At 40.8% G+C, this 72,089-nt stretch overlaps 1 protein-coding gene across 3 annotated transcripts; it reads right to left on the bottom strand.

The window, feature by feature from the left end:
- Window positions 1-39,479: 39,479 nt before the first annotated feature.
- Arhgap36 (Rho GTPase activating protein 36) lies at window positions 39,480-68,479 on the bottom strand. Of its 3 annotated transcripts, none has more exons than XM_229133.11 (13): window positions 68,244-68,479; window positions 46,125-46,286; window positions 44,873-44,938; window positions 44,090-44,325; window positions 43,684-43,876; window positions 43,406-43,461; window positions 43,000-43,150; window positions 42,337-42,485; window positions 42,017-42,193; window positions 41,725-41,822; window positions 41,493-41,599; window positions 40,931-41,095; window positions 39,480-40,736 (listed from the first exon to the last, which is right to left on the bottom strand). In XM_229133.11, the coding sequence occupies exons 1-13, from the start codon at window positions 68,473-68,475 to the stop codon at window positions 40,588-40,590; spliced, it is 1,941 nt and encodes a 646-aa protein (XP_229133.8). In that variant the 5' UTR covers window positions 68,476-68,479; the 3' UTR covers window positions 39,480-40,587. The 3 variants fall into 3 exon arrangements, with proteins under 3 accessions (XP_229133.8, XP_063136603.1, XP_063136602.1); XM_063280533.1 differs by having other exon boundaries at window positions 41,475-41,599; window positions 68,244-68,469; XM_063280532.1 differs by lacking the exon at window positions 68,244-68,479 and having other exon boundaries at window positions 41,475-41,599; window positions 46,125-48,911.
- Between the last annotated feature and the right edge of the window lie 3,610 nt (window positions 68,480-72,089).

The following is a 72,089-nucleotide window of genomic DNA, read 5'->3' as shown; positions in this document are numbered from 1 at the left end:
CCATCCTCTGCTACATATTCAGCTGGAGTCATGAGTCCCTCCATGTGTACTCTTTGGTTGGTGGTTTAGTCACTGGGAGCTCTGGGTGGTCTGGTTGGTTGATGTTCTTTGTTCTTATGGGTTGCAAACACCTTCAGCATTTTCAATTCTTTCTCTCCTACACTGGGTACTCTGTTCTCAGTTCACTAGTTAGCTGCAAGCATCTGCCTCTGTATTTGTCAGGCTCTGGTAGAGTCTCTCAGGAGACAGCTATATGCAGTTCCTGTCAGCATGAACTTTGTGATATCTACAATATTGTATGGGTTTGGTGTTTGCATATGGGATGGATCCCCAGATGAGGGAGTCTCTGGATGGCCTGTCCTTCAGTCTCTGCTCCACACGTTGTCTCCTTATTTCCTCCCTTCAGTGTTTTGTTCCTCTTCTTTTTTTTACTTTCTTTTATATTGGATATTTTATGTATTTACATTTAAAACATTATCCTTATTCTTCCCTCTCCCATCCCACTTTCCCCTGCTTCTATGAAGATGTTCCCACCCACACACATGCACTCCCACCTCAACTCCCCGGCTTTGTTCTCCTTTCTAAGAAGGACTGAAGCATCCACACTTTAGTCTTACATCTTCTTGGGCTTCAAGTGGTATGTGAATTGTACCTTAGATATTTCAAACTTTTGGGCTTATATCCACTTATCACTGAGTGCATACAATGTGGGTATTTTTATAACTGGGTTACCACATTCAGGATGATATTTTCTGGGGTTTTTATTGGATTTTTATTTACATTTCAAATATTATCCCCTTTCCCTACCCCAAAACCCACCCCTTCCTGCCTCCCTGCCCTGATATTCCCCTACACTAGGGGTTCCAGCCTTGGCAGGACCAAGGGCTTCTCCTCCCTTTGGTGCCCAAAAGGCCATCCTCTGCTACATATGCAGCAGGAGCCATAGGTCTGTCCATGTGTACTCTTTGAATGGTGGTTTAGTCCCTTGGAGCTCTGGTTGGTTAGTATTGTTGTTCTTGTGGGGTTGCAAGCCCCTTCAGCTCCTTTAATACTTTCTCTAATTCCTCCAATGGGTACCCTGTTCTCAATTCAACGATTTGCTGCCAGCATTCCCCTCTGTATTTATCATGTTCTGGCAGAGCCTCTCAAGAGACAGCTATATCAGGCTCCTGTCAGCATGCATTTCTTGGCATCAGCAACATTGTCTGGGTTTGGTGGCTGGATATATATTGGCTGGATCCCCAGGTGGGGCAGGCTCTGAATGGCCATTCTTTCAGTCTCTGCTCCAAACTCTGCCTCCATATTCTCTCCTATGAATATTTTTGCTCACCCTTTTTTTTTTTTGGTTCTTTTTTTTTGGAGCTGGGGACCGAACCCAGGGCCTTGCGCTTCCTAGGCAAGCGCTCTACCACTGAGCTAAATCCCCAACCCCTTGCTCACCCTTTTAAGAAGGACTAAAGCATCCGCACTTTGGTCATCCTTCTTCTTGAGCTTCGTGTGGTCTGAGGATTGCATCTTGGGTAATTCGAGCTATTGGTCTAATATCCACTTATCAGTGAGTGCATACCATGTGTGTTTTTCTGTGATTGGGTTACCTCACTCAGGATGATATTTTCTAGTTCATTCCATTTGCTTATGAATTTCATGAAGTCATTGTTTTTGATAGCTAAGTAGTATTCCATTGTGCAGATGTACCACATTTTCTGTATCCATTCCTCTGTTGAAGGGCATCTGGGTTCTTTCCAGATTCTGGCTATTATAAATAAGGCTGCTATGAACATAGTGAAGCATGTATCTTTGTTATGTGTTGGGGCATCTTTTGGGTATATGCCCAAGAGAGGTATAGCTGGGTCCTCAGGTAGTACAATGTCCAGTTTTCTGAACCTCCAGATTGATTTACAGAATGATTGTACCAGTTTGCAATCCCACCAACAATGGAGGAGTGTTCCTCTTTCTCCACATCCTTGCCAGCATCTGCTGTCATATGAGTTTTTTATTTTAGCCATTCTGATTGGTGTGAGGTGGAATCTCGGGGTTGTTTTAAATTGCATTTCCATGATGACTAAGGGTCTTGAACATTTCTTTAGATGCTTCGAGTCTCTTCCCCACTTTCTCTTCTATTCCTTTCAGTGTGTTTGGTGTATGTGGTGGTCTTGATGCACTTGAACTTTGTACAAGGAGGTAAGAATGGGTCAATTTGCATTCTTCTACCTGCTGACTGACAGCTGAACCAGCCCCATTCATTGAAAATGCTTTCGACAGGTCTGCCTGGTTGCTGCCGCTGCAGAGAGCCCGTGGGCAGCACCCCACGAGCGAACCTGAGCCTCGGGACCACAGGTAAGACCAAATTTTCTGCTGCAAGAAATCTGCCTGGTGAGCTTGGGATACAAGGAAGCAGAATTCCTCTAGGACCGGGCACGTTCTGTGTTTACCAGAAGTCCCACACCCGAGGATCCCGGCCCGCAGCAGCTCTCTGCTCCCAGACCCCATGAGAGAGAGAGACCCAACAGCCTGGTCAGGTGGGCACTCCTGAGGCTGCAGAGCAGAAGAGACCACCAACACTGCTCACCCCTGCCCACATCCCTGGCCCAAGAGGAAACTGTATAAGGCCTCTGGGCTCCCGTGGGGGAGGGCCCAGGAGCGGCAGGACCCCTGCCTGAGACACCACTGGAACCTGAAGGAAACAGACCGGATAAACAGTTCTCTGCACCCAAATCCCGTGGGAGGGAGAGCTAAACCTTCAGAGAGGCAGACAAGCCTGGGAAACCAGAAGAGACTGCTCTCTGCACACACATCTCAGACGCCAGAGGAAAAAGCCAAAGACCATCTGGAACCCTGGTGCACTGAAGCTCCCGGAAAGGGCGGCACAGGTCTTCCTGGTTGCTGCCGCTGCAGAGAGCCCGTGGGCAGCAGGAACTTGAGCCTCGGGACCACAGGTAAGACCAACTTTTCTGCTGCAAGAAAGCTGCCTGGTGAACTCAAGACACAGGCCCACAGGGACAGCTGAAGACCTGTAGAGAGGAAAAACTACACGCCCGAAAGCAGAACACTCTGTCCGCATAACTGACTGAAAGAGAGGAAAACAGGTCTACAGCACTCCTGACACACAGGCTTATAGGACAGTCTACCACTGTCAGAAATAGCAGAACAAAGTAACACTAGAGATAATCTGATGGCGAGAGGCAAGCGCAGGAAGCCAAGCAACAGAAACCAAGACTACATGGCACCATCGGAGCCCAATTCCCCCATCAAAACAAACATGGAATATCCAAACACACCAGAAAAGCAAGATCTAGTTTCAAAATCATTTTTGATCATGATGCTGGAGGACTTCAAGAAAGACGTGAAGAACTCCCTTAGAGAACAAGTAGAAGCCTACAGAGAGGAATCGCAAAAATGCCTGAAAGAATCGCAAAAATCCCTGAAAGAATTCCAGGAAAACATAAATAAACAAGTAGAAGCCCATAGAGAGGAGACACAAAAATCCCTGGAAGAATTCCAGGAAAACACAATCAAACAGTTGAAGGAATTAAAAATGGAAATAGAAGCAATCAAGAAAGAACACATGGAAACAACCCTGGATATAGAAAACCAAAAGAAGAGACAAGGAGCTGTAGATACAAGCTTCACCAACAGAATACAAGAGATGGAAGAGAGAATCTCAGGAGCAGAAGATTCCATAGAAATCATTGACTCAACTGTCAAAGATAATGTAAAGTGGAAAAAGCTACTGGTCCAAAACATACAGGAAATCCAGGACTCAATGAGAAGATCAAACCTAAGGATAATAGGTATAGAAGAGAGTGAAGACTCCCAGCTCAAAGGACCAGTAAATATCTTCAACAAAATCATAGAAGAAAACTTCCCTAACCTAAAAAAAGAGATACCCATAGACATACAAGAAGCCTACAGAACTCCAAATAGATTGGACCAGAAAAGAAACACCTCCCGTCACATAATTGTCAAAACACCAAACACACAAAATAAAGAGAGAATATTAAAAGCAGTAAGGGAAAAAGGTCAAGTAACATGTAAGGGGAGACCTATCAGAATCACACCAGACTTCTCACCAGAAACTATGAAGGCCAGAAGATCCTGGACTGATGTCATACAGACCCTAAGAGAACACAAATGCCAGCCCAGGTTACTGTATCCAGCAAAACTCTCAATTAACATTGATGGAGAAACCAAGATATTCCATGAAAAAACCAAATTTACACAATATCTTTCTACAAATCCAGCACTACAAAGGATAATAAATGGTAAAGCCCAACATAAGGAGGCAAGCTATACCCTAGAAGAAGCAAGAAACTAATCGTCTTGGCAACAAAACAAAGAGAATGAAAGCACACAAACATAACCTCACATCCAAATATGAATATAACAGGAAGCAATAATCACTATTCCTTAATATCTCTCAATATCAATGGCCTCAACTCCCCAATAAAAAGACATAGATTAACAAACTGGATACGCAACGAGGACCCTGCATTCTGCTGCCTACAGGAAACACACCTGAGAGACAAAGACAGACACTACCTCAGAGTGAAAGGCTGGAAAACAACTTTCCAAGCAAATGGTCAGAAGAAGCAAGCTGGAGTAGCCATTCTAATATCAAATAAAATCAATTTCCAACTAAAAGTCATCAAAAAAGATAAGGAAGGACACTTCATATTCATCAAAGGAAAAATCCACCAAGATGAACTCTCAATCCTAAATATCTATGCCCCAAATACAAGGGCACCTACATACGTAAAAGAAACCTTACTAAAGCTCAAAACACACATTGCACCTCACACAATAATAGTAGGAGATTTCAACACACCACTCTCATCAATGGACAGATCATGGAAACAGAAATTAAACAGTGATGTCGACAGACTAAGAGAAGTCATGAGCCAAATGGACTTAACGGATATTTATAGAACATTCTATCCTAAAGCAAAAGGATATACCTTCTTCCCAGCTCCTCACGGTACTTTCTCCAAAATTGACCATATAATTGGTCAAAAAACGGGCCTCAACAGGTACAGAAAGATAGAAATAATCCCATGCGTGCTATCGGACGACCACGGCCTAAAACTGGTCTTCAATAACAATAAGGGAAGAATGCCCACATATACGTGGAAATTGAACAATGCTCTACTCAATGATAACCTGGTCAAGGAAGAAATAAAGAAAGAAATTAAAAACTTTTTAGAATTTAATGAAAATGAAGATACAACATACCCAAACTTATGGGACACAATGAAAGCTGTGCTAAGAGGAAAACTCATAGCGCTGAGTGCCTGCAGAAAGAAACAGGAAAGAGCATATGTCAGCAGCTTGACAGCACACCTAAAAGCTCTAGAACAAAAAGAAGCAAATACACCCAGGAGGAGTAGAAGGCAGGAAATAATCAAACTCAGAGCTGAAATCAACCAAGTAGAAACAAAAAGGACCATAGAAAGAATCAACAGAACCAAAAGTTGGTTCTTTGAGAAAATCAACAAGATAGATAAACCCTTAGACAGACTAACGAGAGGACACAGAGAGTGCGTCCAAATTAACAAAATCAGAAATGAAAAGGGAGACATAACTACAGATTGAGAGGAAATTCAAAAAATCATCAGATCTTACTATAAAAACCTATATTCAACAAAATTTGAAAATCTTCAGGAAATGGACAATTTCCTAGACAGATACCAGGTATCGAAGTTAAATCAGGAACAGATAAACCAGTTAAACAACCCCATAACTCCTAAGGAAATAGAAGCAGTCATTAAAGATCTCCCAACCAAAAAGAGCCCAAGTCCAGACGGGTTTAGTGCAGAATTCTATCAAACCTTCATAGAAGACCTCATACCAATATTATCCAAACTATTCCACAAAATTGAAACAGATGGAGCCCTACTGAATTCCTTCTACGAAGCCACAATTACTCTTATACATAAACCACACAAAGACACAACAAAGAAAGAGAACTTCAGACCAATTTCCCTTATGAATATCGACGCAAAAATACTCAATAAAATTCTGGCAAACCGAATTCAAGAGCACATCAAAACAATCATCCACCATGATCAAGTAGGCTTCATCCCAGGCATGCGGGGATGGTTTAATATACGGAAAACCATCAATGTGATCTATTATATAAACAAACTGAAAGAACAAAACCACATGATCATTTCATTAGATGCTGAGAAAGCATTTGACAAAATTCAACACCCCTTCATGATAAAAGTCCTGGAAAGGATAGGAATTCAAGGCCCATACCTAAACATAGTAAAAGCCATATACAGCAAACCAGTTGCTAACATTAAACTAAATGGAGAGAAACTTGAAGCAATCCCACTAAAATCAGGGACTAGACAAGGCTGCCCACTCTCTCCCTACTTATTCAATATAGTTCTTGAAGTTCTAGCCAGAGCAATCAGACAACAAAAGGAGATCAAGGGGATACAGATCGGAAAAGAAGAGGTCAAAATATCACTATTTGCAGATGACATGATAGTATATTTAAGTGATCCCAAAAGTTCCACCAGAGAACTACTAAAGCTGATAAACAACTTCAGCAAAGTGGCTGGGTATAAAATTAACTCAAATAAATCAGTTGCCTTCCTCTATACAAAAGAGAAACAAGCCGAGAAAGAAATTAGGGAAACGACACCCTTCATAATAGACCCAAATAATATAAAGTACCTCGGTGTGACTTTAACCAAGCAAGTAAAAGATCTGTACAATAAGAACTTCAAGACACTGAGGAAAGAAATTGAAGAAGACCTCAGAAGATGGAAAGATCTCCCATGCTCATGGATTGGCAGGATTCATATAGTAAAAATGGCCATTTTACCAAAAGCGATCTACAGATTCAATGCAATCCCCATCAAAATACCAATCCAATTCTTCAAAGAGTTAGACAGAACAATTTGCAAATTCATCTGGAATAACAAAAAACCCAGGATAGCTAAAGCTATCCTCAACAATAAAAGGACTTCAGGGGGAATCACTATCCCTGAACTCAAGCAGTATTACAGAGCAATAGTGATAAAAACTGCATGGTATTGGTACAGAGACAGACAGATAGACCAATGGAATAGAATTGAAGACCCAGAAATGAACCCACACACCTATGGTCACTTGATTTTTGACAAAGGAGCCAAAACCATCCAATGGAAAAAAGATAGCATTTTCAGCAAATGGTGCTGGTTCAACTGGAGGGCAACATGTAGAAGAATGCAGATCGATCCATGCTTATCACCCTGTACAAAGCTTAAGTCCAAGTGGATCAAGGACCTCCACATCAAACCAGACACACTCAAACTAATAGAAGAAAAACTAGGGAAGCATCTGGAACACATAGGCACTGGAAAAAATTTCCTGAACAAAACACCAATGGCTTATGCTCTAAGATCAAGAATCGACAAATGGGATCTCATAGAACTGCAAAGCTTCTGTAAGGCAAAGGACACTGTGGTTAGGACAAAACGGCAACCAACAGATTGGGAAAAGATCTTTACCAATCCTACAACAGATAGAGGCCTTATATCCAAAATATACAAAGAACTCAAGAAGTTAGACCGCAGGGAAACAAATAACCCTATTAAAAAATGGGGTTCAGAGCTAAACAAAGAATTCACAGCTGAGGAATGCCGAATGGCTGAGAAACACCTAAGGAAATGTTCAACATCTTTAGTCATAAGGGAAATGCAAATGAAAACAACCCTGAGATTTCACCTCACACCAGTGAGAATGGCTAAGATCAAAAACTCAGGTGACAGCAGATGCTGGCGAGGATGTGGAGAAAGAGGAACACTCCTCCATTGTTGGTGGGATTGCAGACTGGTAAAACCATTCTGGAAATCAGTCTGGAGGTTCCTCAGAAAATTGGACATTGAACTGCCTGAGGATCCAGCTATACCTCTCTTGGGCATATACCCAAAAGATGCCTCAACATATAAAAGAGACACGTGCTCCACTATGTTCATCGCAGCCTTATTTATAATAGCCAGAAGCTGGAAAGAACCCAGATGCCCTTCAACAGAGGAATGGATACAGAAAATGTGGTACATCTACACAATGGAATATTACTCAGCTATCAAAAACAACGAGTTTATGAAATTCACAGGCAAATGGTTGGAACTGGAAAATATCATCCTGAGTGAGCTAACCCAATCACAGAAAGACATACATGGTATGCACTCATTGATAAGTGGCTATTAGCCCAAATGCTTGAATTACCCTAGATCCCTAGAACAAACGAAACTCAAGACGCATGATCAAAATGTGAATGCTTCACTCCTTCTTTAAATGAGGAAAAAGAATACCCTTGGCAGGGAAGGGAGAGGCAAAGATTAAAACAGAGACTGAAGGAACACCCATTCAGAGCCTGCCCCACATGTGGCCCATACATATACAGCCACCCAATTAGACAAGATGGATGAAGCAAAGAAGTGCAGACCGACAGGAGCCGGATGTAGATCGCTCCTGAGAGACACAGCCAGAATACAGCAAATACAGAGGCGAATGCCAGCAGCAAACCACTGAACTGAGAATAGGTCCCCTGTTGAAGGAATCAGAGAAAGAACTGGAAGAGCTTGAAGGGGCTCGAGACCCCAAAAGTACAACAATGCCAAGCAACCAGAGCTTCCAGGGACTAAGCCACTACCTAAAGACTATACACGGACTGACCCTGGACTCTGACCCCATAGGTAGCAATGAATATCCTAGTAAGAGCCCCAGTGGAAGGGGAAGCCCTGGGTCCTGCTAAGACTGAACCCCCAGTGAACTAGTCTATGGGGGGAGGGCGGCAATGGGGGGAGGGTTGGGAGGGGAACACCCATAAGGAAGGGGAGGGGGGAGGGGGATGTTTGCCCGGAAACCGGGAAAGGGAATAACACTCGAAATGTATATAAGAAATACTCAAGTTAATAAAAAAAAAAAAAAGAAAAAAAGAAAATGCTTTCATTTTTTCCCACTGGGTGGTTTTAGCACCTTTGTCAATGGTTAAGTGACCATATGTGTGTGAGTTCATTAAGATTAAATTTATTTAATATATGAAAAATACTAAAAACATCTAGTATTACTGAATGAAATTAATAAAAATTGAATTTTTTGAAGATATATTTTAGTCCACATGAAATATTCAATTAAGATATCAATTTATATTGTTTTTGAAACCAGTACACTTCAAAAAACACTAATGTAAATAATTACATATCTTCTAAAGAATGTAATGTTTATTCTCAAAGCTAATCACAAAGGATATGTTATAGACAAAACAATCATTTTTTTTAAAAAAAATGAACAATGTTAAATATATACAACACAATTTCAAGGCAACAGTTAGCAAGATTTTATAATACTGGTTTCATCTTAGCTATATTAGTGAATAGGAGCAAATAAAGAGAAAGATTTACCCATATATGTTCAATTAGGTATCTACTTTTTAACAACATTGCCAAAGACGTATGATGAAGAAAAGCTCATTTTAAATCATATGGTGCTAGAAATAACAGATGTCCATAGGAAATCGATAGTTTCGTGCTACTTACCATACGTGTGAGCCAGAATCTTTTTACCATGAATACCCTAATTAAATGAAAGTGAGCGACCACATAGAAATATATCTACATGAGTATGTATGAGTTCACCTTATAATAAACTCAGACTAAAACAACTCAGAAATCAATCAACTAATTATTACACAAATTATAGAGTATATATAATATGTACAATTATAAATAATTCTATGAAATGCAACAACATTTGGCAAATAAGAAGTACCAAACACTGAATGATGAAATCAAAACTATACTGACACAAAACAAACATGTACTGTTCAATCCAACTGAACAGAATTACACAACAAGAGAAAGTGTTCTATAATTATAGGAAGCATATATTAGATATACAAAAATACTGAATCTACAGGGACATGAAGAAAATCAGGGAGTAAGGAAAATTCTCTCTATCATAGTAGTTAAGTCAGTTAATTAATTATTGACATCAGACTTCGCACATAGAATGGTCTTGTTTTACTGTGTATAGCTTATAATTCAGTAAGGAGGATTTTAAAGAACGTATCTATTTAAATGATATGAAAAATTAGGAATAGCATACAGTGTTTGTAGGGATATAAGATAATTCCATTCTTAAGGAGTATTGTGTAATTTCTCAAGTTAAAAAACAACCATTCAATATAGAGTTACTGTGTACTGTAACTCCCTCAGTCCTGAATGACAGCCTCTGCAGTAGTGAGTTCATAGTAGCCGTATTTAAAAATAGAAGAAAAAGAGTCTCTCAATTACTAATTAGAAATACACAGATAGAAAACACTCTAAAACACAGAGAAAATAGGACCAAGGATGGAGTGATGCAAACATTATAGTGTAAAAATTTAAGGATTCCATCAATCTCTGAAACAAACAATGCAAAGTTAGTTCCTACTTTAATTCTGGGTTCCACATCCTCTTCCTCCTCATTCAGTTGGCAACCCTGAATTATATGTATTACGATCCTGAATTGAGCAGATTTCTTAGCAATGATACCAAAATACAGACTCACAGAATTCTTAAATGATGTACTAGATTTTACTAAATAAATAAATAAATAAATAAATAAATAAATTCCACTCCTCAAAAGACATAAGAGAATGAAAGTTGAGTCACAAACTAGAAATAATTATTCAGATGATTTAAAAACAATCAATACTCTATTTTAAATGCCAGTTAAAATAATGGGCAAAAGATTTAGACACATTACCAAAGAATGGAGGAAAATATGAAAAATCCAGAGCATCGTTGTTTTCCAGTTAAATGGAAATTAACCATGGAATCGCCACAAAATGAAATATTAGTCAGCATTGAAAATGAATGAAGTTCTGATTCAACATAGAGGAATTTAGAAAATAATGCTAAATGAAATAAAATCACTCACAAAAAATCAACTAGTACATAATTTTACTATAAAAATATGCTTAATAGACACTAGCAGGAACAGAACATTTGGTAGTTACATAAACTTGGGATTTGGGGAGAATGTGAAATAACAGTTAATAAATCCATGGTCTCTTTTGGTGATGATGACAGTATTATTTTAAATTATTAACTGAAGATTTTCTAGAACTTGAATTATACATTCTAAATGCCGAATTGCATATTATAGAGATTATCTAATATTTTTAAATATCCCTGAGAAAAATGATAAGGACCTTTTCTTACAAGTTCCTCTATACTAAGTACTATTATCATCACAGCAAATAAAAAATTCTAAAAGAACTCTGAAAGATGGCAAAGGTTGTACCAGCTTTGGACCCTCCCCACACAACTAGAAAAATAACACAGAAACAAAACATCTATGGGCTCCTACACAACAAAGATCTGTAATCCATGCTTTCCATTTCTTAACTAGCATTTTTTCCCCACAAATTAAAGACATTTTATTTTCAGTCACCTTAAAGATAGCCAAAGCATTAGATTATGACATGTCATTTTTAGTGAATAATTTCTTGTTTTTTTGCATCATAATTATATTGGTAAATTAATGATAAAGTTCGGAGAGATTTTAACCTGGAAGAATATCAAAGATTTAACTAGCATTTAGCAATAGACTATTCTTACAATAACCTTATTACTCCTCTAGAGCAAAGGTGTGCCACACAGAGTAGATGAGACAGACAGTACTACAAATCAATCACAGCAAGATCAAAGAAAGATCTAGAAACTCCTGCAAACGTAAGTAAGCATCTAAACAAGCTAAATGTCTCAGAGGTAATGAAAAGGTATAAATAGAATAAAAATGAAAGAAGAGCAAATCAAAATGCATGTTGCACTACACAAGCAAATCTAAGGTGAAAATGTGTACCACTAAATGATTACATAAGAAAAGAACAAATATTCTATCTAAAACTAGAAAACAAACAGGAAACTGGATCTAAATAGAGAGAAGGAATAATAAAGTTATAGAAATAAATAGAATAAATGCAGAAAGACAGCAGAGAACAAAGCAAAGCAAAAAAGTCCTGTATTTTAAAGAATGATAACTGTGAAAATTATCTAGCAAGATTGACAACTGGAAAAAGAGAAAAGCAGCCTATTGTCGATGTTATTAATAAAAGAGACTGTATCGCAAAAAACCCTCTGGGCACTTTATAGGCTAATAAGATGATACTAAAAACATATATCTGCAGACCGGATAAACAGTTCTCTGCACCCAAATCCCGTGGGAGGGAGAGCTAAACCTTCAGAGAGGCAGACACGCCAGGAAAACCAGAAGAGACTGCACTCTGCACACATTACTGATTCCAGAGGAATACACCAAACGCCATCTGGAACCCTGGTGAACTCAAGCTCCCGGAAACAGCGGCGTAGATCTTCCTGGTTGCTGCCGCCCCAGAGAGCTCGTGGGCAGCACCCCGAGAGCAAACTTGAGCCTTGGAACCACAAGTAAGACCAACTTTTCTGCTGCCAGTGACCTGCCTGGTGAACTCAAGACACAGGCCCACAGGAACAGCTGAAGACCTGTAGAGAGGAAAAACTACACGCCCAAAAGCAGAACACTCTGTCCCATAACAGACTGAAAGAAAACAGGAAAACAGGTCTACAGCACTCCTGACACACAGGCTTAAAGGAGAGTCTAGCCACTGTCAGAAATAGCAGAACAAAGTAACTGGAGATAATCTGATGGCGAGAGGCAAGCACAAGAACCCAAGCAACAGAAACCAAGACTACATGGCAACATCGGAGCCCAATTCTCCCATCAAAACAAACATGGAATATCCAAACACACCAGAAAAGCAAGATCTAGTTTCAAAACCATATTTGATCATGATGCTGGAGGACTTCAAGAAAGACGTGAAGAACTCCCTTAGAGAACAAGTAGAAGCCTACAGAGAGGAATCGCAAAAATGCCTGAAAGAATTCCAGGAAAACACAATCAAACAGTTGAAGGAATTAAAAATGGAAATAGAAGCAATCAAGAAAGAACACATGGAAACAACCCTGGATATAGAAAACCAAAAGAAGAGACAAGGATCTGTAGATACGAGCTTCACCAACAGAATACAAGAGATGGAAGAGAGAATCTCAGGAGCAGAAGATTCCATAGAAATCATTGACTCAACTGTCAAAGATAATGTAAAGTGGAAAAAGCTACTGGTCCAAAACATACAGGAAATCCAGGACTCAATGAGAAGATCAAACCTCAGGATAATAGGTATAGAAGAGAGTGAAGACTCCCAGCTCAAAGGACCAGTAAATATCTTCAACAAAATCATAGAAGAAAACTTCCCTAACCTAAAAAAAGAGATACCCATAGGCATACAAGAAGCCTACAGAACTCCAAATGGATTGGACCAGAAAAGAAACACCTCCCGTCACATAATAGTCAAAACACCAAACACACAAAATAAAGAAAGAATATTAAAAGCAGTAAGGGAAAAAGGTCAAGTAACATATAAAGGCAGACCTATCAGAATCACACCAGACTTTTCGCCAGAAACTATGAAGGCCAGAAGATCCTGGACTGATGACATACAGACGCTAAGAGAACACAAATGCCAGCCCAGGTTATTGTATCCTGCAAAACTCTCAATTAACATTGATGGAGAAACCAAGATATTCCATCACAAAACCAAATTTACACAATATCTTTCTACAAATCCAGCACTACAAAGGATAATAAGTGGTAAAGCCCAACATAAGGAGGCAAGCTATACCCTAGAAGAAGCAAGAAACTAATCGTCTTGGCAACAAAACAAAGAGAAGAAAAGCACACGAACATAACCTCACATCCAAATATGAATATAACAGGAAGCAATAATCACTATTCCTTAATATCTCTCAACATCAATGGCCTCAACTCCCCAATAAAAAGACATAGATTAACAAACTGGATACGAAACAAGGACCCTGCATTCTGCTGCCTACAGGAAACACACCTCAGAGACAAAGACAGACACTACCTCAGAGTGAAAGGCTGGAAAACAAATTTCCAAGCAAATGGTCAGAAGAAGCAAGCTGGAGTAGCCATTCTAATATCAAATAAAATCAATATTTAACTAAAAGTCATCAAAAAAGATAAGGAAGGACACTTCATATTCATCAAAGGAAAAATCCACCAAGATGAACTCTCAATCCTAAATATCTATGCCCCAAATACAAGGGCACCTACATACGTAAAAGAAACCTTACTAAAGCTCAAAACACACATTGCACCTCACACAATAATAGTAGGAGATTTCAACACCACACTCTCATCAATGGACAGATCATGGAAACAGAAATTAAACAGAGACGTAGACAGACTAAGAGAAGTCATGAGCCAAATGGACTTAACAGATATTTATAGAACATTCTATCCTAAAGCAAAAGGATATACCTTCTTCTCAGCTCCTCATGGTACTTTCTCCAAAACTTACCAAATAATTGGTCAAAAAACCGGCCTCAACAGGTACAGAAAGATAGAAATAATCCCATGCGTGCTATCGGACCACCACGGCCTAAAACTGGTCTTCAATAACAATAAGGGAAGAATGCCCACATATACGTGGAAATTGAACAATGCTCTACTCAATGATAACCTGGTCAAGGAAGAAATAAAGAAAGAAATTAAAAACTTTTTAGAATTTAATGAAAATGAAGATACAACATACCCAAACTTATGGGACACAATGAAAGCTGTGCTAAGAGGAAAACTCATAGCGCTGAGTGCCTGCAGAAAGAAACAGGAAAGAGCATATGTCAGCAGCTTGACAGCACACCTAAAAGCTCTAGAACAAAAAGAAGCAAATACACCCAGGAGGAGTAGAAGGCAGGAAATAATCAAACTCAGAGCTGAAATCAACCAAGTAGAAACAAAAAGGACCATAGAAAGAATCAACAGAACCAAAAGTTGGTTCTTTGAGAAAATCAACAAGATAAACCCTTAGCCAGACTAACGAGAGGACACAGAGAGTGTGTCCAAATTAACAAATCGGAAATGAAAAGGGAGACATAACTACAGATTCAGAGGAAATTCAAAAAATCATCAGATCTTACTATAAAAGCCTATATTCAACAAAACTTGAAAATCTGCAGGAAATGGACAATTTCCGAGACAGATACCAGGTACCTAAGTTAAATCAGGAACAGATAAACCAGTTAAACAACCCCATAACTCCTAAGGAAATAGAAGCAGTCATTAAAGGTCTCCCAACCAAAAAGAGCCCAGGTCCAGATGGGTTTAGTGCAGAATTCTATCAAACCTTCATAGAAGACCTCATACCAATATTATCCAAACTATTCCACAAAATTGAAACAGATGGAGCCCTACCGAATTCCTTCTACGAAGCCACAATTACTCTTATACCTAAACCACACAAAGACCCAACAAAGAAAGAGAACTTCAGACCAATTTCCCTTATGAATATAGACGCAAAAATACTCAATAAAATTCTGGCAAACCGAATCGAAGAGCACATCAAAACAATCACCCACCATGATCAAGTAGGCTTCATCCCAGGCATGCAGGGGTGGTTTAATATACAGAAAACCATCAACGTGATCCATTATATAAACAAACTGAAAGAGGAAAACCACATGATCATTTCATTAGATGCTGAGAAAGGATTTGACAAAATTCAAAACCCCTTCATCATAAAAGTCCTGGAAAGAATAGGAATTCAAGGCCCATACCTAAACATAGTAAAAGCCATATACAGCAAACCAGTTGCTAACATTAAACTAAATGGAGAGAAACTTGAAGCAATCCCACTAAAATCAGGGACTAGACAAGGCTGCCCACTCTCTCCCTACTTATTCAATATAGTTCTTGAAGTTCTAGCCAGAGCAATCAGACAACAAAAGGAGGTCAAGGGGATACAGATCGGAAAAGAAGAAGTCAAAATATCACTATTTGCAGATGATATGATAGTATATTTAAGTGATCCCAAAAGTTCCACCAGAGAACTACTAAAGCTGATAAACAACTTCAGCAAAGTGGCTGGGTATAAAATTAACTCAAATAAATCAGTAGCCTTCCTCTACACAAAAGAGAAACAAGCCGAGAAAGAAATTAGGGAAACGACACCCTTCATAATAGACCCAAATAATATAAAGTACCTCGGTGTGACTTTAACCAAGCAAGTAAAAGATTTGTACAATAAGAACTTGAAGACTCTGAAAAAAGAAATTGAAGAAGACCTCAGAAGATGGAAAGATCTCCCATGCTCATGGATTGGCAAGAATAATATAGTAAAAATGGCCATTTTACCAAAAGCAATCTACAGATTCAATGCAATCCCCATCAAAATACCAATCCAATTCTTCAAAGAGTTAGACAGAACAATTTGCAAATTCATCTGGAATAACAAAAAACCCAGGATACCTAAAACTATCCTCAACAATAAAAGGACTTTAGAGGGAATCACTATCCCTGAACTCAAGCAGTATTACAGAGCAGTAGTGATACAAACTGCATGGTATTGGTACAGAGACAGACAGATAGAACAATGGAATAGAATTGAAGACCCAGAAATGAACCCACACACCTATGGTCACTTGATTTTTGACAAAGGAGCCAAAACCATCCAATGGAAAAAAGATAGCATTTTCAGCAAATGGTGCTGGTTCAACTGGAGGGCAACATGTAGAAGAATCCAGATCGATCCATGCTTATCACCCTGTACAAAGCTTAAGTCCAAGTGGATCAAGGACCTCCACATCAAACCAGACACACTCAAACTAATAGAAGAAAAACTAGGGAAGCATCTGGAACACATGGGCACTGGAAAAAATTTCCTGAACAAAACACCAGTGGCTTATGCTGTAAGATCAAGAATCGACAAATGGGATCTCATAGAACTGCAAAGCTTCTGTAAGGCAAAGGACACTGTGGTTAGGACAAAACGGCAACCAACAGATTGGGAAAAGATCTTTACCAATCCTACAACAGATAGTGGCCTTATATCCAAAATATACAAAGAACTCAAGAAGTTAGACCGCAGGGAAACAAATAACCCTATTAAAAAATGGGGTTCAGAGCTAAACAAACAATTCACAGCCGAGGAATGCCGAATGGCTGAGAAACACCTAAAGAAATGTTCAACATCTTTAGTCATAAGGGAAATGCAAATCAAAACAACCCTGAGATTTCACCTCACACCAGTGAGAATGGCTAAGATCAAAAACTCAGTTGACAGCAAATGCTGGCGAGGATGCGGAGAAAGAGGAACACTCCTCCATTGTTGGTGGGATTGCAGACTGGTACAACCATTCTGGAAATCAGTCTGGAGGTTCCTCAGAAAATTGGACATTGAACTGCCTGAGGATCCAGCTATACATCTCTTGGGCATATACCCAAAAGATGCCCCAACATATAAAAAAGACACGTCCTCCACTATGTTCATCGCAGCCTTATTTATAATAGCCAGAAGCTGGAAAGAACCCAGATGCCCTTCAACAGAGGAATGGATACAGAAAATGTGGTACATCTACACAATGGAATATTACTCAGCTATCAAAAACAATGACTTTTTGAAATTCGTAGGCAAGTGGTTGGAACTGGAAAATATCATCCTGAGTGAGCTAACCCAATCACAGAAAGACATACATGGTATGCACTCATTGATAAGTGGCTATTAGCCCAAATGCTTGAATTACCCTAGATGCCTAGAACAAATGAAACTCAAGACGGATGATCAAAATGTGAATGCTTCACTCCTTCTTTAAAAGGGGAACAAGAATACCCTTGGCAGGGAAGAGAGAGGCAAAGATTAAAACAGAGACTGAAGGAACACCCATTCAGAGCCTGCCCCACATGTGGCCCATACATATACAGCCACCCAATTAGACAGGATGGATGAAGCAAAGAAGTGCAGACCGACAGGGGCCGGATGTAGATCGCTCCTGAGAGACACAGCCAGAATACAGCAAATACAGAGGTGAATGCCAGCAGCAAACCACTGAACTGAGAATAGGACCCCCGTTGAAGGAATCAGAGAAAGAACTGGAAGAGCTTGAAAGGGCTCAAGACCCCATATGTACAACAATGCCAAGCAACCAGAGCTTCCAGGGACTAAGCCCCTACCTAAAGACTATACATGGACTGACCCTGGACTCTGACCTCATAGGTAGCAATGAATATCCTAGTAAGAGCACCAGTGGAAGGGGAAGCCCTGGGTCCTGCTAAGACTGAACCCCCAGTGAACTAGACTATGGGGGGAGGGCGGCAATGGGGGGAGGGTTGGGAGGGGAACACCCATAATGAAGGGGAGGGGGGAGGGGGATGTTTGCCCGGAAACCGGGAAAGGGAATAACACTCGAAATGTATATAAGAAATACTCAAGTTAAAAAAAATATAGCTGCAAACTCTGCAACTTGAAATAGACTCATTCATTGCAAAGTGAAAATCTGAACAAAATGAAAGAGATCAGTTCAATAATTCTATAATTATTAATGTAATCAAATTTCTAATTTAAAGATGACCACTAAAGAAAATTATACTTTCTGATGGTTTCACTAGAGACCTTTACAAAATGTATAAAGAAAGAAATTCAACTCTGCAAAAGAGGGATTAACAATAATCAATGTATTTTATGATTAAATAACATTGATACCAAAATCAGATACAAATAGTAGTAAAATCAAATCCACAAATCAACTGTATATTAATAGATGTTTAATATCTTACAATTAACATTAAAAATCTATCAATATCAAAAATAAATTTCAGTGCCATTGCCAAGTAGACTTTATTCAAGATAAGGAAGCTGATTCAAAATATGTAATTCAAACAATAATTTATCATAAGACCACACAGCAACCGATTAAACACATCTGATAAAATCAATCTTTCATAATGAAAACATCTTAAACATTAAGATTCAAGATAATGATTTCAATGCAATGAATGCATCGACAAAACATCTAACAACATAATTAATGGCAAAAGATTGGATTTTTTTTCCTGCAAGTTTGAAATCTGTACGAATGCCTTTTCTCAGCATTCTCAGCAGAATAATAGTAAATTTGGGAACTGTGTTTAAGTAAGAATAAAAAATAAAATGTATAAAAAGTAAAAAGAAACCTAAACTGTAAATATCTACAATTAGCATGATTATCTATATGAAATTGCCATGTAATGTATAAAGATTGCCCTCTTTGAAATACATTAAACAATGCCATAGTATACAATATCAACATACAAAATCTAGTTCCACTTCTACATATTAACAATGCACATGAGAACATAACTTTCTAAAGGATGGGTTGCTGAGTTCACTGAGCACATGAAGGTAATTGCTGCCATAGCTAATGACCTGAGTTCAATCCTAAGAGACTACCTATAGGAGAAGAGAATTAACTGCCCAAAGTTGTCTCAAATTTCACACCAGGGTTCACAGCATGTATGTGCCCAGAGGCATACATACTCACATGATTAATTATTATTTTTTAAAAGTGTTACATAGTTATAGGGGATTAGTGACAGAGCACTTGCATAACACATGTGACAAGTCCCGGGCTCAGTTCCCAGCATCAGAGACAGTACTATACTGGACATCTGGCTTTGGCTTCAACACATAAGCAGTTCAAAAAGTTAGACAAATTGAAAAGTAATAATTTCCTTTATTCTTACCCACCTTCCAGAACTTGACAGTAAGACACTATTATTGAGGCTACCATATACTCAAATCATAGAAAACCTGGCATTGACCTGGAAACTATATTCTTATTTACTAGCTTCCATATAGCTGGAAGGTGTTATACATGCTACTGAAGAAGAAAAGTAACCATCAGTCATATCCAGCTGCTATAATAATGATAGACTTGGTTAAGACACGCTCACTGATGCAATTGTGGCAGACACATCGAGAGATTAACCAATCACATTCTTGGCTCAATTTAAATCCTGCTCCACAAAATGAAAACCATACCTGGTACCATTATCAGATCAATAAACTATGGATAGAAGTATATAGGGCCTAGGGAAGAACTTATTATTATTCTGTTAAATGAATATAGTATTAAACTGGCTTCTGGTGACTTGCTGTTATACCCATAGATTGATACATCTCTCATCTTCATCTGAGAATCTTTTTTTAGAGATGGTGATTAACACAACAGGCTGAGGTATGGAGAGTAAGAAACTGAAGAATGCTCAGTCCTAAATGGAACGTGTATATATAAATATAAGTGTGTGTGTGTGTGTGTGTGTGTGTGTGTGTGTGTGTATCCTTACTCTGAAAGCTCAGGGATCATTGTGGGAAATGGTATGCAAAGAGTGTAGGAGTCATTCTGAGTCTTATTCTAAATGGATGACTACAAGGAAAGAGTGTCTTTCTGGGCATTGCACTATGGTTGGTATTTTGATAACTCTTCTTTTACTATGAAAAGACACCATGGCCAAGCAACTGTTGCAAAGGAGAACATTTAATTAAGGCTTGCTTAATGTTTCAGAAGTTTAATCCCTTGTCATCATGGTGGGAAGCATAGAGGCATATCTGAGAGTTCCACATCTGAACCCACAGGCAGCAAGAAGAGACTCTAGGCCTGGCATGAGCTTTTGAATCCTAATCCTTTACAAATATATGAGCCTTTGGGGACCATGGTTCTTATTCAAGCCCCACAACTAGACATATGAAATCACAGTACTTGTGACAGGGTGCAAAAGAGCAAGTACATCAGACCAAATCCTAGCATGGAAACAGGAGTTAGGCATGAAATATTATCCCTTGCCATGGAGCAATGTTCAATTGTTAGCTGCTAGGAGAGTGAAAGACAGTTTTCTCTAAGATCAACATCCAAGAATATTTGGGCCACAAAAATAATAATAATAATTTTGATGGGTTAAAGATAAAGGACACAAAATTGAGTGGATAGGGAAGTTGGTGCATATGGGCAGAGTTGAATGGAGTAAATACAATCAAAACACATACAAAACTCTAAACAATAAAAAAGAAATTGAAATGGAAACTCAGGATAGATAGGTAGGGGACACGGAGAATGGGGAAAGAAGTGATGGAGGAATCACAAAAAAAATACCATAATGAAGTCTATTACTTTATATGCTAATTAGAAATAGAATATTAAAACAAAAGGCAACAACTTTTCATGGATTCATCAAAAATCCAAGGTACTATTTATTATAAACTATTATCACCAAAACTGGAGAAAGAGATACACTCAAAGTATATAGCAATTGAAATCTGTTTTACCAGAATAGAAAGCACTGGGGCTATAAGGCAGTAGGAACATTGCAATGGTTCATCTGGAACATTTATGAAGATAGTGTGGATTAGAATGAGAATGAGAAACTAGAAGGATCCACTCTTAGGCAGCCCCACAATTTTCTACACTTTCTGTTTTACTTACATCCTATTGCTGTGAAGAGATGCCTTAACTGGCAATTTTAGAGGATGTGTCCATGGCCATCATAGTAGGGAGCATGGCAACAGGCAGGCAGGGATGGTGCTGAGGCAGTAGCTAAGAACTTATATCCTATTCCACAAATTGTAGGCACAGAGGACAAGATTGGGCCTGTGTGGCATTTTAAAACTTCAAATACTATCTCCAGTGACACACCTCCTCCAAGGCTAGACCTCTTCCTAACCCTTTCCAAACCAGTTCCAACAGCTAAGGACCAAGTATTCAAATACATAAACCTATGGAGACCATTCTTATTCAAACCACACTTTCCCCCTAGGAATCCCACCAGGATATCACAAAGAGGTCCTAGAATCTAGAGAAAGTCTTATGACTTTTGGGGGAAAAGACTAGAAAAGTCATCATTATAAGATATATCTAAAATATTCTACATAGTAGTTCTATGTTTCCAGGTTTCTTAAAGCCACTAACAAGAATTCTGAAACTTTTTCTCATCAGAAAGAAGAGACTACCCCCCAAAAAAAATTTTCCAGCATCCTCTAACCATTCTGTTTTATATAAAGCAATAGTGCTCCAAGAGACAAGGTTTTGGTTTTGGTTTTCTGGAGGTATTTGTTTTTGTTGTTCAGATGGGGATCTTAGACCACAGCCCAGGCTAACCACTTCTGTAACCTACTGTAGTCTTGAATTCTCAGAAACCGCCCATGCTTTCAACTCACCACACCTGACAGAAAGGTGAGAATTTTAAGAAAATTGAACAGTAATATTTTTAGCCAAGGACAGCAATGAGGTGCAGAATAGATAAAAGTCTCACTAGAGAAACTCTTGTAAAAAGATTACATCTCAGAGGCACAGGCCCATTAAAAATTGACTTAATCAGAAGACTATGAATTGCCTCCTGCAAGGATGAGAGGAAGCAATAAGATATGGATAGGAACAAAATATGATATACACATACACAAAAATACCGTGGTGAACCCCATTTTTACATGATTAAAATAGAGTGATTGAAATTTCAATCCCCCTACAACCACTTCACACCTTATCACCACAGCAGACTTCATGATATTAGTGAATTACAGTTGAAGGGGCTACAAGGCAGAGACTATCTATCCTTCATAGAAAAACTTGCAACATGTGAAGTGCAACATGAACTGAGGAAATAAAACCAAGACCACTAGAAAGAGTGGAAGCTGGAGGCACCTATAATTATGGAAGGGGTTAAATACAACCCAATTCCGGGTGAGCTGAACAAGAATTCTCAAACAAGAAGCTTAGTTACCTTAATTTCAAATACCAAATATGTACTGAGTTTTCAACAAGAATTATAAAGTACACCAAAGGGCAAGAAAAAACACAGCCGAAAGAAACAATATATGCATCAGAACAATACTCATAAGTACTATTGATTTGGGACTTTTCAGAGAGGAATTTTAGAGTAAGTTTATTATAGGGTTTAATGAAAAAGTAAGCAACATGTAGGAGTAGATGAGTAATACAGTCAGAGTGATGGGAATTCAAAATAAGAATGTTTTAAATGCTCTTTAAAATGAAAATGAAGAATGCTTTTAATGGGTTCATTAGTGGAATCAACAGAGCTCAGGAACTTAAAGTTATCTTAGTGTTAGTTCCATAGACATGAGATTCAAACCTGAGAGCAAAGAAAAAAAGACATGAAAAACAGAGGAGAACCAAGAACTGTGAAACATTTCCACATAATGTGTTACATGCAAATAAGAAAGAATGGAGAAGAAATATGAAAAATGCTCATTGCAGGTAACTTTCCAAAAACTCAATATTAGATACCAAGCCATGGACCTAGAATTTTCAAAATATACTTAGTGAATCAAATATTCAAAATATTATATAAATATATAATATTCAAATACAGAAATCAGAGATAATCAAAGAAGCCCATAGCAATTGTTTTTGCTTATAAATGCACACAAATATGAATCAGAGTGAACCTCTTGTCTGCAATTGCAAAACAGAGTGAAGGAAAGACCCACCAACAAATTCTATACTTAATAAAATTCACTTTCCAAAGGGAAGGGAAAGAAGACTTTCTAGGATGGAGACCAGAAGCATTTTGTGCCAGGAGTACCTTTCTATAAGAAGTATTCAAGAATTTCTTAAGGCAGAAGAAAATTGTAGTCAGAATATCAGCTTGCCCCTATTTTAAAAGAATAGTGGACTAAACATAGTATCCATGGACTATACAAAATTTAACTTTATTTTGTTTTATTTTCTTTTTTATTCATGGTTTAAATTTTTATAGTTAAATATAGTATGTTTTGATTATGCTACTATTGGGACACCTTCTCTCACAACCTCACCTACTTTAATTTTTAAAAAAATATTTATTTTATTTATGTGTATGAATATTTTGCCTGCATGTGTGTTTTACAAAACATGTATGCGTAGTACCCACAGAAGTTGGAAAAGGTTATAGGATCCCCTGAAACCAGAGTTTCAGATGGTTATGAACTACCATGTAGGTATTGGAAACCAAACCCAAGCCCTTTGAAAATACAGCAAGTGTGCTTTATCATTGGGCCCTCAATTCAGCCCCTGCCCCTTTTGAAATGTCTGATTAAAGTATAAATAATAATAATACATAAGGTAATATTAACATATGAATAAGTGAAATAATAAACAATATTGTGCTAATGAACCAAAGAAAATAATTGAAATACACTGTCATGAAGAACCTTCACTAATGATAACGAATAATCCCATTTTCAGGTAGACCTAAATTAATTAAAATAAAAGGTTTGCAACTATCTCTGAAAATTTTTGAGAAATGCATAATTGGTACGTTAACAGATGAGCTAAAATTGGAATCATATAAAATGATCAGTTAGGATCACAGTATGCAGAAAATTATCTCTTGCAACAAAAGAATACAAATATGGTCAACATTAATCTAAATAGAGCAACAATAATTTTAAGTGTCACGGATCAAAATGCAACACTAAAGACAAATAAGACCTGACTAGTGTTTGGTAAAAACTTTACTAGAAAAGATAAAGATATTGTCTTAGTTAGGGTTTAATGGTTGTAAAGAGACACCATGATCAAGGCAACTCTTATAAAGAACATTTATTTAGGGCTGCCTTACGGTTTCACTGGTTTGGTCTGTATCATCACAGTGGGAAGCATGCTAGTGTGCAGGCAAACATGGTGCAGAAAAGGAACTTAGAATTCTATATAGTGTTCCACAGGCAGCAGAAGGAGAGTGTGTACCTCACTAGGTGTAGCTTGAGTATATATGACCTCAAAACCTACCTCCACAGTGACACAGTTCCTCTTAAATGACCATATCTCCTAATAGTGCCACTCCCTAGGGGCCAAGCATTCAAACACATGAGTATATTGGGGCTGTACCTGTTCCAACCACCAGAAATATGTTTTAAAAAATATGTTTTAAAAAAATGAAGAAAGACATAGCACATTATCACCAGGGTTATTATCAACAAAACTGACTTTGTAACAGGGAAAGTACATCACTGATAAAGATAAACTAAGCAGCCAGAAAGTCAGAAAGCATAAAGATTACTTCAAGAACATTGTATTTAACCTCACACCAGAATTCACATTCTTCTCAAATATACATGGACTACTAATTAAGATAAACCATATTTGGGGACATAAAACAAGATGTACTTCTATAGATGAATGGATAAACTGTGGTACATCTAGACAACAGAATATGATTCAGTGTTAAAAGGAAATGAGCCATCAAGCCATGAAAAGACCTAATGGAAACATAAATGTATATTACTAAGTGAAAGAACCCATTCTAGTAAAAGCATATACTGTGCTTTCAACAACACGGTTTTCTTACAATCTACAAAGATAGTAAAAAATAAAAGCATCAGTGGAGATTAATAAGTGGAACGATTAATATACAGCAGAATACAAAGCAATTTTAAGGCTATGAATATTATACTACATATCACTAGCATAAAGGATATGTTATTCATTAAATAATAGTCTGAACTCACAGAATCTATGAAACCAATAATAAATCCTAATGTAAAGTAGTAGTGACAGACGCACGTAAGTCTATCACAACAAATCACCTGAGTAGGGAACATTGACAATGGGAAAAGTTTTAACATATATGGGTAAAAAGTATGTCATAAATCCCTATTTTAATTTTTCTATGGACTTATGAGCTCTCTTAAAATGAATTTTAAATAAAAATATCTCAACAATTGTAAAATAAGTGAAGTCACACGAAATACATTCTTAGATGGTAATGAAATTAAACTAGGAATCAATAACAGAAACATAGCTTAAAATCTCAAAAATTTGGACATTTAAAATTGACTTTTACATAATCCATGGGCCAATGAATACATCTAAAGATAATTTTAAAATAGTCTTATTTAAATGAAAAGAAAATTTTATTCTTAAAATTTGTGGCAAACAAAAAAACAAGCCAAAAGGAAAACAGACAACATTAAATACATAAACTGGAAAACTATAAACTTCTGAAATGAACAGTGCAGGTGTCCACCACGGGAAACTAAAATAAACAACCAAGGCAATCGAGGAAATTAAATAATTTTAAAAATCAAATGAAAGGCGACTAAGAAGCTTAAAGGAGATGAGAGGAGAGAAGAAGGGAGGGAAATAAACTAAGGTCACATGACATGAAAAGGGGACAATTTGAGAGAAGGAAAAGAATCTACAAGAACGGGAAAAGAGTGGTTGGGCTAGGGTAGTAAAAAGGAACAAGTAAGAATAAAGTATTAAATAATACCTCCTGTATTTAATATATATTTCAAAAAGTCACAGTGAAACCCATTACTTTGCATACTAACTTAAAATTAATTTTAATAATTGAGTATGAACTGATTGTAACAGGAGGAAAGCAATGGAGAAAAATCAATTAAGTCAAAGACAATTCCTTTTCATTATATCTTAGTTGAGTTTCCATTGCTGTGAAGAAACACCATGACCAAGGCAACACTTACAAGGGAAAACATTTAATTGGGGCTGGCTTACAGGTTTTGAGGCTTAGTACATTATCATCATGGGGGAAAGCATGGCAGACATGGGACTGGAGAAGGAGCTGAGTTTTAACATCTTGATCTGACTGCAGCCACAGAAAGACTGTTCTATGGGCAGCTATGAAGAGGGTCTCAAAGCCAACAACCACAGTGAGACACTTCCTTCAACAAGGCAACACCTACTCCAAAAAGGCCACATCTCCCAATAGTGCAACTTCCTGGGCCAACCATAGCCAAACTTCCACAACTTATATTTTTATTTTGAAATTTTATTAGAGAATAGCGTTATTGAGATCATATTCAATTCTCCCATCCCTAAGGATACCCTTCTTTTTCCCAAATAGCTCTCCTCCTCTTCCTATGGCATTTTCCATTTTTTTTCTGCTGATATTCAGGTCCAGTACAGGTAGCTACAGCTGCTGTATGTTTATGATTAGAACAGTGGCAATGTGATATCTGGAATGCAGTGCTTCATGGAGCTATTCTCCAATGTCCAACTACTTGTGAATGATTCTGTGTTACATAAACACATTTTCATTCAAGTATGCTCATTCTTTGAGCATATTCCCTCTTTCTTCCTCCTTTTCATTCTCCCTCACATAAACCCCTTTTGTCCCAGTATAGCATTTTCTTCTATGCTCATGTCATATATGCATATATAATTTAATATACACATGATATCTAGGAACCACAAATGAGAGAAAACACATACTTGCCCTGCAGAAGCTAGCCTAATTACATACAGTCATTTCATACAAACAACATAAGTTTGTTCTACATAGCAGAAGATACCCTTGTGGGTCTCTACTAAGCTTTCTTCATCTATTCCTCTACTGTTGGATTATCTAGGTTGGTTCCATAACTGCTATCTTTATAATTAGTATTGTTACATTGCACACATGCACTCACACATACATGCACATGTACTCACATGTGTGAGTGCACACATGCACACAAACACACACACACACACACACACACACACACATCCTACTGTGACTATTCAGTGTTGTACATATATACTTGTGTTTAGGGGTGAGTATTTAAGGTTGATTTTTTTTCCTCAGGGCTCCTGACCAGGAAAAATATGATTCACCCTCACTCAGAAGCCACTGATTACTGGAGCTCTTTATCTAGTGGTGAAGTCTATGTGAAATTTCCTCTATCCACATTAGCTTGTCAACTGATGTTGTCATTATGCAAGTCTTATTTCTGCAAGCATATTGCTGAAATTTGATGGTTGCAGAATCTCTGTAAAATATCTAGAAGACATTATCTTCAGGGAGACATCCTGGCCACATCCTGGTCCTCTGGCTCCTCCAAACTTTCTAACCCATCCTCCACGATTTTTCCCTGAACCTCAGATTTAGGGGTTACAGTATAGATGTACCACTCAGGGCTGCCCATCCTCCATGATCAGCTGTTGTCTTTCTTTGGACCACTTGTGCATTTCTGTAACGGTCTCTGATACAGAAAGAAGTTTATTTGATGAAGGGCGAGAGCAACACATGTTGGTGCGTATAAATTAAGTGTTTCGAATGCTGTTAGGAATTATATTGGTTTAGGAAATGACAGCAATGGGGTCTCATATAGGGTCTATGACCTTTTTGGCCCTCAATAATTGTCTAGGTTTATAGTGCTAGGCATAAATTCCCTCCTATTGAGACGACCTTAAATCCAAGTATATAGCTGTTGGTTACCCCCAAGATAAAAATGCCATGCCACTATCAAACAATTGGAGATAACATACCAAGCTGCTCACTTGCTGTGGTTTATAGGATTTGCAACTGGTTTGGGCTATTGACAACTTTTCTCTTTTGGCATCTTGCATAGCACCTTCTGATGTTATGAGAGCTAGTCCTCAGAGAAGAGACTTCTAAATCAGTACCAGCCTCATTCTTCCACATCCTGTTTTAGAAATTTTTGTGGTGTTGTCTGCACAAAAGTCTTACCTTCAAGTTCCAGGATGCACTAAGGGTAACAGTAATAGATTGTATTACTTAGAAAACCTCTTGGACCCCAACAACCAATAACTTAAAAGGAGATTTTTTCTATGCCTGACACTGGGGTTATTTTAGATAGTCTGTCTCTTGGGGAGGGATTATCACTCCAGTGGTATAAAGCATAACTTCATTATAAAAAGTAACCTTATAAAATAATATGCTTTTATTTGACTTTCTCAAACATCCTTACTTTTAGTTACATGCCCTTCCTCCTTCTCCTTCTGTATTACCCTTCCTTTCTCACTCCCTTCATTTTATCCACAAATTTGTTAAAGATAAATAATATTGAAAACTCCATTGCCAAGCTCACCAACAATAATATTATATACACAAAATTTCTATGTCAGAAATCAAAGAGAAGTTAACATTGCTGATTCCACATTTAGGAGAAAGTATGAAGAGATAATTGAACCAAACCTATAATTGAATATTTTCTTCTAACTTTGGTTAAAATGAAAGATACATATTACTAAAACTCAAAGAAAATGAATGTTTTCTAAACAGAAGCAGATAACCTGAATATTCCTATATGTAATAAATCAACTAAACCAATCATTTGGAATCTTCTAAAAAATATATTGGTCTTAGTTTTGTCAATGAATTCTTTTAAATATTTAAAGATTGATAATTATCAGTTTGCTACAATTATTTTCCACAAAACCGAAGCAGAGAGAACACTATCCTATGAGGCCAGAAGTATCTTCATACAAAAATAATATTATGAGAAAGAAAAACCAGAAAAAAATATTTCATGAAAATAATCTACAAAGTTGGCTTCAAAAATCAAATTAACATATGAATTATAAAAATAATTAGACAATATTAACAAGTGAGATTAACCTCATGGTCACAAAGCTAGTTCAATTCTTGAAAATAAGTTATTATAATCCTTCACATTCAAAGCTAAAACAGATAAATTATATGGCTAAACAAACAAAGGTCTCCTGAGAAAACTTAAATTCCTACCCATGGCCACATCCATAAACTAGGAGTATAGCAGAAAGTCATTCAACATGATAAAAAATTATAAAGGACAATTCCATACAACGCCATATTTAAAAGTGTTAAACTACATGATTTTTCCCTTAAAATTATCATTGTCTCTATACATGATTTCCCCCCTAAAGTTATCATTGTGTATATAAAAAACCCCAAGGGCTCTAACAAGAGAAAAATCAAAAATGAAAGAAAGGGAAGATTTTTTTAAAGGCTTCTTGAAATATCTAGAGTTTAAAATGTTGCTCTATATTTTCAATGAATAATTGGATCTTTTTTAAAAAACACAATATGCCACTTTTGATTGGGTTGCTTGGTTTTTTTGGAGGTTAGCTTCAGGAAGTTTTTCTATATTTTGGATATCAGATGTGAAGTTAGGGAATTTTTTCCCAATATGTAGGTTGCCAATTTTTCCTATAGACAGTGTCCTTTGCCTTAGAGAAACTTTCCAGTTTCATGAGGTCCCATTTATCAATTCTTGATCTTATAGCCTGATCCTTTGAAGTTCTGTTTAAGAAATCTCCTCCTATACCAATGAGTTCAAGGCTCTTCTCCACTTAAATTCAGTATATCTGGCTTCCTGTTGAGGTCCTTGATCCACTTGGACTTGAGTTTTGTGCAAGGTGACAAATATGGTTCTATTTCATTTTCTACATACCTACTGTCAGTTAGACCATCACCATTTATTGAAGATGCTACCTTTTTCCCATTGGATGGTTTTAGTTCCTTTGTTAACAATCAAGTGTCCATAGGTGTGTGGTTTTAATTCTGGGTCTTCAATTCTATTCCATTGATCAACCTGTCACTATTGCTGTGTAGTATAGCTTGAGGTCAGGGGTGATGATTTCCCTAGAAGTTCTTTTATTGTTAAGAAATTTTTTCTGCTAACCGGGGTTTTTTGTTTTACCATAGGAAATTGAGAATTGCTCTTTCCATTTCTCTGAAGAATTGTGTTAGAGTCTTGGTGGGGATTGCATTGAGTTTGTAGATTGCTTTTGGTATGACGACCATCCATTTCATCTAGATTTTCCAGTTTTGCTGAGTACAGGCTTTTGTAGTAAGATTAGATAATTTTTGGAGTTTCTTCATTTTCGATTGTTATGTCTCCCTTTTAATTTTTAATTTTGTTAATTGGATCCTCTCTCTGTGCCCTTTAGTTAGTTTGGCTTGGAATTTATCTATCTTGTTAATTTTCTCAAAGAACCAGCTTTTGATTTCGTTGATTTTTTGTATCATTCTATCTTTTTCTATTTAGTTGATTTTGGCCCTGAGTTTGACTATTTCCTGCCTTCGACTCCTCTTGGGTGTGTTTGCTTCTTTTTGTTCTAGGGCTTCAAGGTGTGCTGTTAAGTTGCTAATGTAGGATCTCTCCACTTTCTTTACCAGGGCAGTTAGTGCTATGAATTTTCCTCTTAACATCACTTTCACTGTGTCCAATAAATTTGGGAGTGCCGTGTCATCATTTTCATTGAATTCCTGGAAGTCTTTAATTTCTTTATTTCTTCCCTGACCAAGTTATCATTGAGTAGAGAGATGTTCAGTTTCCATGAGTATGTGGGTTTTCTTTTGTTTCTGTTGTTATTAAAGTCCAGCCTTAGTCCATAGTGATCTGATAGGGTGCATGGGATTTTTTCAATCTTCTTGCATCTGTTGGGGCTTGTTTTGTGTCCAATCCTATGCTCAGTTTTGGAGAAGGTTCCATGAGGTACTGAGAAGAAGGTATGTTATTTTGTTTTGTAATGAAATGTTCTGTATATATCTGTTAAATCCATTTGGTTCATAACCTCTATTAGTTTCACTGTGTCTCTGTTTAGTTTCTGCTTCCACAATCTGTCCATTGGTGAGAGTGGGATGTTGAAGTCTCCCACTATTATTGTATGGGGTTCAGTGTGTGTTGTGAGCTGTGGTAAAGTTTCTTTTATGAATGCGTGTGCCCTTGCATTTGGGGCATAGATGTTCCGAATTGAGATTTTCTCTTGGTAGATTTTTCCTTTGACGAGTATAAAGTTTCCTTCCCCATCTCTCTTGATAACTTTTGATTGAAAGTCTATTTTATTTGATATAAGGATCACAACTCCTTCTTGTTTCTTGGGACCATTTGCTTGGAAGACTATTTTCCACCCTTTTACTCTGAGGTAGTGTTTGTCTTTGTGAATTCACTACAGAGGAATCTCAAATGGCTGAGAAGCACTTAAAGAAATGTTCAACATCCTGAATTATCAGGAATATACAAATCAAAACACCATGAGATTCCCCCTTAAACAAATGAGAATGGTTAAGATCAAAAACTGACAGCACATGTTGGTAAGAATGTGGAGAAAGAGGAATACTTCTCCATTGCTGCTGGGACTGCAAACTGGTAAAACCACTCTGGAAATCAGTCGGGAGATGTCTCAGAAAATTGGAAATAGATCTACCTGAAGATCCAGCTATACTCTTGGGCATATACCCAAAAAATGCCCCACCTTTCCAGAGGGGCACATCTTCTACCATGTTCAAAGTAGCCTTGTTTGTGATAGCCAAAAACTGGAAATAACCCAGATGTCTCACAAGAGAAGAATGGATACTGAAAATGTGGTTAATTTACACAATGGAATACTACTCAGCTATTCAGAAGGACATCCTGAGATTTTGTAGTCAAATGAATGGAACTAGAAAGTATCATCCTGAGTGAGGTATCTCAGACCCCAAAGGAAATGCATGGTATGTACTCACTAATAAGTGGATATTAGTCAAAAATATACAGAATACCCAGCATACATCACACAGAACTCATGAAGGTTAAGAAGCTGAAGAGCCCAAGTGAGGATGCTTCAATCCCACTGGGGAGAGAGGAGAAGGTAGTCACAGAGAGCAGGCAGGGGAGGGATTTGGAGAGGGAGGGGAATAGGGAAACAAGATCAGGCATTGAGAGGAACAGGAGTGAAGCCCCAAAGGCCAGCAGAATAAATGGAAATAGGCATTTCCTCCTAGGAGTTAGGAGGTGGGGAGACCCAACAGAATGTACCAGAGACATGGGAGGTGAGAGATTCTCAGGACTCTAAGGGAGGGAACTTTAGATAAAATTCCCAACAGTGGGAAGAGGGAACTTGTAGAACCCACCTTCAATAGAAAGATTTTGCATCAAGTGGAAGGATTGGGGTTGCCATCCCATAGTTAAAACCTCTGACCTATAATTGTTCCTATGTGAAAGAATGGCAGGGACAAAAATGGAGAAGAGTCTGAGGGAAGAGAGGTTCAGTAGAGTCCATGTTGGAATCTATTTCAAGGGGAGGCTCCAAGGCCTGATACTATTACTTGTGCTGTGGTATGCTTACAGAAAGGAACCTGGCATGGCTCTTCTCCAAGAGTCCCAGCAAGCAGCTGACCAAGACAGAAGCAGACACTTACACCCAACCAATGGACTTAAGTTGGGTACCCCTGTGTTTGATATAGGAAAAAGCTGGAAAAAGTTGAGGAGGAGGGCAAAAGCATAGGAAGATTAGCAGTCTGAACTAACCTAGATCTCTGAGATCTCTCAGACACTTAGTCATCAACCAGACAGCATACACGAGCTGGCATGAGGCCCCCAACACCTATACATAAGAGGACTGCCTGGTCTGTAAATACTACCAATTCTTCTCAACGTTCTCTACTCATTCAATGCCATCTCAAGCAAGCCAAGCAAGATCCCAACTGTTTTGTTCACCAACAAACAGTTAGTATTTTAAATATGCAAAATAGAACATCACCTTACAACAGCTCACTGCTTTCCTATATATCATATAAATGAACAGTTGAAATTTCTAGAAAGCGCAACCCATTTATAATAGCATTAGAAATTACGAACATGTATAAGTGCAATGTATACACTTATTTATTTTTTAGTGTAAATCAACAGTGAAATGACCAAGGCAATACTGAAGAATAAAGTCAGAGAGCTCACGTTGATCAATGTCAAAATATAGTCTAAAGCTACAATGGGCAGCACAATGTGTGCTTGGTAGAGCAACAGGCCTAGGGCAATAGAGCAAAGTTAAAGATAGTGCCTCCAAAAGACTCAACTATTTTTTTTTCAAATGCACAAAGAAATTTTATGAACTACACTCTATCAGCAAGTATTGCTGGAAAAATATCAATATGAACAAACCTTTCTCTGGAGAGTTTATAGACAGTGCATAAACACACAGAATAATATGCAGAATCATTAGGTATCAAGTAAAGATAAATATATTAAAAACCAAAATAATTTATCACAGCACAATTTTCAGAGTGGGTAAAATAAAAGAGTAACATCAAATACCAAAACTATGCAGAGTAATTCTGTCACTCATATGTTGCTATTGGGGATACATAAAGTCATGTATTAGCTCTGAAAAACAGTTAACTGGCTATTGATAGATCTTAACAGGCAATTATCTAGAACATACTACTGTACAACTCGTCATTGATTCCAATGGAATGAAAACAAATTATCTGCTGAAAATCACTGTATGTCGTCAATAGTTTTCTGTTGCTTTGATAAACATTACCAAAAACAACTTAAGGGGAGAAAGGGGAGGAAGGGTTTATTTCAGCTTACAGGTTATAGACCCTGATCCAGGAAGTCAGTGGAGGAGCTCAAAGCAAGAACCTGGAGGCAGAAACTGAAGCAGAAACCATGTAGCAGTGTTTCTTTCCTGTTTCATTCTGATTTGCTCACCTACAGCCCAGGTCTATCTGCTTTGTGATAGTATGACCTACAAAGGGTTAGGCCCTTCCACATCAATCAACAATTGAGAAAATCACACACACACACACACACACACACACACACACACACACACACACACACACACACACACACACACACCTGAATGCCCACAGGCTAATCCGATGAAGGCAATTCGTCAGCTGGTGTTCTCTATTCTCATGAGTGTCAATTTTATAACAAGAATTAGCCATCATGCTACACAGTTGTCTATAAAATTCGGCTTATAATATTACAAAAATGAAAACAACCAAAATGCTCTTCAACAGGTGGGTGAAGTACTATTCAGCAGTAAAAAGAGACAAAGTATTGTTGCATACAATAACCTGGATGTCTCTCACGAATATTGTACTGAATGAAAAACTTCAAACCCTAAGGTGACATGTGTAGGATTCCACTTATCATTCTTGAAAATACAAAATTAATACCGTAAAACAGAATTAGTAACCAGGAGTTAAGAAGAGAGGAGAGCTGAAATGAAAGCAGGCTTATTTCTTTTCTTGTAAAGGGCAGCAGAGGTGATGCAGGTAGTGGTGAACCTTTATTGTATCTGCACTCTATCAATTTACGTACCCTAGCTATGATGCTATACTTTAGGCTTGCAAAATGTTACTGCTGGGAAAAGTTAGTAGAAAGTACACAGGACATCTTTGCATTGGTTATTTTCTCCCACTTGGTTTTTGAGAAAGTATCCTGCTATGTATGTTAAGATACCCTTGAACTCTTTTTTTAAAGTATAGAATAGAGTTTATTCAGAGCATGGGGATGGGAGTTAAGAGGGTGATAGAGATAGAGAAAGGCAGGGAAAGTAGAGAAGTAGTTAAATAGAGGAGAGTAGAGGCAGGCCATGAGCACTTGGAGAGGGTGGTGGAGGGAATGGGGAGAGAGGGGACAAAGGGGGAAGAGGGTAAGAGCAAGAGAGAACAAGAGAGCAAGAGCAGCCTTGAACTCTTGATCCCCCACCCCAGCTCCACTATATCCTGAGTGCTGGGAGTACAGCATATATAATCCCCAGTCTCAGCACTGACTCTTATTTAAAGGATTTAGTTATGTCATGTATATAAGTATTGTGCTTAAATGTATGTATGCATGTGTGTTTATATACATTCCATGCATGCCTGACGCCTGAGGAGATCAGAAGAGGGCATCAGGTCCCCTGGACCTGGAGTTGCAGATGGTGTGAGCCACCACGTGGATGCTGGGAATTGGACCCTGGTCCTCTGGAAGAGCACCAAGTGCTCTTAACCTCTGAGACATTTATCCTGCCCATCAGTATTGAGTCTTAAACTGAAAGTTCATCTACAATTATCTCAAAATAAAAAGTGTTTAATTAAAAATGAAATGTTTATTGAATATAATAATAGGTTGTTGGTAGTTGCCTCTTCCACAATTATCTCTTTGAAGTTGTGGGAACAGATATCTAATTGGTAGAGATTGAAAAATAGTGAGAAAAGAAATACTGAATAAATTATTCCATCCAGCTGTTATAGGGCATTTTCCTCCAAGTTGTAACATTCCCTCCAAATTGAAACATTTACTCCAGGGAGAGGATGCCCATGGGCCTCAAGTTAAACAAAAGGTTTCATGCCCAGGAGGACAAAAACAGATTATTTTTATATTTATTTTTCCCATACAATATACTTTGGTCATGTTTCCCCTCCCCCAAACTTAGAATATTTTTTACTTCCTTCCAACATCCCCACTACCACTACCCAACAGGATCAAAACAGTAAAGTTACTGGGGTGGAGACACTAAACAGCCAAACCAAGGAAGGAAAGAGATATTAGTAATGTTGAGATGCTTGCAAGCTGTACAGAGAGTTCTAGGACTTCATTGTCACCTATATTGTGGTGAGGTGAGGTTTTTAGTAATGTAGCTGCCTTTAAGTTATCCCTGTTCCCTAAAAGTAACCCCTCACACATATTCCCTTTTCTAACCACAACAACAACAACAACAACAAACTCTGTTCAACAAATTGCACATTGGTACAATCTCTACTTTGGTTCATGATATCCCTTTCAGGGGTGAGTAGAATATATGTTACATCTCCCCAGGGGGGTAAGGAAGGGGTGGTCTATCACATAATGCCAAATTAACAGAGGTCAACACTTGGTACAGTGATGAAAAATTAAAAACATAGTTACTAAAAAGCCCAGTTACTAGGGATGGGAGATGCCTGACCAAGTAAATGCCTTTGATAGGGAAATATTCACACAAGCGCATACATAGGTAACCCCATAAGCAAGGGTGTCCAGGAGTGGAGATAGGAGAAGGACAGCACAATAATTTCACTATGATAGCGATTTATACACTTGAGGAAAAGGAATTCAAATGGCTTCAGCATTCTTTAGGAAATAAGAATGTATACCACTCTATGGTGGAGGGTTAACACACTGTGAAAGGGGTTCTTCTGACTGGTGGCCATGCCAATACCTCAGGCACTGTCCCTTCCTCCCACAAAGTTCAAGATGAGACTGGTACAGTTTCCTGTTTGGAGAAACCTAAATCTGATGCTAAAGATTACAGATATGGCATTGGGAGGACCATGAGATAATGATACACTCAGGGCTAAATTCATTTACCCCCAGGTCCTGATTAGATAGGAAATAAGTGAAAGAGGGGACACTGGGACCCCATGTGCCTAATTGCACACTGAGAGCATTATGTTGGGAGACTCAAGCATTGTTGGCAGAGTTGGGTCTCAATAGGATTGGAGCTCAGCTCATTAGAAGTCTAGATGTGACTAGAGATGTTAAGTGACTAGGAGTGGTTGGAATGCTGAAATCTACAGATCAGAGAAGTCAACGTATATGGGGCAGCGTCTGTCATGCCACTCAGGCTACGAACAGGACTTGGAATATCAACAAAGTGTGAACTGATCTTTACAATAAGATTTAAAGAAAATGTCTACTTGTCTACAGGCTAAGTGTCTTCCAATGAGCTATGTATTTGGGCAGAGTATTTAACCTTCTTTTTATTTCTGTTTTATAAGGATGGCAAGAACATGTATCTCTGAGAAATGGTGTGATTATTAAGTTAAATAATGTACATAACATTTGTAATGATACCCGATACTTTGGAATAATTCCATATGTGTTAACTGCCACTACAATTATTACAATATTATTATAGGAGTAAGCCCTGTCACATGGATGCTGTCTATAAACCTCTATTAAAATAAATATATAAGACCAAAATAAGCCCAACAGTGTGTGTGTATAAGAGTAATACTTAAAGAATAAGAGGTCATGATTTTGAGAAGGAGTTAAAGGGATGTTGGGGGTAATTTAACTCTTTGAGAGGTCTCTTCATTCAATCAGAGAAAGTCACTCTTTCCCACTTTATTTCCCATTATTTCACTTCATCTCATTTTATTTTATATCCTTATTGATGTGTTACCCTGTATGATTTTTCTCTTTGATAACAAATTGTTTCATCCCTATATTCAACTCAGCATTTTCCCAGTTATTCTATACAACCAAGCCTCTTTCCACTAGACCAGATGTTTTCAACTTTCCTAATGCTTCGACCTTTTTTTAAGTTCCTCATGTTGTGGTGACCCCCAACATTAAAATTATTTCATGGCTACTTCACAACTGTAACTTTGTTACTGTTATGAATCAGAATGTACATATCTGACCTGCAGGATATTTGATATGCAACTCCAAGAGGGTCATGACCCACAGGTTGAGAACCATTTATATATGTGGTCACTGTAGAATATATGTCATTCTGTCTTAGCTTTCCAAAATCACTCTCCCTTTATTCTTTCTCATATCCTCTATTTATTCACCTTATTCCCTCTTATTTTGCATTCTTTTTGTCTCACCCCTTACTTCAAATCATCTTTTTTTCATTCTCTTACCAGTTTACTTTATCATATATCACCCTCTCCTCCTTATTATACATCTTTCTGTCCTATTATTACATCTTGTCTCATTCTCTTTTTACCTCATCACCCTTCTCCTTATATCATCCTCTGCTCTTTATTCCCCATCACGCCTTAATCTCATGTCACACCGTCCCCTTAACTCCCTGGATTCTTCCTTCTTATCCCTTGACATCCCCTCAACTTTATTCTACATCGTCTCGTCCTTCTTACCCCATATCATCCTGTCTTCTTCATTTACCACTATCACTCTCCTGTATTCCATGTCATCTCGTCTTTTCTATGTATCATGCTTCCCTCTTGTCCTATATCATTCCCTTGTCTTCTCTTTATTTCCTATCACACCTTCTTTATACCACATCACTCTCTTTATCCCATGTCATACCCTTCCGTTTTTCCACTATTTTTTTCCTTTTATTCCACACAGTAGCCTCCACTTTATCTAGAATCACGGCACAGGTAAAAGGTACCCTGCTGCCCCCTCCCCTTTGTTCCCCATCATCCTTCCATTTTATGCTGTCATCCCCTTCTCCATATTCTTTATCATCCACCACCCCATGTCGTCATTATCTTCTTTATTTTCTATTCTCCTGCCTCTTCACCCTGTATCACTCCCTCTTCTTTACCCATTATAGTGTATTCCCTTCATTCCATGTCACCTCTTCTTCTTTATCCACAATAACCCTTACTTTTATACCGTGTCCTCCCCTCCTCTTTCTCACCCATCATCTTTCCCTATCAGGCCACGTCATCTCTCTTCTCTATCACTGTCAGTGTCTTCTCTGTCACCTCTGCTATGCAATGTCACCCCTCTTTCTGTTCCCCATCACTCTCCTCCTTCCCCCATATCAGCCCATCTTCTCTTACAGGATCCCCTTTATTCCTTGCCTCCTCTCCTTCTTATTCACCATTATCTTCCCCTTCGTCCCAGGCCATTTGCTCATCTCTATCCACAGTCATCCCTTCCTCTTTGTTAAACATCATTATTCCCTATTAGGCCCTGTCATCCCCTCTTCTTTATTCCCTGTCACCAGTTATTCAGTGTCATCCCCACTTTTTTATTCCCCATCCCAACCCTTATCCCATACCATCCTCTTCTTTATTCACCATCCTTTCTCCCCTTTAACTTCCATTTCCTTTTGATTCCCCATCACCCTTCTCCTTTACACCATATCATTCCCTCCTCTTCATCCAGTATCATCGCTCCCATTTATTTCATATCTTCTTTATACTCCTTAACTCTTTATCCCACGTCATGCTCTCTTCTTTATTTCCATCACCCCTTATCTCATATCACCCACTGCCCCCTTTTTATTCCACATCCCCTCTCCCTTTTATATCATGTCATCTCTTCTTCTTCTTCATTTCCTATCAACCCCTCCCCTTTATTCATCCTTCTTGTCTTAGTTCCAGCTTCAGATCTTCATTTGGAGCTTCCCGAATTACGCCCCCCCTCCCCAAATTGTAAGCGGAAAAAAAAACACACTGTACACCATGAATATGCTGCTGTCACAACACAGATGTTTATTAATGATGAAATGCCAGAGAAGTTTTAACAATCACAAATCTTCGAGCTCTGTGGTTGTTACCCATTGTATGATCAGTTTCTATCCCTCAATACAATACATTCTTCATTCTAAGGACCTTAGCTGTTGTTACCCATAAATATCAGTTATAATTTGGATGTCAGACATAACCCATATCTGTGTTTTACCAGAGCAAGTCCCGCAAATTTGTACCGTCCTGCATAGAGGATCTACAGAGACGATAAGGAAGAGTGTTTGTAATCAGGTGATTTTAACTACTTGGAACTATGTGTCTGTGCCTAACTAGTTGTTTTGCTGACAACAGAGGTGTGAACACCAGCTGTCTTTAAAACAGGTCCAGGACTAAAATCTAATTTTTTCCTCTAACTTTTGACCCCAGAAAAGCTAGTTAGGCTTACACTTGAGGTTTCCCCGTTGGCATGTCCTGAGCAAAACTGCACAGAATTTTTTTGGAGTGGCTGTTTGACGAGCCATTGGTCTAAATAATTTGAGGGGAGAAATTTCTGAGGCGGTGGAGTTGCTGCGGGGACACGGCTATGAGTTGGCATGACATAGTTTAGTATTAATTGTTTGTCAGCTGTCAGTAGGCTGACCTAACATTCTAACATGCCTCTTGAGGGTCTTTCCAGTGAGCTCTTAGGAGGAGGGTAGGAAAGTCAGGAAAAGCATGCAATTCCCTTGTGGGGAGGGAAAGCACCTCGAGATTTGTGAGCTTCTCTGGGACAGATGTTTACCACAAATGTAACATCAATTAAAGGAAGGGGTTGCTGTAGTGGGAGAAAGCCTGGATCAGGGGTAAAAGAGAAGGCAAGGTAGCACCAGGGAACCTGGGCATGACACAGAAATATCTCTGCTTTTACCAGCTAAAGATACCAAGCATCCCCAGTAATGGGGCTGTCAGTGTATTTAGAATTCCCATCCTGACCCGAGCATCAGGTGGAACTCCATCTTATCATCTTATCTTTAGTCCTTTGTCTTCAATACTCTACTGTTTCCTGTGACATTCCAGGTCTACCCCCACCCTTTTCCCCTGTCCGGCACCTTAGAGAAGGGAAAACATCTAAGGAAAGAAGCCAGTGCCAGATTTGCCCTCCTTCTCCCGGGGCACACGGGGCAATGGGCGCTCTGCATTGGGGGGGTTACCAGCGCCTTCATCCTTGTCACGGGAACGGGCAGTGCCAGCAGGCACAGCGGGCTCCTCAGAGGAACCTGGAAAACAGTAACAATGTTAACTTCTTAGTTTTCTAGACTTCATAATTTGCAAACAGTTTAATACACTAAAAACCTAGTTTTGAGTTTCAAATACAGTACAAGGCAAAAAAAAAAAAAGCAGAGTTTTTCATTGTTGTTTGGGGCATTTACATTATCTGGGATTCCATTAATGACTGGGACTTCATCATTACCTGGCATTTCATCAGCATCTGAGTCGGTATCTTCGTTGTTTGGAATTACATCAAGATAGGGAACCTCTGCAAGATCCGGATGGTCCTCGTCTTCAAAATCTGAGTCATCTTCAAAGTCATAGTTCATGCCATCTCCAAAGTTCACATCTGGGGCTCCTTCGGGGTCTGAAACCACATGAAAATAAGGTAAGTCTTCAAAGTTCAAGGTCTCTATGAATATGCTCAAGGGGAGGTAGATCATCAAAATTTAGGCTGTTATCACCATCCTCACCATCCCCTTCCTCATCCTCATCATCACCTTCTTTATCAAATTCTCATATGCCCATGTGCTCCATGAATGTAGAAAGGTCTTATGGGATTTCAAGACCTTGACCTTCCCATGAAACAATTCACTCACTGAAATATGCAAATCCTAATGCTTCGTTTACAGACCTAACATTCTCTGAGGATTCACGTTCCTTCAGGAGCTTAGGTTCAGCACAAATCCAGCTCTCTGGAAGGGCTTTGCCTTCTTCGAGGGACTGACCATTGGGAAGTGCCTGACCTTTAGAAGGGAGCTGACCTTCATCAAAGGGCTGGCTCTGAGCAAGGATAGCAGCCTGGGCTTCGGCAGAGTTGTCCACAGGATCAGAAAGTAAAGCGTCCTCCTCCATCTTTATGCGAGCACTCCTGCATGGGAGAAGAAGGAAGAAGTTAGTAGGTTTGCCACAAAGTTTGTTAATATCAAAATAGTATGAAACTGTAAGCTCTGTAGGGTAAATATAAACAAGCCAGAGAGTTAAAACTACACTCACTGGATCTTCCTCAGATTGCGGCGTCTGATAAAATCCAGGGCTTCAGGGCTGGACTTCCACACACGCTTAGCAACCTGCTTCTGAATATGGGGGGGCACCTAAAGGTAAAAGTAGTAACCTTAATTGCATATCCCTTTTCATTTATACTGATCTTTATTAGGTATTCAGGACTGAAGGCACTGTAATGAGCAAATGGAGGATTTTAGTCTTGGTTATCCACATGGAACTCTCCCTTTTTTTTTTGTGAATAGAAGAATGTGTGGAATAAGTCTATTCAAAAATCCCTACTTACCTGGAAGAGGATGTCCCAGTTATCAATCATGGCGCGAACCACATTAACAGATGCAACATAGTGATCAATCCCCAGTTTAGTCTTCCTGGATTCCCTCTTGGCCAACTTCCCCTTCTTCAGGAGAGAAGTTCCAAACACCAAAGCCAAGTTAGTGGAAGTCATTCGGTTACCTGGGACCTAGGTAAAAAAGTGGGATCAACCTTGAGGGGGTACCAGATGCTATGCAAATAGATGTACAATCTTTTTATTGTTGTATTTCCCCTCTTTACCCACTTTATAACCATGTTACTTTCACTACCCTTCCCCACAATTGTTTTTACCAGCTGTCCATCAAGGCCAATGGAGTCCTCGCAGTTCTCAGTGACTTTATGCAGTGCCTTCAGCAGACGTTCAAGGGTATCACTGTGGCAAGGTGGCATCAGGTAGACCAGAAGCTGCAGGGCAGAAACCTGATCCTGGGGCTTCAGAGCTAGAGGAAGGAAATGGGGCTGACTTAGAGGGCTAGCCTTGGCAGCAACCTGATATCAAAGGAGAAAGTGTTCTGCTTCGTGGTTGCTAGTGACTGGAAAAAGAACCCAGGCAGCAGGCTTTTGCTTTCTTGCAAAATATCTGACCGACATCAGGGTCTCTAAAAACAAGAAGTCCCCTCTGAACCTCAAAATTAAATCTCTAGAGAGTCTAGGTTCTTCTTTGCCCAAAGGGGCACATCTAACAACCTCCAGAAGCTTAAGAGAAATTTCCAATGAACAGATTTATAAGAGAACGGTAAGAGACACAAAAAACTGGGAGACGGTTTTACTAATGCTTTTATTTTCATGAACAAATAGTAACTGTGTGTTCTGTAAAGATTATGTTTCCTATTCTGTTGTTCATTCTACCCTAGATTCATGGGGATTCTCTAGCATGAGTTCTCTCACTATGTTCCCCAGATTTGAGTATGGTTTTTACCCCTTGCCACCAACAATGGAGGGCGGAAAACTCACTCGCAGTCAGGAGGAAGGACATGTACAGTTCATCAGGCAGCAGAGAGTCCTTCATCTCACGAAAAAACTCCTTGAGGAGTTCAGCCACATCATTGACATTCACACTGTCATCCAGGACAATATCCATGCCTTTGTCAAATAACTCACGAAGCTAAAGGAGGGAAAAGAAGATGTGAAATGTCTTCCTTGCCTACCATTGGCCGGATCTTGAATACTTCTTCAAAAAGTGGCAGGCTTCAGTAAAGAAATCTGGCTACATAGGCTATCTAAGGGTCTATAAAGAAGACCTTAGCGCCCCCCCCCCACACACACTGTCAATCATGACACTGCACTATGTGTATGAGAGAATCCTTATTTCTATCTTTCTTTTCTTACCTAAAGAACAAACATGTAAATACATGTTTACCTCAATCACCCTCCGCAGAGAGTACTCGATGGTGAAAATCCCCACAGAGCTTAAGCCTGAAAAAAAAGACCAGAAACGGTGAGTATCTATGACCCCTGTTCCCCAATTGTGTTTCCCTTGTTCTCCCTAAGCATCTGAATCCCAATTTTCAGTGGGATTATCAGGGGAATGCTACTAAAGCCTTCCATCCCACAACTTCTTTCCCTTTCTAGAGCATTCTTCCTTTTTTTTTCTTTAGTTGCCTCCTCCCTTGATTTAACCATTTGAGGCTTCCTTACCATGTTTCTCAATGAATTTGCAGCAAGTCTCAACAATGTGAGGGATTTGTTGAGCAATTGGGTTGAGGCTCATCTTCCTTTTGGATCCCAGAAGTCGCTGGCCAATAGGCAATGAAAGCTGTGAGAGCTGCAGGATCTGCAGCAGCAGGGCTCCATTCTCCAGTTCAGCTACGCTATCCACAGAAATTGCACCCTGTGGGAAAATCCAGGCTATCTTGAAATGGAGGATTAGGAGTAACCACTGGGATATTCCTAAATGGTGAGTGACATCTAGAACTTGACAGTCTCTCTGTGGTAAGACAAGCCCACTCTTTCTATTTCTGTTCAGCCCCTACAACATAAGGACACAAGCTTTGACCTTTTTCCACAGAAACCCCCTCCCTGAAACCTGGAAGACTGAACTCACTCGGCGCCCACGGCGAGTGAACTCTCTGGGCAGAGTAGGCTCATTCCTCCTGCGACTGAAAAAGCGCCTCATGCGTCCAAACATTCTCTGCACCACGTTTCCCCGACGACGACGTCCAGTGGAACCGTTGATATCTTCAACCTGCATGTTGTCTGTCAGTTCCCGTTGCTTGCGGCGGGTAAGCTCGTTCACCAGAACTTCTTCCAGGCGGATACCGAAGGTCTTGAGTGATGCAGCTGGGAAAGAATGAGAAATTTCAAAGACCTGCAGCACTTATATTAGGAGAAACTGCATGGGCTTATAGCACTCTTGTAATCAATCATTCACAATAGACCCTACTCCCCCGGGGCCCGCAGCGCCCCTCCCTGGGAAGTGAGACCCTGAAGTGGTTAGGTTAAAAGGACTTGGTGTCACTCAACTACCAGATGTGGCTCAAGGATTCATCCCTGCCTATGTCTTGCCAGTGCAGGACCACCTTGAAGCAATGAGCAAGATTTATTTAAATTGATCTGCCTGTTGTGTGTCTACAGGGAAGCTAAGGCAAGTTTAAGAGGATCACCCCAAAAACCAGCAGCTATTCCTCCATTTCTTGAAATAAACCCCTGGGAGGGTGTTTCTGGGAGGGAGAGTGAAGAGTCTTCGCGGGCAATAAGCATTGGCCGTTTCCAGTATCCAGAGGCACACTATCAGAGAGGAGCTTGCATTTTATTGAGAGACAGAGAGAGAGAGAGAGAGAGAGAGAGAGAGAGAGAGAGAGAGAGAGAGAGAAGCCCCCTCACTCACCCCTGTCTTGGCCTCTCAGCATCTGAAACCACTTCTGCAGGGTGTTTGGACGGTCAGTGGGTTGAACTACAGAAGGAAAAAAGAAAAGACATATGCATTCACATAAGTGAGAAGTAAATTAAACATTGCATTGATATGTAGCCACGGGAGGTGGAGGTGGCGCTCTGTCCAGCCCAAGAACAGTGTTTGCTTTCGCCCAGCCTCAGTTTCCCCATCTGACAACAAGACTAGCTCCACCTAGCACATGCAAGGCTCCAAGAATTTTGCCTAAGCTGTTTAATGCGCCAGACGCATCTTACTATGAACCAGTAATCGCTCAGCACACTTAAAACATAAATTCAAAAGCTCAGAGGCGCTCCCGATCATGCAACAGGCGAGGGGAGGGGCTCTGCCTGCAGCGCCACCACGGGTGAGGGTCGCCAAGTTACTGCGGAAGCGCTCACGCGCGTTTTTGCCTTCGCTCCCTCTGCTGCGGTGAGAGAATCGGCGACACCTGGCTGTGTCTCGGCGCCAAATCCCGCAGTGGTGACTGCCAGGGGTCTCCTCGCTCTTTGCTTCACTCAGTTCTGGCTGCATCAGGGGTGCGCGCCTAGCAGTCCTAGCTCCTACCCTTGCACTTCCCAGTCTTAAGGGAGCGCCCCTCTAGCAGCGCGAACATCCCCCACCTCCCCATAGAGCCCGCAGCCAAATCTGTGCGCATACCCCTGAGGTCTTCCCGGGGTGCTAGAAATCGTGTCCTGTACCTGGTCCCCTCAGCCAGCAGGGCTGGGTTGCGCTCGGAGCGCACCTCCCGCAGCCAAATCTCAAGCCCGCACCGCCAGCCCGCTCTTTGCCCAGGTTGGCGCGTGTCTCTCCGCCTCTTTCTCGCTGTCTCTATCTCTCTCAACCGCTCAGTCTCTTCCTGTCCCACACCTCTTTTAGAGTGTCCCTTTGAGCTCTGGTCCCTCTCTGCCCGATTCTCCCACTACACCTGGTGTGCCCCGTTTCTTCACCTGTCCTCGGGCTTACCGGATTTACCATTCCCTTAAAACCCCAGGCTTCAACTGAACTCAACTAATCTTTTACCTTTTCTGAAATTTAACAAACAGTATCTAACTCCTGCTTCCTCCGTTCCCGGGGCGTCAGGAGATTGGTCCGGTTCTGAAACCAGGAATGACCCCCTCTTACCCTCCTAGACTTTCAATCTGCCCCATTCCGCCCGGGGGGTCTACTCGCCCAAAGGCAAGGACGCCACTCTCCGGGTATAGCTCACCTCTGTCCGGCTTGAATTCAGAGAGGAAATGTCTGGCCACGAGTTCGTGGTAAGCAGTCTCTTGCAGCTTCAGGCGCTCCAGCTCGGAGAGGCTGTGTATGGATACCATGTCCATCCTGCTGCGGTCTGGGTTCTGTCCTGGGGCTCCTCCCAGGACGCACACTAAAAAAATGAAGGCAGACAACAACAGCAAAAGGGGCATGATTCTGGGACACCGTGTCCTTGCTGCCTTTAGGAAAGGAATGCAGCCACCCATTCTGGAATCGAATGATTATCAAGACTGCATCATCCGATTGCCACTGACTGGACCTGGTGGAAGGAACTATAGGGAGGGGGGTAAAGAGGGAGGGAAAACTGGGAGGCGGCTTCACCCTCAAGCTGAGCTGCCTCTGTGTTGAATATTCAGGGGAAAAGCAAAGAAAAGAAAAACCAACTTGAAAAAAAAAAGCTCTGGGTAGATATTCCAGGAAAGAGAGAAAAACTAACAAAAATTAAAGAAAATAGTTTTTAAATAAGCAACCTTAATTTTTAAAAAAAAACATTTGATACAATAAGACATAATATTTTCTATTAATTAATTACAACACTGATAAGTTTTTTTTTCTTTCATGATGATGCTCTAAGCTCTCTGGGTTAGGTAAAAAGGAGGCATCTATCCAAGATAATGAGCACTGTAAATTTAAATAACTCTTTCAGAAGACAAACTGGACACAGGGGTTTGGAGCCAAAATCTGTCCCCAGGCCTTTTGACCTAGTAATTCCCCTTCTAGGAATCTATCCTAAATCTTGCTACAGACAGGAAACATCATATTTAAATGAACCATCCACTAAAAGGAAAGAAAGAGAAAAGGCTAGCCCAGAAATAAGATTACTTATATAATTATGTAATAACTAGTATGGAAAATGATGCAATCCTACATGGATGTTTATAAAGAGGTTGACCACAACAAATACAAAATACAGATATTATCATTGCATCTATGTGAATAAAAACATGCACAAAACACCCAAAAAAAAAAAAAAACGCCAAAAGTCTAACAAATAGTCTTCAGGATTTTGTTTATAGTTTTTCTCATGTTAAAAGCCTGATTTTATGGCATATCTTTGGGGTAAAGTCAACTTTTATGAAAACAAACTTTATCTATCAACTCTTGGCAGTGAAACTATATACAGAATTAGTAGTCACAGGGAAGTTTAATATACTGGCAAAGGTGTTTTATATGGCCTTCCTCCATAGCCCTATCTGATACTGTACTCAGGCTGCACATCCCTCAGTGGAAACCTCCCAGGACCCCACATAGGCATCTTTCATCACATCCTCTGTTATGCTTGTTCATGTGGCAATTCATCAAAAGAAGAAAAGAAATCTGTATTAAAGAGAAATCTGTACTAATTGTCCACTTTAACCAGGCACTAAATATTTAGGGAGTGAACAAGAGAATACTGCTCCTTTCATAAAAGATTTAGTTGTGCAGTGAAGGACATACACAGGTTAGCAACAGTTTGCAAAACCTTTTGGTATGTCAGCTGGCAGAGGTATAAAGAAAAAGTACTGTGAGAACAGACAGGAGAAAATATCTAAGTCTGCCTTGACGTGGGGGGGGCACAGAGACAGAGACAGAGAGATAACACCTTGTACAAAGGAAACAATGGAAGAAAGATTGTTATTTACTTAAAGCAATACACAGATGTTGGGGGAAGATAAATCATGAAAGGCCCCATAACACCATGTTAAAGAGATAGACTTTTTCTCAGGCAATAGGGGACTACTATAGGGGTTTAGGCAGGGAGTGATAGAGTCATAGCTGTACCTTTATTAAAAAGCACATAGAGCCATGAAAACCCTGCTTTGCGTAGAAAGCCTGAAGCAGGTAAATCAGCTAAGGGGCAAAGGGCTGATGACATATATCAGAGATCCCACATGGAAATAACAAGGCTTAGTGCTAAATTAATTTTAATGGAAAGAAAAAGTTTAGGCTAGATTCCAGGTTTATGGCTTGTGAGGATATGTTTATGGCAGAAAAAGTAATTTGAGACATAGAGAACTAAGGCTTTTGACAAAAAGAAGCAATCCTATACCATTTTTTCTAAGATTTACTCTCATGAAGGTTTACAGATATGTTCTATACATTATTCTTCGAGGGGCTTAAAATTCAAAGATCAGTAATATGGCTGTGACAGATAAAAGGTAGGAAAAAGGTTTATCATATAATCTAAACAAATGAGCAATGCTATTTAAAAATATATATACTTCTTGAGTTTTATCAACAAAATCCTCTTTTCCTCACATACCTTAATGGCAAGTCATAGATACAAGAAATGCTTGCTGGCTAACAGTTACAGCATGAGAAAGAATGAGGGCTTTTCCTGTGGCTTTTAGATGAAGCCGAGATGAAAGCCCATAGATTTTAAAATTCCTTCAACTGCAAAGCACATATCGGAAACCCAAAGTGAACACCAAAGCTGGACCAGCAAATAACAACAAAGTAACCATTTTAACCAAAGGCATATATGCATTTAAGTGCAGTTTCATACTAAACTTCTGACAAACCCCACTGACAAAAGCAAATCTAAAATCCATCAATGAGGGTCTCATTTTGATACACAGTCTAGCTTTGGCTTAAAATTTCTAACATCACAGTCCCCCTCCTCTTATCCCAATCCAAACATCTTTGTACCTGTCTTGGAGTTTCAGCTATTTCTTCTTGTAGCTTACCAGAGCTGTTCACCCAGAGAGCAGAGCTGCTTCTCTCCCCAAAAATACAGGATGGAAATAAATCCCTCCCCTCCTCAAAAAAAAAAAAAAGGTAAGAACAAACAGTGAAACCTCAAATCATCATCAGCCCCAAAGGGAGAGGGATAGAGAGAGAGAGAGAGAGAGAGAGAGAGAGAGAGAGAGAGAGAGAGAGGGAGGGAGGGGGAGAGGGAGAGGAGCTTTTGAGAGATGAGTCAGCCTAGATGCTTACAATTCCGAGGGAAATCAAAGGCCTTACAATAAACCGTTTGTCATTGCCTCCCTGCTTGAACATACAGGGATGAACTTAACAACAGTCAGGCTGCAGTACTGCCAACAAAATTGACTCCATCTTGCATACCTTCAATGCTCTCGGATCACCAGTAGGCCCCAAGACTACAGCAGAGCTAGGAAGGCTGGAATGCCCAAGGAACAGCAAATCAGGAGTACAAGGAAATAAACAGGATCCAACAGTAAGAGGCAGGCATAAAACAAGTTCTTTAGATTTAACCAATCTATTTGTCCTCAGGCCTGACTTTTCAAGCTAGATACAAAAGAAGGCTCACCACAGGGAATAAAATGCCAAGAGACCTCTCTTGCTTCAGTGACATCCCCTCCCCCCTTCTGCATGCTATAGTACTAGCTTGAAATGACTCTGAGCTCAAAAGGATACCCAAGAAGGAAGGTGAAAGCAAACCAGCTCAATTTTGGTCTAGAATTCAAGGTATTTGCAAAAGTAATTTCTTTATACAAACACATTCAGTGGCCAAAGGAGTTAGAACCAAAGCAAAGCTTTAGTTCTTAGCTATATAAGCATAAGAGAACCCAGTTGATTCTGAGTCTTGGTGGCCCACTCTATAAAATGTGGAACTGACATAGCTTCCATGTCCACAGTTGCATAGGAAATGACTACTGTGTGTGTAATAAATAACACTGCTTTTTTAAAAAAAAAAAAGATGTAATATCAAAGATTCTTTTCAGAGGGCCCAAATCCATCTGAAGTTATCAGGCTGCAAAAGTGATTACATAAAATAGGAATTGTTATCGATGCATTGATTAATCTGCTCTGTTCAATTTCTACTAGGTTTGAATTAAATTAGCACAGCTGAAGATATCTGGGGATCTATTAGGAAAAGCTCTGTCTTCTTCACTCTTCAATTTCAAGCATTTTTAATCATCTTATAAGAGTCAGAAAAACTAACTGCATAATTAAATATTTCAAATGCTGTTATTCAGATTAGTAAAATGCAGATATATCCATAAATGTATTTCTCTTTCAAACCATCTAGTTTTTCCATGTTTCCAGCAAAAGAACATATAAGATCATTTAGATCAGCAAAGCAGTTCAGAAATGAGTAAAGAGCAAGCAGGAGAGTCTGAACAAAGGGCAATATTGAGCAGTGCAAGGGGGGTGAGCACTCTTGGGTGGCATCAAGCCTATTCTCCATGTCCTCCTGAAATGCATGGCACAGATGGGGAAACAAATTAACTTTAGAAAGGTCAACCACTTGAACATGGAGAGGACAGAAACATTCTGAGCTAACCATGAATCCACAGCCTTCACAATGTGGAGACCTATTTACTCCATTGCTCTCATCAAGTAGCTGGAATTGGTCTCACCCTCACCAGTAAACATGGATGGAACAAAACACAGGGACCATGCTGACACTGTGGTTGGGATCTCTATTAATTAGGCACCTTGTGGCATCATTAGAATTTTACTCCAAGCCACTGAGAGCTCCTTGGTGTTTGAGAAATTGATAGTGCGAGGGGCTGGGTGTCCAGAAGGTATCACATATACATCATTCAAATGTGTACAGGCAGTGACAGTGCTCAAAGACGTACCCATTAATACATCACAACCTGGGGAAAAGATACAGGGCTCTAGCTGAACACATATGGGCACCAATTTGGTCTGCTGACACATTACCTCATTCATCCCCAGCATTAATGAGTTAGCCTTTAAGTTGTTATCCCATAACCTCCATTTCAGCAAAGGCGGCAGATGCAGTGAACAAAATGACTCATTTTAGCCTGTGCAGTGGCGATGCCCCAAGATAATTAAATCTGGGGACTGCGTTCTTCAGCCCCTGCAGTCAGCCCATCATGCCACGACAGAGGCTCATAAACTGGAAGTAACGCTGTTAAGACATCTCAAGGAAAGCCCTGTGCCTAAAATTCTCTTCCAAGAGTATTGTACTATGAGGATCAGAGTTAACCTTAACTATTACCTTGTCCAAAACCTCGTCTGCATTTCAGGAGACTGAGGCTCAGAGAGAAACAGGAGTTGTTTTTTTTTTTCAAGGTAACACAGCAACTTAATAAGAGACTGGGTATGAACCCATTTCTCAGTGTCGGGACATTTTCTAGTACCCCATCTCCTAATTCTCTCAATAGCTGCAAGATTTTTGCATTGCTAGATAATGGACTCAGAAGAATGCATACAAAATAAAGTCTAATTCCCTAAATCAAGAGGAAATCATACAGAAGGCAGGCAGCCACCAGAAATAACAGCATCTTTGTACAATTGTCATTCCATAGATTGTAGTGTGCCCCTTTTAAATTTTATGGACTAAAGAAAAGACTCCAGTTCAACGTGGTGAAAGGCAATCTTTATGCTATAAACATCCCAAAGGAGAGCGTAAACAAGGCAATACAACATCAAATACGCGATGCAGATTTTCTAGCTGTTCTCTGCAGTAGGTATCAGGGTACATAACAGTGCTGCCAGCCCAAGCTTTGTCGTCTTTTCCATCTTTTAGTTAAATGGTGGCAAAGGAGAGAAAAAATAAGATGTTCTATCAATGGGTGGTAAAACATAATTAATGCTTAATTTGCCTTGTGCTTCTCATTGTCTCAAATAATTTCTTATATGTCCTTTATGCCTAGGCCCTGGCACACAGTAGGTGTTCAATAAGTGCTCGTTGGGTGAATCATAGGATTATAAACTCTAAGGGCTTGTGAGAACATAGAGCTCTTACAATTAAAACAGCTATCCATGATTCATGAACAAATGAATCATGCCACTTTCTTACAACAACCCCTGGAAAGGAGGTGGGTTGGGATTATTTCCTCTTTACAGACAACAACAAACTAGAGCTCTTGAGAACTTGTGGCTTAGCTCAAGTTATACAAAAGCATCTGAGAAGTGGAAATAAAGGTTCTCTGTGTCTCTCTGTCTCTATTTCTCCCTCACTACATCTCTGTGTCTATGTCTGTCTCTGCCTCTGTCTCTGTCTCTGTATCTCTCTCTCTCTCTCTCTCTCGTGAGTGTGTGTGTGTGTGTGTGTGTGTGTGTGTGTGTGTGTGTGTTTCACACTGGAAACCTGGATTCAAATTGAAGCCTTACATGTTCAAGCACCAAGGGTATGACTTAGTAAAGTACCTCACTCTTGTGACTCTCAAGTCTATGCCCTTATACTATGACAAACATAGTATCCATAATATGTGTTCGGGGTGCACACCCAAAGATAGGGTATGATGAAAGAATCATCCAAAGGATATAATTGGCCCAGAGTAAGGACCCCTCTCAAAATGAAAAACCCTTTAAGTCAACTGTGCAAGGCTGCTGGGCTGAAGTATGTTTATCTGAGTATGAATGGGAAACCTCTCCCTGATGAAGAATGCCCCTGACCCACCTTTAAAGAGTGAAAGTGAGGGGCTGGGGATTTAGCTCAGTGGTAGAGTGCTTACCTAGGAAGCGCAAGGCCCTGGGTTCGGTCCCCAGCTCCGAAAAAAAGAACCAAAAAAAAAAAAAGAGTGAAAGTGAATACTCATCTATTGCCAGCAGGAAGCTGGCTTTCAGAGGGGAAAGGAGAGCTATGTCTCCACTGGGTCTTCCTTGATGAGAGATGCAGTATATGGGGAGATGAGGTTAGCTTGGGAAACATAGGGGAAACTAACTGGACCATAGATGGAATTGAGTACCCACTATGGCTGGCTGGATCAGCACCGTGCAAAAGCCAGGGCTGCTAGAAAGGGGGGGGGGGTTGCACCTCAGCTCCGGCCCTTGGAATCTTATAGCCTAGTTGAAGGTCACATATAAATGTCACAGGACTGAGAGAGAGGGCTTATCATCCTTCTCTGTTTCCCTTTACTAGTTTAAACGCATTTTCTCTCCTTTGTTCCCATAAAGACTATTAAGAATGGACGATATCTCCAGGCCTACGCATACCAGACAGACCCTTCTTCAAATGCAGACTTTCAGTACACACTGAGGGCATCCTTCCCAGACATCCATTCCAGCTCTCTCTTCCTCCTCCCTCTCTTTTCCACTTACAAACCACCATCTACACACTCACATCCACACAGTCTTCCACAGATTTTCACAAGCACTTGTCTCCACTGCGTGGACTGTAATAGAGAGAAATGAGAATGAATTAAATGGCGCATCATCAACCATTTGCCTCTCGAGACCATATCTGTGGCTTCTACACCGTGGACATGAGAAAGAAAAAACTGATAGAGTCATTTTCCAGACCACCTGGGCAGAGATCATGCCAACAAAACCTGCAGAGTAAAGAAATCCTTGCAGCCTAGACTTCATCTCTGTGCCCCCCCACTTATCTTCCCTTTGATTATATCATCCTCAACAAGCATACAATTTTCTGCCAGCTTTCTTCTTCGAAATCCTGTTTGAGTCTGGGGGACTGTCATAGGGAATTGGGTCTGTGGGAGATACTTTTCCATGTAGTTTTCATGAATAGGAATGACATTTTACAACTACCTTCAAATAACTATATCTCTAAAATACCAATATCAAACTATGCATTCTCTCAAAAGTAGACTGATTCCTCTCTTCAAGAAGACCTTAGCCTAAGAGTCAGGAGGCCTGCTTAGTGACTACGCAGCTGAATGGCCTTGGGCAAGTCAGTGGGCACCTCCAAACCCAAAACACAGCAGGCATAATAATTTATCATTATATTGTTTCTTTAAACAGTTTTATAGAGAGACGGAGCACTGTCACTGCAGAGTCCTTGATTATTCTAAGGAGGGAATTAATGAACTGCAGGACAAAGGGTCACAGTGCTGATACTCAAAAGAGAGCCCCCCCCCTCCAGTCCTCAGCGGATCCAAGAGTGCCAGAATGTGGGAAGTGAAGGTACCAAGTTGGTTTCCTTCCTTGTCTTAAGCTGGGACCCAGGTGCAGGCTCTTGACCCCGGGGGGTTTTAGCACAAACTCTATACCCTTGAATCAAGGGGTTACTCTCAGCTGGTAAGAGTCACTGCGCAAGAGACCAAGGCCTTCAGACTGAGTTGGGCTTCGCAGCGCTTGTCCCGCCCCCACGTAGCTCCTGGGAGCGCTTAATCTGCAAAGTTAAACCAAGACCCCCCGCGGCGCCCAAAAACTACTCTCTGCTGCCCGGGCCCCCAATGAGAACTGAAAAAAAAATTCTGTCTTTCCTATGAATTCTCCCTTGGTGCCCTTACTCGAAAACCTTGGTAACAAGTTTAACACTCTGCTCCCCTTTCCCTCCCACACGTCGGACCCTCCAGTGTGAGGACCCTCACCCCCCTCACTCGCCACCCCACAGAGGGTCCCACTCGGGCCCCTGATGTCCAGCCCCTGCTCTACCTCTTAGCGACTCTCCTGGTCCGGCCAAGGAATAAGAGGCGTGGAGACCTGCTAGTCAGCCTGGCAGTGCGCCGCTGCTAGTCCTGAGAGGAGCTGCAAGCGCTGTGAGCGCTCGCCTCTGCCACTCAGATTCCCCCACCCTGTGTACAGCTTTCCGCGGTGGGGTAGGGGCTGATTCATAGCAATTTTCTACACAGCAGCCAGCTCCGTGCCTCAGGCATACCTGTTTGCTGAATTCCCTGGGCTACTCCCACTGTTTTTCTACGTACCCCATAATCTCTCCTCTTATTCAAAACAATTTCATCTTTAAGATTCAGCCCTAAGAGTGCCCTTTTCTTGAGCATTACAAATGCCCTCCCTCCTTCTCCTGGCCACGCTCTACAGACTCCTATTAGAGATGAGGGAAAGGCAAAAGCGGGATTCAGAAGGTTCAGAAATATACCCCCAAACACTGAGCTTATTAGTTCCAGGGCCAAGGTGGGGGTCCACATGTCTTAGTTCTATGTTCAGTATCCTCCTCGATATAACACATTTATTCCCTTCTGACCTGGTTCTTATGATCATGAAACATCCTTTGCATGTAAGGGCTGCCCAAAGACCACCACTCTCCACGCCTGGCCTCAATTTTTCAGCTCCATGATTCCCACTTTTGTCCAAGGTCTCTGCTCTAAAAAGGTCATTTTGTTCAAAGTTCAGTGAACTAGAGGAGCAAATAGCACCATGCTTCCAAAAGCTATCCACCCACCTGGATGGCAATGATCTCAACAACTTGCCCCACTCTACTTCCCCCACCCAATTACCATCATCTTCATCCTTTCTTTGGTGTTTTTACATGTCTAGACACTTGGGAAAGCCACATGACCATGTATCTAAAACATCTTCCAAAACTACCCTCTTGTAATCTGAAGCCCACCAATCATATCTACAAATCAGCATTACATCAGATAACTACTTATTATTGACAAAGAATAAGGTGCATCCAATATTCTACTGTGATGCACCAAAAGCAATATGGTGCCATGATGCAAGCTCTCAAATGAGAGGCACTTCCAATGCACAATGGCTTCCCCTGGCAACTGACTTTCTTTCTCTCTTGGGTAAAGTTAATGGAGAACAAGAGAATATGGTTGTTAAAGGGTTAAAATAAGTTGGAGAAAGTGATAGTCCAGACTGTTAAAGACTATGCATAAGGCAAGAAAGAAAGAAGAAGGGAGAAACAGAACCCAGACCAAGGAGAGAAGGATGAGAAAGGAAAAAGAAAATGTTAGAGAGCAGCTGTTTGTTCTGGTCAGATATGGTTACAGAGAAGGTCCAGGAAGATTTGCCCTTACTTCCCAAAAGGCTAAGTAAGGCATGTGACTCTAAAGAATGCAGCTTAGAAGAGAGATCCAGAAGCTTAGTGGCAAATTTCTCTTCAGGAATGGGGCAGAAAGGAGGGGGATGAGAGGGGATACAGTAAATCAATGGAAACACACACGCACGTGAACACACACACACACACACACACACAGAGAGAGAGAGAGAGAGAGAGAGAGAGAGAGAGAGAGAGAGAGAGAGAGAGAGAGCGCTCTTTTCTGTCATTGGTTGCATGTGTGTGCTGTTTGGGGTACAAGTACCACCATCACTACCATCAGGATGACCTTGAGTTCCCCCCTGAAATTAAACAAATCTTACCCCACTCAGAAGTATAATTGCAACATTCAGGTTGAGATTGCTTTCCATTGAAGGAGAGGCTGCCTTCCTCTCTTGTTGGAAATGGGCTGAGAGCTTCCCCTTTATAAGTTCTAGAGCATCGGACCAGGAGATGGAGAAAAGGGGGGAGGGAGCACTTGAGGCTCGTCCAATTGTCCCTGGCATCCCATCCTCATTCTCATTCTCTCTCTCCCTGTCTCCCTCTCTACAGTTTTCTGCAGCCCCTCCTTCTGTCCCTGGCCGCTTTGTTCCTCTTCTTCACTGCAGCATCCTGCAGACAATTGCCCCTCTTCCTTGTGATAAGGTGCTGATACTGGGCCACATCTTTCTATTGTGCTTGCTGTGGGTGGTACGGGGGACTGAACTTTGGTCAAGCTAGACCTTCACATCACTAAAGTTACATCCCCAGTTATGGTATTTGCCTTTTAAGGTGGAAGTTTAGGCTGGGAGAATGGAAAAAAGCTAACATTTGGTGTGAAGGGTATGTTATCAGAAATGGGGAAAAAAATCCACTTATGTACCCAGCTACATATTAGTGTTGAAAGACAGCAGGGAGGCATGATTTGAACCTGAATTCATAGGAAGCCAATTCAGGCAGAGAGGACTGGCAAATTGCTGGCTTAAATTGCAATGATTGCCATGGTAACATAAATACACCAAAATGCTTTGCGATATTAAGTAGGTCCAGCAGTGAATGTTACTTGGCCTCAGTTTTCTCAACTGAAAAATAGGAGAATAAAGGTTTGCCCTCACAGTACTTTGTAGGGAAGTGAGCAGGTGACAGTTGCAACTGCTGGGCACTTACCTCAGTACTGGAGCCACCAGCGGACAAAGAACTCGCCCAGGATCACCAAACGAACAGTAGAATCAGATGTGAACCGGGCTCTTCCACACACACTCCTGACCCTGGGATGGGGGGGGGGGCTGCTTTCCGTTCTACTTTCTGCTCTGAGAAGAACTCCAGGACTACCCTTGGGGACTTGGTGGAGGCAGAAGTAGGGAGGCCAATTAGGAGTTGACTCTGTCTATATGAGTGTAGTCACTCTATCACTTAGGCTCAGCAATTAATTACATTCAGGTAATCTCTCTGTGGTATCTTGGACTGATTCATTGCCACTTCAGCACCACCTCTGCTGCCCAACTCCTAAATGGTGACTCACCCTTTGGCTGGCTAAGGCCTCTGCCCTCCAGGAAAGAGGCTTTCTCCTTAATTAATTGCAGAAGCCTCAGCTGCATTGAAAAGCAAAAAAAAAAAAAACAATAAAATTAAAACAAACAAACAAAAAACACCCATTCAATCGGACTTAGAGATTGAGGACTTGAGGAGGAATCAAATAGCCCCTTACCCATAGCCACTACCCTCTATCCCCACAGTAGCTGTAGTGCCAGTGTTCAAGTTCCTCTTTCTGTGTTCTTAATACTATTTTTTGAACCTCCAACTCTGTGTTGCCAGGGGACTGCTCTCTTCTGCATTACATTTGGGCTGTGTGGCTAGCACTGATTGTTAGGCACTGGCAGAATATAAAGTAACAAGAGACATCTCTAGCACCCAGTGAATGTTCCCTACAAATTGATGTCGATCACTATACAACTTTGTAAAGGAGAAAATATATCAGAGTTAGGAAGTTCCTGTGCTGGGTAGATGTGGACCCTACCACAACCTCAAGAACTGAAGCTGTAACCAGGAATTTCTTAGGTTAGGAACTAATATCATGAAGACATCCATGCAGGTGTTTCCCTTCAACACAGAGCATTGCTTGAGAAATTGAAAGTTAGTTGAACCCCTTGCCTCCCTCTGACTTCCTGACTTAGGAGCATCAGTTAGTGGCCCACATCCTTCAAAACTGCCCAGATTCCTGACCCCAAGCCCACACATCCTTATATTTTTAAATAAGGCTCCCAGAAGGAATGGGATGTCTTTTAGACGTCAACTTCCCAACTACCTTGTGACTTGCCAAGGAAGTCATCTACAAAGTGGCACCGTGGAAATTCGAACCACTGACCGCTTGGAAATCCACAGGCTTTGCACAGAACTTTATGCGGCTTGTCTTAAGTAGTGAGGAGGAAAGACCTTTTCTTCCCCAATTTCCCTCTCCTGTGGTCCATCTCCACAGAAAAAGAACACAAGCAAAAGACTGGTGCCTAAATAATGTCTGGAGAAACGTTGGAGTTTCCTGCGGAGTTAAGGGGTAAGAAATGTAAATCACCTTCAGCCACTCTGCCGCCCCCTGCCGCCGGTGGTTCTGGGTCCAAGGTTGCTGTGTGCCTGAAGCCCAGGGCAGAGTGCTTAGGGGGAAAAAAGAGCCCTCTGGCTGCGTGAGAACAGACACAGGTTCGTCTAGGCTGCAGAGTCCTGTTAGATTTATTTGCTGACGTAAAGGGGGGAGCAGCGACCTACTGTGTGTCCAGCACCGAGTCAGTGATTTCTAATTGCCGCTGCCTTTTATGTAGTAAATCTGTTGCTATGCAAAAATAATGAGCTCTCCATTAAGAGAAGTCTTCGAGCTATAAGCTAGGGGTTTCCGCAAACAGCTTCTATGCAAATCTCAACTCTTTACTTTTTGAAACCAATAAAGCCCCACCACACTCCTCAGAGATCCACTCAGGCGTAAAGGAAGAAGCAGCACACCCTGGGGGGAGGGGCAGAGGTCAAACAGATGGGACAGGGGGAGGGTACTGGGAGGAGGAGCCTCGAGCAGGGTCGACCACAATCTGAGTCAGGGTCCTCGCTGAGTGCTCGCGCCTGCAGGCGAAATCCCCGGACTTTCCTGTTTTCCTGGGTTCCGACTGGACCATACCTGGACCCAACTCACTGTTTTTGGCCCGGGACAGAGGGGCAACACCCTCAGGTCAAAGGGAAAAGAGCCTCTGTGCCCGCTCCGCCTTGCACGCCCATCCTCCCTCCTTTCTTCCCCGCCTCCACTCCTCGCCCCCTTCTCTTCCGCCCTGAGAGAAGGAGGGGGCGGGCTGTATGTGTATGTATGTATGCATGTACGCGTGTGTGCGCGCGCGGGTAAGGCACGTCTGTGTATGTGTTTGTGTGTGGCCGTATGTGTTCCATGGGGGGTGAGGTGCATGATTTAACCCAAGTGTTTGGTGGGGTATCTTTGCTCTGTGACATGAGAAGGCATGTGTTTCTGCTGTTGGTGTGTGCATGCTTGTAAGATGTATGATTCTGCCTGACTATAGAGTGACTAGGAGGGTGCGGTCTGGATGTAAGTATGTTCGATGTGTAATTCTGCCGGGTCTGTGGATCTGCTGTGGTGAATGTATGTAAGTTAACAGTGTGTGTGCCTGCTGAAGCTTATGTGCATATGTATATTTTGTGTATGCTTACACTTAGATGTGTGTCAATGAGGTTTTACAGGTAGTGTTTATTGTCATGTGTAGGGTGTGCATTTGTGAACAAGGCACCTCTATAAGAGTACTAAAGTGTTTGTGTGCAAAGGTCTATGCATGTGAGGGTTTTATGTGCATTTTAATTGTATGTTTAAGTGTGTGGTTTGGACCTATGTGTCCAATTTATATGCTTGCACAGAGAATTGAATTGAATTGTCTTGGAGGGGGATCAATGGAGTGTGTGGATGCAGTGTGTAAAAATCACAAGAGTAAAAGAACCCAGACGATCTTTTGCATAGTGTTTCTCTGTCTCTCTCTGTCTCTCTCTGTCTCTGTCTCTCTCTGTCTCTCTCTCTGTCTCTGTCTCTCTCTCTCTCTCTCTCTCTCTCTCTGCCTGTGTGTGTGTGTGTGTGTTGTGTGTGTGTGCCTGTGTGTGTCTGTGTGTGTACATTGCACCAAGATTGGGACAAGGAAGGAGGTATGGGCTAGCGACCCCAGCAGGGGCGCCCGTGGGCTTGATCTCCTCGGTGGAGGTCTGCTCTTCCAACGCCATGCCTGCCAGGTCCGGATGAGGCAGGGTGTGAACTTACCTGCTGCTTAGAGAACGAAGAGGAAGGCTTCGCAGGAGATTTGGCCAGGTAGGGTGCCTAATGCGCGGTGCAGGGGCTAGTGGGAGTAATCTGGAAAAATTGTCGATCACTGACCCATGTCACACCACCCCACCAGGAGGTCCCAGTGTGGCTCCAGCTGAGCACAAGTATTTGTTCAAGGCCTGGCTGTTTCACACCTCTATGACTTTGTGTGGGCAGATGATGTTGCCTGGAAGCCCTTTCCCCCTGGGCCTAATGACAAACTCCTACTTAATTTTTTTTTAAGACTTAACGAAAGAATCACAAAACTTTCTCTGCTTTTGTTTTTTCCTACCCCTCCCTCCTAGCTGAGGGCTCCCTCCTCTGAATGATCACAATTAGACTTCTTAGGGCATGAGCATACGGTAACTGTAGCTATTAGCCCCTCCTTTCAAATGTAAGGGCTGCTCCAGAGAACACCTGGTATACAGGAAGAAGGATAATAATTAGCCTAATACTGTTTTCATGTATTAAGCACTTCCTTACCGGGCGTAGTGCTAAGTCCCATTGTATGCATTATCTCCTTCAGTCCTCACAATGAGGCTGTGAGGAAGACAGAGGTATGATTACCACCGTCTTATACTTCACAAATCAGACTCAGAGTTAAGTCATGTCCCCAGTGACATGCAGGTCCTAGGAGGCAGAGCTAGTATGTGAACTCGGGTCTGCCATGCTCCCTAAAATCATTCTCCTGGAGCAGGCAGCTTCAATAAAAGTTCTCTGATTTCCTGTTAGACAGTGAAGTCTTTATCAAACAGTATCGTTTCCCAGGGCTTCCTTCTTCTGAGTTTACTGACAGGACCAAGAGTACTCAGCATAATTACTTTGGCTCTCAGACGGCTGAAGCCTTCTCCATCTAACTGCACCTCACCACCTCCAGTTCCGGGAGCTCTCCTTAGGCTAGTGCTGAAAGAAAACCAAGAATGAGCTTTTTCTTTTTTCTTTCTTTTTTTTTTTTTTTTTTTTTTTTTTTTTTTTTTTTTTTTTTTTTTTTTGTTCTGGTCATAGCATTGTGGAATTGAAAACTGGGAAGAATAGAAGTGAGGGGGAAGGAAGGAATATTGGGACTGTTTCATAGCTCCTCGAGACCTGCTTCTGTAGCACCCCCAACAGAAGCTGCTCTGCAATGAATTTCAAGCAAAACAGTCCTCGCCATATCAAACTACATATAAAAAAACAAGTAGAACCCCCCACTCGAAAGAATTACTGAATGGACCCTATTTTGTGTTATTCATGCTTGGGGGGAGCACCGTGCTTGCCTAACAAGGCTCATGCTGCTATAATGCCTTCCAAGTGACTTTATCTGAGAAATTCTAATTAAAACAATACATTGCATTTGGGAGAACACATTTATGGGGGGCGTGGTGTCAGCCTAGTCAGAGCCAAAGGATGGCTGGAAGCTCTGGCTCCCAACTGAGCCCCCAGGGAACCATCCTGAGCTGCTGCAAAGGGGTCAGGGAGTGGAGAGAGAGGGACAATTCAGTGGTGGTGAGTCACTTTGCCACTTTTCCTGGGGGGAAAGTGAGAAGCACGATTTAAATTGCCACTGTTATTATTGTGCCCTTTCAACTGGCACAAATGAGCCTAGTGTATGGATGAAAAGCAGTAGGAACATCCATAAAGCTGCCCCCCAGCTGGGCCTGGGTCAGAACCTCATCCTGGGTGGGGTGGGGCAGAGAAAGCATTGCTTAAAGTATTAGGTACACGAACGGCTTCTTTAGGAGTCGAAAAAGACTAGGGATGAACGGTCTGAGATTCACTGGACAGAAAACACCTGAAACCTTTTATGTCACTACACTTAAATCTGCACAAGGAGCTCAGAAAAACTTCAGTATGTCTTAGCATCTGGTCTCAAGCACTCAGCCCTGCATGGGTCACTCTGACACCCCAATCCTCCCCTTCTGAAGACACCCAGCCTCATTTCTGCTTCCTCACTGTCAGCCAGCTGCATCCTTCCATCCTTCCCTTTCTAGAAGATTCTCTCTCTCTCTCTCTCTCTCTCTCTCTCTCTCTCTCTCTCTCTCACACACACACACACACACTACACTTATTTACTTATATTTTTAAACTGCTATCATAACTTTGTACTTGAAGTATGGGAAGTGTGTCCATACAGAATGAGGACTATATGAAGTATCGTAAGGACAAAAATGCCTTAATGTCTCTAGACTACTGTTTATCCTAAAATATAAAGATCTACAGGGTCAAGACAATAAAATGTTAACTGTACTAAGGAAAGAAATATTCATTTCTCCGTAAAAATAAGTCATTGACAGCAGACCTTTTGTCTTTTTTTTTTTTTTTTTTGTGAGAGCTGAGAAAAATCACAGGCATTGAGGTAAAACAGCTTTGAAGTTGTATTCTAGCTTGGTCACACTTGGTATGTGAGCTTGGGGAAGGTTACTTCACTTCTTCAAGCCTCAGTTTCCCCACCTGCAAAATGGATGCCTTAGAATTGCTTAGATGAGAAAAGGAGATGAGTCATAGAAAGCCCAGCCAAACACCTGACACTCATAATAAATGTTCAAGAAAAGGTTAGTTAATTCCCTTCTCCATTTTTCCCTTTCTTGTGTAGCATCGTAACTAGGATGTTCAGGGTGTGGCACCCACTGACTAAGTAGACAATTTTTCTCATTACTGGTTTGTCTAATACACTTGAAAAAGCGCTTTCTTCTTTTAGGATGATGTTTTTAGACCTTAGTCCAATTCTCACTCTGCAGTTTCTCCTGACAGTGTTAATGGGACCTGAGTTTGAGAAGTAATACTCCACAAAGTCTGAAACCTTATGCTACATGTTCAGACTTTCCCAACTGGCCCTTAAATAAGTGCTATCATGCTAAAAAAAAATAAGAGACTATTTCTTGACAAGATTGTCTTATGATTTGCCTGGGGGCGGTATTTTCTACTCATCTCTACCCTAGAAATCAAGAAGAGTTCCTAAGTTCTAGCAAACTCCAAGGATCAGAAAAAAATGTGGGGGATCATGGCTCTCTGAGAAATATGACAGAATGAAAATTAAGTCTCTGTTGAGTAGTTAATTATTCGTTCTCAGTTAAAGGAACACTCTCATCTCTGTACCCCTTCCTCCTTGATGCTATTGCCTCCCTCTAAAGACCGAAGCAAGTTACTACAAGCTAACGTTAGTTACACTAGAGCAGAAAGTAAGGTTAAGGGATGGGAGTCCAGGTGGGTGGCCTAGGGAGGGACCAAAACTTTGACAGATGAGAAAAGTACTGATATTCATGGGAGCCAGAACAATGAGAGGCCAGCCTTTCGGTGTTTTTTAAATTCCACCCTCTCCTTTACATGGTCCCCTCCCTCACTTACCCTTGGTACTACTCTGCAAGCTATTATATTAGTAGTCCTATGTGCATGTGAGAAGTTCCTGGAGCCTCTCCTTTGAGAGGGAAAGTGAGAGGGATAATACTTAAGAATCAGCCAAATCGTAAAGAGAACAGTTGGAGCAGCAGTTTCGGATAAGCCCATAGAGCTGCATGCATTTCCTTATGAAGCAGGGACCTACTGGCTGCTGAGTACTGTGTGCCCATCTGAAGCAGCTGAGTGCTTTCTCAAGAGGTGTATCTGAGAATCTGCCAAGTCTCATCAAACATCCCATCCACCACATCTGAGCATGCATGTGAGAATAAATGATACTGCCAGAAAGAAACAGAAATCGTTTCCTAGTGACTCACAGCCCCAGCTCTAAGGATACAGGTGGTGTGTGCACTGTACCTTCCCACTAAAATATGCACCTTTTTCCACAGAAAGGAATCTATAAGCAGCCAGATAGTTCAAAGTCCAGAATTTGGAACCTGGGCAAAGGGCATCACCAATGATATCAGGTTGACCACTTTGGAAAAAGCTGCTTTACCTCAGCATAGTGTTGGGAGCATATGTGATTCTGATCCCGTTTGCACTCATATTTTTAAGTTAGGCTAAAACGGATTTCCTCAGTCACTGTGTAAAATTGAGCAAATTACATAACTTTTCTGGCTTTTTTCTTTAAACTAGAGAGAATAATGCCTTAGAGACGTGTTCTGAAGGTAAAAAGCGGTAGTTTGCACAAAGTGCCTTGTTGTTGGTAAACATTTGGAGAAGAAAGAAAATATGTATCTTCTGATACCTGAAGCATAAAAAAATTATATAATTTAATGTACAACAATAATGCTTATTACTGTCATTAATAACCCAACAATATAGCTATGTCACTTTAAGAGAAATGAAGCAACAGGCTTGTAACAACACTGTAGGATCAGGCCAGGGACTCCAACCAGCTGTGCCCTTTTTCTCACCCAGCAATAGGGGATATTTCGCAATCACCAGGAAGATAATGATCAGGGGGTTTGATGTTGTCATTAAATTTAAACAAAAATATGAAGGAAAAATATTTAGATTGAACTGTGTATAATTGAATTTAAGTTTAATGTATAAATTAATTGCATATCATAGGTCTTTGATTACTCTTTCTACGGCCCTTTAAATTTTACAGAATAATTTAAGGGGAAAATGTATACAGATTTTAAAAAACAAAACCCGAAGTACTATTTTGCTCCCTTTCTAGAATCTCCTGGTTTACCTGCTATGAAATTTCTTCTGGTCTTTCCAAAATTCTCCTGTGATGGTTATGATCATGCCATTTTCCCATTTTTATGGTCGTATCCTGTCTATCAAGTAGATATGTCATAAAGTTAATTTAGCACGGCACTATTGTTGGTAATTTAGGTTGTCTTAGTAGGTAAGTGTGAAACCGAAGGAATGATGTGGATTTCACAATTGCCATAATCACCCTCAGGGACCTGGTGTCCTGCTCTCCTGATGTTCAATGTACTCTCTGTCATTTGATATTTAAGCTTGATGAATGTCAGCTCTCCTGCTAGAGCCTAGGGTACATTTGCAAACGGATTATTTCTGCCAGTTTTCAAGCCACAGATTCTGCATTTCATCCTCGTGGTAACTAGAGTGTGGTTGAACCTGGTAAGCTTAGCTCCAGCTAGCCTCATATGTGGGGCAAAGTCCTGAGGCGGAAAGAAGTCATTAACAAAAGAATTTTGGGATGTGGTGTCCTTAGTGAATTTCATATTTATCTGACCCGCCTGGCCAGGGGAGTGAGATGTCTTTTTAGCAATTTTGCCCTTACTCTGGAAAATGATTTTGCGTAGCCCACTCAGGTCTGGGCTCAGCAAATCGATTAGGTATTGCCTCTAAAAGAAGATTAGATTTGTATGTGAAAGGGACACCAGGGTCCCTTCAGCTTCCGAGTTTTGGCTGCTGTATAGAAGTCACATTGCTTGAAGCCAAATCTTATGCCAAGAGTGAACTGGGAAGGAAATTTCAAGTGGGTCAATCAATGGTGCTGGTTTTCTGCCCCACCCCCACCCCATGTCTCCCAGACTTTAGCGATATCCTTATCAAATACCTTCATATAATTTTCCATTGACATTAAAAACTCAAAAGATTACTCTGACAAAGGAACTACTTAGACTATCTTCCACATTCTTCTCAGTCTGTGGCCATCTATCTCTAACACCTCAGATGTATAAGGATTTTTAAAGGCATTTGGAAAGAGGAGCCAAGGGCAATTCTAATGCCATAAAATACCAACAGCTCTTCCACTCCCAAAGTCACTCTTCATGCTGCACAGTGTTTCCCAGTGGGAAGGCAATACAGTATATACTCTTACCTGCTCAAAACTTGTACCATTTCCTTTATTTTGTATTTAAAAGTGATGTTTTGGGACACGAGTGAGACCATGTATGTAAGGCTGAGTTCAAGGGGCCAGCATTTGGGTAGCACGTTACATATATATTTGATGTCACGGTGTGGGTAATAGACCTGGTGTAGGCACTGCTGTGTTATAGGAGTATTTGGTGGACAGGTCTCACCAGCTGGAAATGCAGACTTTTTGTTTGTTTTAAACACTGACTAAACAGAAAATGGACACTGTGAAAAGAACTTGTGTTTACTTAATTTTAAGTAGCTTTCCCTGAAAATAATTGCAATATGGATAATCTGTCAACTTCGTAGAATTCGCATGGATGTGTAGGTGGTACATGTGTGTATGATGTGAGGAGTATGGTGTCTTATGGAAATTATGCAATCCATCTAGAGTACATTTATAGTTGTTTATGGCTTTGTGTAGAGTATGCCTGAGTTTGGGATGTGTGTGCATACACATATTTATGGCTATGTACATTTAGTAGCAGTGTAGGCTTCCAGAAGAGAGTAAGTCAATTATTCGGGGCTATATTTACAGGGCACAGCTGGAAATGCTCTTTTGGTCTGGTCATTGCATTTATAACTTGGAGCATGTTCAAAGAGGAGCAGCTAGAGGTGGGCCCTGCCCCACATTCAACCAATGGAGAAACTGGGGATATTAGAATGAGATAAGAACTGCACAACAGAGAGGTTGTTCCATTCCAGAGTGGCAGGACATAGACTACTCTTTGATTATGATAGACCTTGCAGTTTTATGATAGGTGTAGGATTCCTTTTGTGAATCCCCATAAGGAGGAGCCTTCATATCCTTGATCTCTCACTGCAATTACACAGCAGCCTTCAAGGGTTCTTGAGACCTAAGACCTCAAAATGCCTAAGACTCCTTCATTTCCTCCTTCCCTCCCCCTCTTTCTACCTCCTTCTTCTTTCTTATTCCCTTTTCTTTCTATAACCTAGGCTGGCTTCAAACTTACTACTTAGGCTAGGTGGACCTTGAACTCACAATCCTCCTGCTTCAGCATTCCTAGTTCTGGCAACAAGCTAACACCACTACACAGACCTTTTTTTCTTTTCCTTTCTTTCTTTCTTTCTTTCTTTCTTTCTTTCTTTCTTTCTTTCTTTCCTTCTTTCTTTTCACCAGGATTGCACACTTTAAAGGCACAGAAAAAGAAATACCCTTCAGTGGATGCAGATCATTTTAAAGTTCAGAGAGATTATGACCTCTCAGAGTACTTGAAATGGCTAAGCTACTTCAGTTCCTTAGCAGGAAATGAGACTACTGGGATGGGTGTCAGCAGGGGGCTAGGATTGGCAAGAACTAAAATCAGATCTGTGATTAATTAAGTTTGTGAGGCCCTTCCTCATGGTGCCTCCCCTCCCTTGCCTGTGAGGGGGCAGAAGAAAGAAGAGACAACTCCAGGTTTGGTCTATGGCTGATGACCAATGACGCATTCTCACCAATATAGATTTTGGAGTTGGAGACTATGGAAAAACAGGTGGCCATGGGGGCAGGTGGCAGCCTGAAGTGGGTGGGGCTTGTCAAAGGGAAGTGAAGGACAGTGTAGATTTGAGGATGCATGTAGGGGGTGGTCCCTAGGGAATCTACAAAGTATTGCATTAGCCTCCAGAAACTTTAAAAAAGAAAAGAAGTTTTCCAAATCTACTTTATAGAAGACATTCTAGAAGGGTGAAGTGGGATAAACGAATTTACACAGAAGCTGTGAAGTTTAAATATTTACGCCCTCCATTCCATGGGGGTAAGGGAACTGACTGACCTCAAGTACACAAGGAAAGACCTAGAATAAAGACCCCAGGCCTTCACCACTGAGCAGTTTAGGGCAATGAGTAGTTAGCAGAGTCTAAGCTGTCCCAGATTGGCTGCCAACTACATGGATGACCTTGGGCAGGCCTTTCCCTTGTCTGGTTTCAATATCATTATCTCTTAAATGGAGGGGTTAAATTAGACGACTCAAGAGGCCAGGGCTGCTATTCTTCAGCTGAGATTGGGACAAGGGGGACAGGCGTTATGGCAAAAGGAAACCCCACCTCCAAGTCAGGGTCCCTGGGTTTTTGATGCCCTGCAACAGAGGATCCTCCTGGAGCTTTTAGAGCGCTGAGTTGCGGGACGGCTTGCTGGCCAGGAGGCTCTGGCTGTCCCCACCTTAGGATAGAGCCAGCGACTCCTCCCCCGTACTCGCCCCGCGTTCTGCGGAGCCATTAGTGCGATTGCTCTGAGTTCCCGGCAAAGCTAGTTGATTTATGCGGGTCCTCGACGGGGCAGTCCCTTGAGCCAAGAATAATTAGCTAAAAGCCAGCGGGAAAGGAGGCAAGGGAGTTGGGGGGAGCCAAGCCCTAGGGCACCCAGCCGGGGCTGCAGCCCCCCGGCAGACCCCAGCTGAGCACCCCAGCACTGCGACAAGGTGGGCCCCACTCACCACGGCGGGGGCGGGGCTCAAAGGCCGATGCGAAAAGGCAGTCCAGCATCCACGCCATAACTCGTGCTGAGTGCCCGGCAGCCTCGCAGCTAACCTCCTCCGTGCAGTCGCCCCGCAAGGACTGCTCTAAGTAGCCCCCGGTGACCACGCCCTGGGCCGCACCCTGCACCCAGCACTGAGAATCTTGGTCACCGGACACCTCAAGCTTGTCAGAAAGGGGGCAGGGCCTCATGAGAGGCCCCCTCCCGCCGGAGGGGAGGGCCTCTGGCCCTGCAGCCCCTTCCCCCCACGCAGAGGGAGTCCAAGACCCAGCTCCTGTCTAGCTAAGCTCTTACTTTGAGGACAGAACTCTGCTTCTACCCTTTGGGAGCTCACATTTTGAGGGGTGAAGGCATCTTAGCCCTGGCGAACCCCAAATCTGTGGAGGGCCTTCTGTCCTCGACCCCCGGTTGCCCTTGATAGAGCATTTAAAATCAGGCATGTTTCCAGAAGCTCCTCCGTTTGAGGACAACATAGTGCACCTGTCTCAGCGAACCTCAGATCTATATCCCAGCCCCTAGAAACCTCCGTGTTTTAGCGGAGGTCATCTCAGCTGTCAGGAAGCCCAGTCTCAGCGGAAATTAGTCCTGGTGTCCAAACCCCTGAACGTAAATGGTGCCTAAATCCTTAGGAACATTTCCCTCTTCTGTCCAACACTCACCTCGCCCAGTTTTAGGAGACACCTCACCTCAGCAAGTTTAGCACCAAATATGATATAATTTTAAAGCTCTGATTCCTCGTTGAGGATCCAGAATGTAAGTAAATAGGAGAGTTGAATTTTATTTCTCTGGCCTTGAGATTTTCTGAGGAAAGGAAGCAATATTCTCCTACCTGGTAAATTTTGTTTTAAAAGGTTTGATTCCCACCTGCCCTAGAAGTACACAGTGTTCAGTACTTATAAATGCGGGGCACCTTCTGTTGCTGCCAACTTAACGACCATGGCCTATGCTTTTGTCAGAGTACTGGCATAGGAGGGGCACCAACATTTATTTTTAGAAAGAATTTGATATTTGATATTTCAGTGAGGAGTGGTACGGTTTTGGATATCTTTGCACTCATCTTAAGGCTTTGTAGTTTTAATTTTTATATACACATGCAAGGCACGTCGTGCAGAGGGATCGATGTAAACCAGCTCTGTAACTCCCCAATCCTGAAAGAGGCACAGCAGCCACCAGAGACCACACGGGACAGGGCCAAGAAAAGTTTCAAAAGACAATTTCCTTTTCCCTTCCAAATCTTAAAACCCACCTTAATTTCTACCCCTTTTCTTCATTGCTAGATGTACAGACGTGACTCTATGCCGAGGTTCCTCCACTGGGAAAATGGTGTTCTGTCAATCAAAATGCGGTAGGAAAGTGGAGAGAAATAAGGAAAATCTTCCAACAGCTCGTTTGTGGGCCAGAGAAATTGAAGCTGCAATCACAGGTCCTCAGAGGAGAGTAGTTATTACACTTGCTTGGCTAACCACTGATATTAGTGTTAATGTGGCAGAAGGGGTGCATAAAAAGGAAAAATCACCTGTACTCACCCATGCAATTCTTAGCAAAGTACAGCTATAGCTAGAATTTAAAGGGTTTCAACTCATTTTTCATTCTTTCTGGGAAACGTGGTATCCCTTATCTTTTGCACCATTTCCTAAACCTTTTTCAATTTCCCATTTCTCTTAAAAGCAATCAAACGTAGCAAGCTCCTTTACCAATTTCTGTTGTGCAAATGCTCAGTCACCCAAGTCAAACACTTGTGACACCCAAGAAAGCCCACCTTCAAGTTCTGGATAGTGTCCTTACCTGTTCTCTCGAGCTTTCCCAGCACCAACCTCTTTATGGCCTCAGTGGAGTCCTAGTTTTAAAAATTTCAACTAAATGAATTTTTCTTTGACTTCCTCGGGACAAAAAGGTTACCTTCTTACCTGTTCCTCTTTTAGGTCTTTGGTAACTGAATTTCTAGCTTTCAGAATAGCTCTAACTGAAGTCTAAACCCAGGAGGTAATTCTTCTCTATGGCCTTTTTAATTTTTTTTCAAGAAGTGTGATGTGATAAAATTAAAACTGCCAAAATACTCACAAACCTAGAAGGGGAATCCAGCTATGCTGGGAAACCTTGGTTTTCTCATATGTAAATTGTAGATACTAATAGTTGTTAGCATGCCAATGCATGTACACTTCTGGAGGCAGGGAAGAAAGAGAAATATAGAGTTTGTAATTCTAAAAACAAAATAATAAAGTTCCATTTGAAAAATTTTTACTTTAACTAAATGTCACATAATAGGGCAATGTATTCATCCATCAATCTCCTAATTCATTCAACAAATATTTACCAAATGTCCTCTAGGTGCCATATTTAGTAATGCAAATAATGCTGGTTCAATGGATGAATTATTATGCAATTATTTTTAAATATATAATTTGGAAGCTTATATGATAATCTGAAAATACACTTATGATATTTTTAAATGAAAATAAGTCAGGATGCAAAATGTGTGAACACTATAATCCAGACGGTGCAAATAAATAATATGCCTATATGTAGGGGGTAAAAACGCTGCAAAGAAACACACCAGAATCTTAATCATGTTTGTATTTAAACAATTCAATTAGGGACAATTTTAACTGTTTTATTATTTTCATATTGTAGCATTTTCCAATTTTTCTTTAATAAACACATTATTTCTAGAGTTAGAAAACTCTACTCAAAAAAGAAATAATATCTTTATTAAACAAAAAAACAAAACAAAACACTAAGCCAGATGTGGTTATTACGTGGGACTGCAGTTTGGGGTTGTGTTAGTCACTTTGGTCACTTTGGGAAAAGGCTCATTTCCTATATGGAAGCATATATTCAGTTAGGTCATCTTTCCTAGTGCACAGGAGTCCTCAGTAACCTCCTAAAAGTGTCAGGAGCCTACTCATGGACCTCAACCACTCATTACTAGGATATATTGGGTATCTTTGTCCTCATCCTGACAGTTCAAGGCCTAAAGTTTAACTGTTAACTGTCTCTTATGTCTCTTATTGTATAATACAATAAAAACCATGAACTCTGATCCTAACTTAGGCATAAGTCTTCTGAGGGGTCTTCAGCCACAATGATGAAGTCATCTAGGAATTCAGTGACCTTAAAAGGAAAGCTTCAGAACTTTCTTTCTCTTTAAGTACAAAAGTGCTGGTTACCAGGCAAACAATGGTCAATAACTAAGTACAGCTCTAAGACTCAAAGGCCTTTAGAATTTGTCAATGCTCATTGTTTCTCAGGGTACGGTGTTTGGGGCAAGAAACATCAATCAGAATGTATTATAACAATCCACACTCACTCCTTGCTCTCACTCCTGCTCTGCTGAATAAGAATTTCCACTCTGGCATGCTGGCTCACCTTGTAATCCTACCTAGTCAGGAGATCAGAGCTTGGGAATCACAAATTCCAGGCCAATCTACAAAGGTACGTGAGATCCTATCTCAAAATAAGAATTTTCTTAGCACCCTAGATCCAATCCCCAGGAAATCTTCCTTATAAACAAAAGGAAACAAACAAAACCATTCTGGGCATAAGGGACAGAAATAATTACATTCCACAGGTTACCCATTGGGCTTTTTATGGTCACTAAAATTGGGGAAGCTGTATTACCAAGAAAATAAATCTGTCACTGTACACCCTTTATTACTCTTCCCATTTTATCTAAGCTACAAGAAACCTTGGGGGGGCAAGCATCAGGAAAAAAATGATCACTTTAACCCCACTCTCTTTCATTTTGGGGAAATGGATGAATATGTACTGCAAGAAATGGACCAACTCTTAAAATTTAACCTTTCCA

The sequence above is a fragment of the Rattus norvegicus genome, chromosome X (assembly GCF_036323735.1).
Source record: "Rattus norvegicus strain BN/NHsdMcwi chromosome X, GRCr8, whole genome shotgun sequence".
Taxonomy (NCBI): Eukaryota; Metazoa; Chordata; class Mammalia; order Rodentia; family Muridae; genus Rattus; species Rattus norvegicus.
Note: the sequence above shows the minus strand (reverse complement) of the source record. Positions and strands in the feature narration are given on the sequence as shown.

Excerpts from the sequence above, each read along its gene's own strand:
- Arhgap36 (XM_229133.11), bottom strand. The coding sequence starts at position 68,475 with ATGAGGCCCTGCCCCCTTTCTGACAAGCTTGAGGTGTCCGGTGACCAA. Across the intron at positions 41,823-42,016 it reads ACTGGGACATCCTCTTCCAG|GTGCCCCCCCATATTCAGAA; the intron begins GTAAGTAGGGAT and ends TTTTACCTTTAG. Across the intron at positions 41,600-41,724 it reads CGCAATCTGAGGAAGATCCA|GAGTGCTCGCATAAAGATGG; the intron begins GTGAGTGTAGTT and ends TCTCCCATGCAG.